This window comes from Diuraphis noxia, unplaced genomic scaffold, assembly GCF_037042655.1.
Source record: "Diuraphis noxia isolate RWA-SAM2 unplaced genomic scaffold, SU_Dnox_SAM2 contig0004, whole genome shotgun sequence".
In the NCBI taxonomy this organism is placed as follows: Eukaryota; Metazoa; Arthropoda; class Insecta; order Hemiptera; family Aphididae; genus Diuraphis; species Diuraphis noxia.
In genome coordinates this window covers 45,315,238-45,376,185 of record NW_028301714.1, presented here as the reverse complement: position 1 = coordinate 45,376,185, position 60,948 = coordinate 45,315,238, and the positions used below count along the sequence as shown (strand labels likewise).

Here is a 60,948-nt window from a genome sequence, read left to right as displayed (position 1 = left end):
TATACAGCTTTGTAATTTAATGTTTTTTTTTTTTTTTTTTTATTAAAGAAATAACCCTCGGCAACTTGGCCATTGGGATAAGATACATTTTTTTTTTTTTGAAAGGTGTTAATTTATTGTTGTTTACCTCGTTAGTTCGTTACAATAACCTATCATTTTGATTTCATAACATTTTTGTATGTTGTTTCTTGTCTTTGTGATAATAACGTATGGTTATAATATTTAGTCGACATAATTGAATTTCTATTTAATTATTGAGCAGACGCCAACACCGTTGAGGTGATATGAATCACAGTGGTAGGTACAATTATTATCACATTGTTGTTACTATTTTAATCTATGAACGTTTGTATAATATTTCATACATTATAATTTAGATTATGTATTTATGTTAATAATACATCGCGTTCACACTCTCTCCGTAGTTCGTACACTTACAAAACAATAATATCAACAACAATAATAATTCACTGTAGCAAAGTACATGAAGTTATATTATTCCGTATCCATAAAATAACTGTAATTCTCGTAAAGAGATATCTCACTGCACAAGTGCAGCCAAATTCGTATGTATATAATTATGACGCTCAGACTCGAATATTATTAACATTATACAATTTTTGTTGACTGTTATAGTAGGTATGTATAAAAAAAAAGTGTCCAAAAATTATTTTAATCGTTTACACTAGGTTTGACCGGTAATCATCTTCGATGCGTTCTAAATGAGTGCTCAAAAATTCATCCACTGTATCGGTGTCCCATCGTTCGATTGCCAAAACCTATAAATTAAACATTGTGCTAGTACAGGTACTTTCATAAAAATACGTTAATCAGTGTCAGCCTGACAATTAAAGGGCCCAGGATGCATTTCTTCAGAAGGGCCCCAAAAATGTTATTTCATAAAGTGATAAAAAAAAAATGCTTAAAAGTAATTAAATATTATATTTTAACGTTTTTAGTAATATCGGGACCTCTCGACACAAATACGTCCATGTGGTTTAGTGTAGTGATGCCCATTCACAAAAAGGTAAAATTATTACACGACATTACGATTTTTATTAATTTATTATGAATTATTTTAAACATTCTAAAAATATAAAGATAATAGTGATAATACCAAAAATAATAATAAAAATAAAAAACATGTAAAAATGTTTTACACTTATTTTTAATGTGAAATTTGAGCTTGTGTTTCGTTTACTAATAGCGAAAAGTCTGATAAGAATTTTGTAGTTCCAACCCTCAAAATTAAATGAAAGTGTTCATCCATAAGTTACGATCTAAGAACTGATTTTATTTGTTTCATCGCTGAAAATTATGTTCATATATATACGTCGAGCAAAATACAGTTATTATTTTCATCATAATGTAGCTCAAAGCAGGGAAATCTTCGAGTGTAAGTTTTAAATAAAATTTTTTTTTATTTTTTGAAATTGATCACAGTAAAATGAATATGTTTTCAATTCAATAAGTTTAATTTGAAAAGAAATGTTGACATCAATTTCATCAATATTGAATGGGTTTTCAAATAAACGCAACGATTTTTCGTGTAATTTAACATCCGAAAATAGAAATGGAATTTTGGTTTGCAATTTGTTTAACATTAATTATTAATTATTTTTTAACTATTAATTATTATTATTATTATTATTTATTTGTTTAACTTGTTTACCTATCTATAAATCGATTTATTGAACATTATAATTTTGTTTTATTCTTAAATATTTGGCTGTTCTCAAAATTACTGAAATCACTGTGCAATATGGTAATATTTATGTGTTACAAAATAATATTATTAAGTTTTAATGATTTTAAGAGGATGTCAACACACTATTTGTTTTCTCTCTCTGGCCCACGCTCAACATAGACAAACCGCAATAACATAGAGTTGTTTTTCTATATTTTTAGATTATCTTAGAGTAAATCACCCATTACAAAATAAAAAATAGAGAATAATATTATTGAGGGAATGATATATCAATATATCAATTTGTCTAAACATTGTTTCAAAACAATTTAAATACCATTTAAATTTACAAAATTTTTTTTTTTAAGTCGAATACAAAATCAAATAACAAAAATATGATATAAATATGTCATTTTTTCAAAAATATTATTATCTATCTTTTTTGTAATGGATGATTTTACTCAGGGGCGTCATTTCACATTTTTTCATGGGATGCAAAACCAATATTAAAGGTTAGCGAGCATGATTGTGTACCATTTTATTATTTGTTTCACAGAGTATATAATATTATAAATTATAATAATCTGGATAAATTATACATGTGATCAATATTATATTATTATTATGTTATATTTTTATACGTAGTGGTGCTCCACAAAATATTGTGATAAATCAAAAAAAAAATACCAACATTATTGTTATTTGTTTTATACTATGATTCTATGAAAGGATCTACACAAAAGTGTGTTAAAAAAAAATTCATGGGATGCATTTGCACACCCCTGCATCCCGCAAATAACGTCACTGATTTTACTTTAAGATTTCTTAAAAACACAGGAAAAACGATTCTACGTAAATGCGTTTTGTTTAAGTTGAGTGTGGACCAGAGAGAGAAAACAAAGTGTGTGCTGATATCCTCTTAAAGATTTTATACCTCTTGCACATTTCCATTGCTGTCCATGAGTTTAATTAGTGGATCCAATCCACGTACATATCTGATTGTTAAGTTAGGGTACTTGTTGGGACGATCACTTTTTATAAATGCTAAAACAATAAAAATTACAAATTTATATCATTTTTACGGTAAGTGCTTCATTATTATTATATAGTAATTAATTATTTACATTGTATAACATTTGAAAATAAGCCATCAATAAAAATCTTGTTATTAAAAAAAATGTCTTATTTTTGTTGTTCTACTTATATATAAAATAACTAAGAAGTAAGAGTTTACATTTTAAACTATGATCATTTTATACTTGAATACAATACAATTAAATTATTATTGCTAAAAGATGCGAATCATGGCAGTGCTGCACATGGCACACAAAAGTGTTATGGACAGCAACCACAAAACTAAGCTGTTAGACCACCCCTCAAAAAAAATAAAAAATATGTTTAAAAATTATTGATCATATTTCAACAAAGCTCCCACTTCCATTTTTTGGAAAGAAAGATTTAAGCAACCCTAAAATTCAATCATATCCTTTACTATGTAACTACAATCAACAAAGAACAAGTCATGAAAACTTAACAATGAGAATATGAGCCTAACGATAAATTGAAAATATAACAATAGAGACTTCAAACATTATGCTGTACAAGCATTACAAAATGATAGGTATAAATGTATAATGATATATGACACAGAATTAAATATTAATTGTTATAATATGGCAATATCATAAAAGACACATAATAGTATAGACCTAAAGCTCATATTTCATAAATAACACAAAAATTTAAAATTATAACTCAAAATATGAGGAGTATATTACCTAGTGAGAATGAATTTATATATTTTTTTTTTGATAGAAACGCGTGTCATATCATAATCGTCTCATAATAATTGTTGTGTATTAAAATAAAGTTTCACATTCACATCAACTAACTTTTTTTGATTTCCTTACCTACATCTTTACAAAAACAATAATTGTTCATTCTCTTAAAAATATATGTCAAAGTAGTTTCATTTCATCACTAGTCCAGTATATTGGTCTAAGCATATGATTAGGTCATCAGTAAAGTAAAACATATTACATTACATATTTTGGAATATTTTTAACTAAATTTTTTTTAAGATTTACCACTTGAAATCCTATCATATTCACTAGTTTTTCTAAGAGATTAATGATGACATAAAATGATTTTGTTTTATAATTACAACCATGCAACATATCAAAATATGTTTTCTTTTAATTTAATTGTGGATGGTTAAGCAAAGAAAATGTTATTGTATGGAGATATCATGCCTTATGAGTTATGACTTTTTACCAATTAATCTGATGGTGATTATTTAATAGTTAACATAAAAAACTTTTAAATTCTTACCCAATATATTTGAAACTCTAAATGAGTAGATTAATTGCGATATTAAATAAAAATATTTACAGTTTATATAATAAACTATACCAATTTAAAATAAAATTTGATCATATACCTTGAATCTGAGGATAAGCACCAAATTTACAAGTACAGACTTCCAATCTGGCTTTTGCATATACTTTAATAGATTTTTCTTCATCAATTTGACAACAGTTAATGCAGTGTTCTCTGTAATAAAATAAAATAATTTAAATTTATTTTATACTTGAATCTAATTTTAATGAAAATATTCTCATGTTCTGTTTCTATACTCTGTTAAAATGTTAATTAAAAAATTAGGGTATATCAGTGTATTGTGTTGTTTTTTCCTAATAAACACACAACATAACCTGTCCAGTTATCTTGACACTTGGCCACAGTTACAAAACTATATGATATTTTTTTATATATAAATGGTTTAGGGTCAGTTTTTAAAAATCTTAGTAATTGCTGAGTAAAAAATGAACTGTGTGAGTTATAAATATGTTATTTTCAATATTAGAGTAAATTAATTTAGCATAAAAATTGAATGTTCCTATAACTACTATCTAAGTATGATTTATCTGACCTTTTGATTTTAAAACAAGTTATGAGCATTTTATAAAATTATTCTAATTTTTTCATGAAATTTGACAAATGTGATTACAACATCCACTAAATTTTTAAAACAATTACAATGCTAATTAATGTTATTGCAATAAGATAAAAAATTCATAATATTTTTTATAATTTTTAATAATCTTATCCGTTTCAAAATCATAGAAGTAGTGTAGTTTTTTGTAGTAATTAAGGTTAGTTAGTAAACAGAAACTACTTTTAGTTGTAATTATTACTATTTTTATTTTTTTAAGTATAAATGTATAATTTTTTCTTTTACATAATATACAATTTCACGTTTAAAATCATTTTATCTTTTTAAAGTAAACATTTTTCAACAACTGAAAGGTTACACTAATTTGAGATTTAATTTTAAATTAAATGTTGGTTATATTTTAAGTGACAAATACCTATCATTCAGTTTAATTCCTAGATTATGATAACAAATTGCTCTGCATTTATATTTTATTTTTGTGATAACGATTTTAATTACAACATTTCAGTACTACAAACATGTTTTGTACACTACTACAAATTATTTAACCTAATGAATTTTACATAATAATACTAGTTTACATTGTTTTAAATTTAAATACATATTAAAAACTGGAAAATGTAACTATAGTTTTAAAATAATATTTATACCTTAATGACGTCAACTGAAACTTTTTAAGTTGATCACAAGATGAACACAAAAGATTTGCTTTATTAAAACCCAATAATGAACATTCATTAGTTGTATAATCTCCATTGCATCCGTTCCCCTGTCATAAACATGCATTTATTATGATTAGTTATTTAACACAATTATAATTTGAAAAAAAAATATTCAGGTGATAGCACATACTAATAACATCAATAGTGGAATTATTAAAAATTTGTTCTGCATTTTGGAGGGAGCTTTTAAGTAAATATTAAATATTTTGAAACAAATTAAAAACAAGAATGAAACAAAATTGACTTAGAAATTAATATTTATCCGTTTCAACTACCTATTATACTATACAATTTTTTTATGAATTCGAAATTTTGAGCCAATTCGTATTTAATTTATTTATCAATATAATTCATAATAAAAATATATTATTTTAAAAAATCAGAATTTGTATTAGATGTGTAATTAAATTGATTTCTATATTTTGTTTACGTTTTGGTTATCATTTTCTACCAGAGCCGGACTTATCATCAATCGTGTCGTGTGCATTTTGTTCGTATTCTGATTGGCTACAGTAAATTATTGTGATTTGTGACCCATGTTAAACGTTAAACCTGGGACATTCCAATTTCCAAGTAATTTCCAGTTGGGTACTGAATAGATTTTATCATGGGCAAAACTTGCTCGAATTCAGCTTTTGAACATAATACAATTATGGGCGAGGGCGACATACGTTCGTAGCACTGCGTAACCAAGATTTAAGATATATATATAGTTATATAATATAACTATATAAGTATAATATATTATATTAATTTGTGAGTGTGGCTGTATCGTTAATATTTTACCATCATCAATATTCTGAACTAAAAGGGAAAATCAATAATCTCGCCATTTAAGATCTTCCATACTGAGTCGTTAGTCGTTATGAAGTATTGTTTAAATATTGTAGTAAAACTAGTAGAATAATAAATAATGAATATTTCAATATTAAATAATTATAACACAATTAAGTATTAATATACAATATAGCAATACAATAATTTAACACATTTATCATTAAATATTATGTATTTTTCAATTATCGTCTATAGACAGTTATATTTTACTAAAGTTTAAAAAAAATAACACCTATGATATAAAAAAAAAAATTCTTTAGTAATATAATATTATAATGTATAACGTGTATCGTATTGAGATTTCAGTTACAATAATAATTAACATGATAAATTAATAGTATAAGTATAATAATTTTATCATTATAATTAATAATATTATATCCCCATAAAATTCATTTTCAAAAATCCCTCCAATATAATTGCAAGCCTGAAACCATAAATTGAATGTACATATTCTGTACAGTAGTCCCAGAAGACGAAAAATTTTAATAGTTATTATCTAATTAATAGGAAAATGAAAATGAAATTAATTAGTTAATAGCATGATTGGGATATTTAATAATTAGCCATTTACCAGTATACTATTTTGTCAATGTGTAAGAATTACAAACGTTACTGATCAAAACAAAATAATAAAAACATCAAAATTTAAATTATAAGATCTTTGATAAATAACCTCAAACATTTAGTAATTCCCTTGGACCCCTCAGCGTCACGCACACTGTAAGTTTAATGATAAGAATTATCAAGCTCAATGCATACATTGATATTTTATGTGCGTGTTGGTTATTATTCTTCTTTCTTTTCTTAAGTTTCCATTTTAAGTGGAATTTTCGGACCGTTGGAATATTTACATAACTTGGCGGATAGAAGTAAAGGTAATTTTTTTTTACTCCAACTATATGTTGATTATTAATTTTAATATATACATCATGTACTTTTCGAACACATATTGAATTATTGAATTTTAAACACAAAACTACAACCACGTGGCTTATTTTATTTCAAACTCGTTTATTACGAGCAAAAATCTTATTATTTGTTAATATATTTATTAATTGATTTTTAGCAAAATGCAGATCTTCGTGAAGACGTTGACTGGGAAAACGATCACTCTCGAAGTAGAGTCGTCGGATTCAATTGAAAATGTGAAATCTAAAATTCAAGATAAAGAAGGTAAATACTACAGTGTTATACAATAAGTATATACTTTTACATTATGATCCCAGTATTAATCAAATTCGATTGCTCAAAATGTATCTCCTCACCATGCAATTTTTCTACTTACGGTGGCGATTGTAATACCACTGGTTATGATGTATAAAATTTAATTTGATTAAGAATACTTGGTGTATGTCTGTTGTGGTTTCTGATACTTATTTGCTTGTATACTATTTTATTGTTATTGATGCTAAACCAATGCTGTTTTAATATCAAAAATGTAGTATTTAAAATTGATCCTGTTGAAACAACAATGTTATTTGTTAGAGAAAGAAGTGAACAACTCAACATGTGGGTTTTGCGTCACATAACAAATAATGATTGTATTATGTCATTATTTACATAGACTTTTATTTCCATTGATTAATTGACACAGTTAATTTTTCTATCTACCATTAGGCTCTAGTAATATCTGTTTAAAGTTATTTTTAAAAGATAGTGCTGAATTTATGAATAATCTCAAAATTAATATTTTGTATGTTTGGCACAGCCTGCTTTTGTCATCTTAAAATACATTTTAATATTACCTATTTGATTTTATAAATAATTTTAACCTTTTTTGTATATCTGTACAATATCGTATTATTTTGTTGTTATATGATAAGATAAAAATAAGCAATGAGCTTATTATACTATTATCTCTAATGGGATAATTAGAAGTGGAGAAAGAACAAATTTGAATGAATGGTGGCAAGTTCATAATACATGGGGCCACTTATGATATACATTTTTAATAGGGTTTTTACCGAATTTCTAGAAATAATGTTTTCAGTGTTAACATTTGTTTTTGTTGACTTTTAATGAGTTTTTATGTCACAAGTTACAAGTTAGTAACTATAAACATAATATAATTAGTACAAATTATACATTTGATCATTATTGTACATACATTCAGGTTTATTTGATTGTAGATATTTTAAACCCCAACTATTAATTATCATAATCTTGTTAAAGTTTTATCAATCTAATAAAAAAAAACAACCCCATTTTCATATTTCCAACAATTTATTGAGAAGAATTTATGTAATATAATTAGTTCCTGAACTCTAACACTGATGCAATGTTTCATTTCATGACATTCTCCAAAAATTGATTTTTGTAGGATTTTTACTCAATTTTATCATCAACAGTTGTTATTACCACTTAACTATAGTTATTACAGAGGTGATAACATTTGTATTATTGTTATTATACAGAGTGTCCCGCGAGGATTTACCCATTGCGATATCTAACGAAATTATGGAGATATAAATTCTGGTTTTATATTAAGATTCACAGGGATAAGAACTACAATCATTTCATTTTTAAATTTATTTTAATGTTTGGGTAAAAAAGTTAAAAAATATATTTTTTTATTTAATTATTTCCAAAAAAATTAAAGATAGGTAGCAATTTTGAAAAGTTTATTTTTCTGAAAATATTGACATTTCAAAATTTTATTTTCATTAATTTCCTGATTTTTAATATTTTTTCTAGTTTTGAAGAAATAAAATATGATTATAAATTTATAACTTTTAGGTACACAGAAAGTATTTGGCCGGCTGTATGGGAATGCGCGTGGCATGGCGGGTCATATGTTTGATAACATTACGGTGTTAAATAATTCGCAATTTTTCTCAGAACTAAAAAAAAATATTAAAAATCAAGAAAATAATGAAAATAAAATGTTGAAACTTCAATATTTTCAGAAAAATAAACTCAACAAAATTGCTATCTTTAATTTTTTTTTGAAATAATTAAATAAAAAAATATATTTTTAACTTTTTTACCAAAACATTATAATAAATTAAAATATGAAATAATTGTAGTTCTTATCCCTGTGAGTCTTATTACAAAACCAGAATTTCTATATCACTATTATTTCAGGAGGTATCGCAATGGGTAAATCCTCACAGGACACCCTGTATATATATGTCTTGTATTGTTGCAAATAATTTAAATACTTTTCGTGGACCAAATATATTATTTTATCATAAGTTAATTCAAAAAATTATTTTAGGTATTCCACCTGATCAGCAACGTTTGATATTTGCTGGCAAACAACTTGAAGATGGGCGTACTCTGTCAGATTACAACATTCAAAAAGAATCTACCCTCCACTTGGTTCTTAGACTGAGAGGTGGTGCTAAGAAACGTAAGAAGAAGAATTATTCTACACCCAAAAAGATCAAGCACAAGAAAAGGAAGATTAAGTTGGCTGTGTTAAAATTTTACAAAGTACAAAAAGTTTTTATAAATACATAATACAAATATTTTAATAATACAATTAACTCAAGGGGAAAAAAAGATAAAGTTGTAAAGTTTTTGGAGTTATTATAACTCGAGTATTTTAATTTTAATCTAATATTTAATTTTTATCCTTTTATAGGTTGACGAAAATGGTAAGGTTATCCGTTTGAAGAAAGAATGTACTTCTGAAAACTGTGGTCCAGGAGTGTTCATGGCTGACATGCCAAACAGGCATTATTGTGGCAAATGTTCTGCTACTGTTCCAAAGTAGAGATGACCTTTATATATTTTAAATACATAATATAAAATTTAAAAAAAAATTGCTTAATATTTATTACCTATTCTGAATACAATTCTTTATCCTTATAATAATTTATAAATTAGATTTTTATTATATAACTGATTACTGAGGCTTTACAGTCATAACTCTTATTTTTCTTAGTAATAAAATGTAAGTACATTGTAAAATGTATCTTAATATCTTAAGTGTACTAAAACATTAAATAAAAACTTACTACATCAATAGAATTTCAACTAATAATATTTTGATAATTTTGTTCTTAAATTATTATTTATTATTAAATTTATTCCATATGAATCGTATTTGTAATTTTTGCATATTTTTCATTGACTTAACTTAAAATATTTGACACCTAGTAAAATGTTAAAAATTTATATTATTAAATAAGAGATTGTACGATTATTAACTATTTCACTATAAATATGCTTTTGAAACATTACTCTATTAACATAGATCCTCCTTAGTGATAATGCATTCGTTTTTGTTAGTGGTAAATACTAAAATGTATGTTCTATCATTATTTAAACTAAGTGTTTGATCTACTGTTAGAATAGGTACAAAACTATAGCCCCTGTCTAACATAAGTTAAACTTATAAATTTAAAAAAAAAATACGGTTTATATTCTAAGTAATTGATCCACATTATCTTCCCAAATAAGAATCTGCTTAAGACTTAATCTCCGAAGCACTCTAACCACTTAATATTATAATGGATTCACAGTTGGCATATTTTCACTGTGGAATACTATCTTTCAAACTACATGCAACCAGTTATATATTCATAACTATGATTTATTGTCACAAATGCATTATAAAATCATTATACAGATTAACCTATATTCATGTAAAAAATTTAATAAAATGAAACTGAAAAAAAAATATATATGATATATTTTTAAAAACAAACAAGCGTTGTTGACACATAGGTATTATATACCCAACTGAGAAATGCATAAAATACGCAAATCAACTAGACAGCAGCTTGGCTCGAGTTATTTTTTACTCATTAGATACACTGCTGGCCACTTGAGAATAATAATAATAATAATAATAATAATTTTAGTAAAATATAGTGTTATCATAAACAGTTCACCTATATAACCCGTAAAATTCAACAATTATTTTAATTTTATTCGAAACAGAAAGTTTCCAGATTACTTTCCCTTTCATAAACTACTTAAAGTAGGTATGGGTTTAGAATATCTAGTCTAGGCCTAAAATAGAAGTAGGTAGGTACCTACATTTCTGTACACTTTTATAGTAGTGATTTTAGCATTGATTAATTATTAATGATCATCATTGAATATTCATATTTTTATTTTTATTCAATATTTTTAAAATTAAATGTTTTGAATTTCGTGTTATTATTATGATCAATAATCATACATTAAACATTAAAAAAATATCTGGGGGGTACAACCTCTCCTGGATCTCCACCAACTCAATACATTGGTAAAATCAAAACTTACCTATGCTACTTACTTTTGAAGTTTTTAAACCTATACCTTGAAAATAACATTTTAAAAATTAATCTAAAATTTGATTTAAAAATAGTTGAAAATCAATTTTTAATATTTTTATGATTCATCTATGTACAGTTTTAGATTTAAAAGTTTTTAGTAAAGTCTATCTCTGGCTTAGTTGCAGAATTCACACATTTTGAAAGAAAAAAAGGTAATAGAAAGACCTGACACCTGAACAACTAAATTATGCTAGTAAAATGTATGAAAAAAATGTTTAATATTATATGATAAATAAATAATTTAAAAAATATACTCAGCAAACATAAATGTCAGCAAGTTCTAAAAAATCATATTTTTAAAAAAGTTATTACATTCTAAATTAATTTAACAAAAACATATTGAATTTTAAAAAAATTCTAAAAAATAAACCACTTGACTCAGATAAATATTTTTACCATCAAAATTGTTCTTGTAATCAGATTCACAAATGAGGCAATTTTGAATTTATCCAATTTTTTTTTTTATTAAATTAAAATTATTTTATTTTAAGTTCTAAAAATTAAACAAAAAAAATGTATTATACATGTAGCACTAGGGTCACTTATTGAAAAAAAAAATAATAAAAATATTAATTTGAACAAAAGTCAGTTCTATCTATCACAGCTTGTGTACTGTACAGATTTATGATAACTTCAAAAAGCAGTTGATATACCTACTTATGATCACATTTATTTAAAACAACATCCTTATTTAAAAGTTCAAAAAAAATGTATTTTAATAAAAATATCCATGTGCCTACTTCAGACTTCTAAGTTTTAATGTTTAAACACCACCTTCATCAATAATCAAAAAAATAAAAGTAAAAAAAAAATAATTTAAACAATTATACCTAGGTTAATAAAATTATAAATAAGTATATGGATATTCATAATTTGAATTATAAATTATTTCGATGTAATTCTTTTATCACATTTCATTATTTCATAGAACAAATTGAATACACGCACCTCTTTAATATAAAAGTTGAATTATATATCTATGGATTTATCATATTGATTTAAAACATAATCTGTGGTGATTGCCAAAGTCGTTGCAGAAGACGCAGTCGATTAAAGATTCGATTATTTCAATTAGCTACCTATCAAAGCAGACATGTATGAAGAACATAAGTAGGTACCTACTGCTTTCCCTATATATTATTTTTTCATAAATCATATTATTTTCACTCATTAATTCAGTAGTATAATCTGATTCGTTTTCACGTCATCATCGCGTCGGAGTGCATACGCATGTTACGGATTTCACCGAAGTCCAAAAAAATCGATTTAAAGTAAGTTGGTTTTCTGGTTTTCATACCTACCTATTCTTTACCTTTTGCGGCTAAAATTTATAAAAAAAATTGAAGTATATTTATAAAACAGTGATTTTCGCATTGGTAAATAATTTATGATCATCGTTTAACTTTCCTATTTCAATTTAATTTTTAAATCAATATTTTTTTATTTTCCTTCTTTTATATAAGCCATTAAAAAAAAAAATTAGGTATTCTAAATACAAAGTAAGATGCAACAAAAGCACTGTTCAATAAAATTTAAAAAATGGTTGAAATATTTCGAAAATTGTATTATGCATTGAAATTAATAATAGAGAAATATTATTATGAGCGACTGAGCTAGCTTGTATTACACAAGTACTAGATTTGTTTTTATTAATATCGATCGCTAAAAAGCTAATCAAATTTAAAATGTCAATAATATTGATTTTTACAAACTCGTTGGCGCCTGCCGCCTGGTATAGTCGTTACAGTAAATTATATGTATTTATTATGTAGTATATTAAACCTTTATGTTAACTCTAAAGATCAGAAATCACATTTATTTAAATTAACAAGTTTATTTGATAATTATAAAAGATATGCGTGTGATTCTAATATTGAAACACCACATAACATCAAAAATCAAATAAATAAATTTAAAAATAATTATTAAAAGAATACCAACTTTATAATATTATATGTAATAAAATTTAAAATGAAAGTTATAAATTAATTTGGTTATTATTAAATTCACATTTCATTATTTCAACGAAAAAACGGATGTCTTGGATATAAAAGTTGTATTATAATATATATCTTTAGATTTATCATGTTGATGTAATACAATACAAATAAATATTTAATGCCATGAAAAATATGCTACCCAAGTGTCGTAAATGGATGTTTTATTCTTGAAATGTATGAAATTCAAACGCCACGCGCCGTCTTTTTTCCGGACGACAGGCACACCCACGCACCTACAATATAAATAGTTTAATTATAAATTAATTACCTAGAGGCTAGGATAGACATTTCGGTTCAATTAATAAAATTAATACATTTCATAACTGATATGTCATAACTCTTCATATATAATACAATTTAATTTTAAAACTGGTAATTTTTTCCAAACCAACATTAAAAGTTATGGAAAACTATTAATTTAGTACCTACAACATTTATTTTATTGTTAAATAAGGGGTATATAATAATTATATGGTACCTATAACTTTGTGCAACTAAAAAAACATTGGAATTATTTATTATTATTAAATAATAATTTGAAATAATATTTATAAAATAGTGAAATAAAATCAATTCTCCAACTAATAAACAATTATAATAAATCCTTCAATTATGAAAATAAAAATGAACCGGTAGGTATTCGTGTTCTAGTAGATAATTAATTTGTCGTGGCTAGTGAAAAAATATTATATTCGTATAAAAATAATAAGGTCTTGAATAAAATATTTAAAACATAAATTAACGCATAACATCTAGTTGGGCAAGATGAGAATTAAACATTAAACGGGTTATATTAGCTATATATCGTCTGTAATGACTAATAGTGTATAGGCCATAAATATTGTTATTTGTTGCACATTTTATTGAAATTTCAGAGATGGTATTCGTCAATGTAAATTTGCCAACTGCCAAGCTGTATAATTATGGCGTATATCCTGTGTGATATGTGTTAACAATGTTTTGAAAATGAAGTTTTATAGAAAATATTAATGCAGTCCTATATGGATAAGTAATTTTCTATTTGTCAATAGGTATAGGTTTCTTTTTTATATTGTTAATTGATTAGGGGATACATTGCCTGTTGATTTTCAATCAATTTTTTTGTAGCCAATGTTATACCACTATTTTGGTTATCAATAAATTCATGATAAAAATTACGAATTTGATCAGGTATATTATTTTTATCATTTTATTTTTAAAAATAATTTCTTCAATGATATTTAAACATTTTCACCGATTATCAGGTACGATGACCTGTATGGACTATTGTCACTGGGAGTGTGTGAGGGGTGGAGGGATAGGTAGAGGAAGAGGGAGTGAGAGAGTGAGAGAGATCGGGAGAGTGGTGTGAGAGGGATAGGGAGAGAGATAGATAGATAGGGCGATTTCATGGTGAGAAAGTGGGGGAGTGATAGAAAGAGGAGAGAGAGTAATAGTGGTGAGTGGGTGTGGGAGAAGGGGGTATAGTTAGGTAGAATAGTTATTTTAACAATCTCGAATACGTAGGAAAGAATCTTGAAATGCAAAGGTCACTCGACCCTTTAGCTTAAACTACCAAGTTAATAGGTTTGGAAAATTCGACTTATTGAAAGAATAAAAAGAGAAGGTTGGTTAGTTCGGATAAGAAGATGTTAGTGCTTGATGTACTGATATACTCTTAAGTGTTATCAAATTGAAATAGCTCTTGACTGTTGATTGTTTATATTATTACAGTCTAGTATAAGATACTTTTCATAAAAATATTCTATCTATCTAATCAATATCAAGTGGCTAATCATTGATTATAATTCAAAACAAAAAAAATATATTATATAAATTTTCATTCTCAAAATATTCATTTGAGGACTTTGAATTAAAATGTATTTGAATACTTAATAGTTTTAGGTATGAAATCAATATCTTTAAAAATAATTTACTATAAAACACTAAATAAAAAATAAAATACTACTTGTCTTTAAGTCAATAAGCTTATTTTTATGTATCAAAGTAACAAATAATAAGACAAATTAAAAAAAAAAAATATTCTAAACTGATAATGACTATAAAATTATCAAATGCTTTTGAACAACAAGATCAAAAGACTATAACATTATGCACGAAATTGAATAATTTATTATTATTTTAATAATATAGGTAATACGTACTTGTTTGAAAAAAATTTAAAAATAGTTATTCATTATAATTATCATGGCCTTATTTTTAATAATATTATGCTACCTATGGCTTCGAAAATAAATAAATAATAAGTGTAATTTTATTATATAAATTAACCACCATCTTCATATAGTTTTTTATTATTATTATTTTATTAGTATTTGTTATAAGTATTATCAATTTCAGATATTTTTAAGTTTTTATAAAAATGATAATAAGTACCTATCTGGAATAACTTTTTCTTTGCGCAATAAAATTAAATATTTTTTATTTGTAAGATTCCAGGCTTTTCAATAAATGCAAATTTCATATGTAATATATGTTTGATAATTTTATTTTTGAATTTCTATTTTTCTTTAAAACTATAATTTCTTGATAATTTGCTTGCCCATAAGTTGTTTAAATTGTTGTAAAAACAATTTATCAGGGAATTCTTTTTTAACTTTAATTAATTTAATGTCTCTCTATAAAACCATTTGACCGATATTATTTTTATTAATGTTGTTACAAAAATCTTTACTATGACACCTTGTTCTAGTTAAAATGTCATCAAATTCTGATTTTAGACCTTTCTTATGATGTTCCTGAGCTTTTATTTTCCTTCCAGTCCTTGTCTTTAATACTATCATCAAAATCTTCATTATCTAAATCTGTAAACAGAATACAAACTGTATTGTAACATAAAGTTCATATAAACACGAGATCATTGAGATCAACATAAAATTATTATTTATTATTAGAGTCAGTTATTTAATCACACTAAGTTTCCATTGGCACCTACTAGCTCAATGCAATTTTGTGAACTTTCATTTGAATTGTTTGAATGTGTCATGTGTAGTTTTCAATAGTAAATCGTCTAAAAAAATATTATAATAATATAGCTTTTAAAAATTTGCAACTGTGTAGCTGCTAAGTACCTACTTACTGTTCTCGTATTCATTTACTTATCACTGAAGATATAGTATTTAACCATCCAATATTACTTTATTTGTAATATTAAATTCTGCATTTTTAATAGCTGTTAATATTTTCATAGAACAATAACACAATTAAATTAAAATTTATGGTTGATAAGGTTTTGTACATTAAAAATTATCAGAAAATGATTAATAGAATGAATTACATTCGATATTTATTAGGGTATATAATATTATACAAAATATATACAATAAGCCAACAACTGACATAGATTAATATATTATTACTTATTTATACATTATATTTATAATTCATATTGCTTGAAAGTTAAACCATTTAAAATTAAATTAAACTTTTACAGATTTATAGGTAAACAATTTTATATATATATACCTATATATATATTTTTTTTATTGAGCATAATATTCACATCGACAACAAAGGCCATTAGTTACACTTATTTACAATAATGATATATTATAATATGTAGGTACTGATACAATGGTAAGTTATTTAATTAGGATAAAAAATTTTTTTTTATATAAGATTGAACAATTTTATTTTTCTTAAAAAATTAATTATGTCTAGGTTTTTTCATGAATAGATTATTTTATATTTTACGTAGGTACCTAATTCAATAATTTATTAAAACTGCATTTATTATTTATTTTCTAAAAAACCACAATATATCAAAAATTAATAAATAATAAATTAGAATAACATTTTTAAAAATTATCGAAGTAAAATAAATAAACATTAATACAAGTAGGTAATTATAATTAATCTTTACGTTATTAAAATAAAAACGAACCGGTAGGTATCCGAGTTTTAGTGGATAGCTTGTTGTGGTTAGTGAACTAGTGAAGAAATAATAAGATCTTGAATGAAATATTCAAAAAAAATAAATTAACACATTATAACTAGGTAGGGAAGATAAAAATTAAACATTAATCGGATTATTTTAGATAATATATAATACCTGTAATGCATAAAAGAAGCATGATCGTAATCAATAATCAAACAAAAATTGGCTAAGAAAAATAATATATTATATTATAATTTAAATTTAAAATTACAAATATTTTTTAGTTATTGTTGTATCACATTTAATTATTTAAATGAACATTATTCATAAACGTGAACCTCCTTGGTAATATAAGTTTAATTGAGATATTACACATCTTTGGATTTATCCTATTAGCGTAACATAATAATATATAATCTGTGGCAATTGTCTTTTCAGAATCAGAAGTGGAAGTCGATTAAAGATTCTAAAATTATAATTTCAATGAGCACTAGAGCAAACATGAACTAAAAATATTCTGTATTCCGTATAATTTTAATTTCATAATTAATAATATTTTCAGACTTCAATTAAGTATCTGATTCGTTCTTACGTCGGTATCGGAGTGTACCCATACACGTTTCGGATTTAACCAAAACCCCGAATAAGAGTCGATGTTTGAGGTAAGTTTATTTTCATATTCTATTGCGGTTTGAATCTTATGTTAGGCTTTAAATAAATATTTAACGTCACGAAAAATATTTCCAAGTTCCAAGTATCGTTGACGCATATTTTATTTCTAAACGCGAAATTAAGAAATACGCGAGATCGAATAATATAAACGCGCTGCGTCGTTTTTCAGGCTGTCGAACGTATAATAATTATAATTTCATAATTATAACCTGGGTATGTGTTTGTAATCGACATTTTTCAATTTTTGTTTAGTTAGTTAATTGTAATTCCGTTTTAACTGATAACTTCAGTATCCAAAACTCATAGGGATCAATTTTAATTCGTAAATGGTAATTTGTTCGAAATCCAACGTTAGAAGTCAGGAATTTAGAATAAAATACATTTTATTTCGATAAATTATGTATATTATTGATATTTATAGTTATTTATAACCTTTATTCTTTATACGTATATGATACACTATATATCTACCTAATACATACACACAGGAGTTATTATTTTCTTCAAAATTGTACAGTCATTATTTATTATGAAGTTACGTAAGGTTAGGTAAATAACCAAACTCTAATTTATTGCAATCGAATTTTTATTCATTTAATAAAACTCAATCTTTCAAAAATTATTATAGAATAATAATTATAATATTCATGAATTCTTGAAATAAAATAAATAAACAAACTAAAATAAGCAATAATAATTAAAGTTTTTATAAAAAATTATTAAAATAAAAATGAATCGGTACTAGAGTTTTAGTAGCCATACAGTAGGTATAATGTTTTTATAGCCATATAAAATTAATAAGTTCTTGAATAAAATAATAAAAACACATAATAAAATTAAACGGTCTGTTTAGCTATATATTATCTGTAATGATTAAAAAAAAGTGCGTAAGTGGATGTCGCTCTGCTGTACAGGTTAGGAGGCTGGGTGGACCTCTGACAAGGGTAGGTTAAATTTGAATGCAATGATAGGTATCATTGTATACGAAAAACGATTCTGAATGGAGATGATTTGTCAGTTTAGAATATATTATATTTAAATATTATCATATATTCTATTTTGAAACAAATATTTTATTTTTCAATTAAGACGCATTTTGCATAATGCATGGTTAATCAATTTTTCCAAAAACATTGCATGTAGTTATAATAATTCATAATACCTTGTATTATCATAGACATACATATACTTGGTTTGAGGATAAATCGTTATCATTACGTGATTTCATAAAAATTTAAAACTCAAACGCTCAAAACATTTTTCATATAATGACGCATCAAATTTTCCCTATAGCTATTTGAAACAAAACTTATGCAAAACTTAGTATTAAATTTTATAACCTTAGATATAAATACAAACAATATTATGAATTTTGAACTACAAAATAATTTGCAAATATTCACGGTTTTGACAAATTTTTGTCAATATTTGAAATTCATATGCTAATTAAAATTTAATTTGAATTTCCGGAAGATATTTTTTTTGTGATAAAGATTAACAAATTTGTAAGGAATCTTGTATAAAATTTTCAAATCTTAGATTTAAATTTTTATGAATTTCTAGCTTAAAACAATTTGCGAATTTTTGTGATTATTACGTATTTTGTCAAAATTCAAAATTTGAATACTTTTAAAAAAAATTGTGACTATGAATTTATTTTATTTTTCAACTGTTATTGTAACAATATGTTAATAGCCTTGTATTAAATTTTCAAGATTTTCTACCCAAAAAATAAATTTTTATCGATATTAATTTAAAAAAAAACTAATAATGATCGAAAATTGCATATACCTATGAATAGTTCAACTTAAGTCAAATTTTTTTGAAAATTTCATGGTGGATAGAATATACTTATATAAACATTCGGCGAAGATTTCATGTATCAATGGTCATTTGTTTTAAAGTTACATCAAAAATCAAAATCGATTTTTTCGAAAACTGATTGTGCGTAAAATTTTCCGTTTTCCCCTTAATTTTTAGTTTGTTTATCCCGATTATTTACAAAAATATTATGAATACTTTTGACCACCAATGTACCAACTAGATTCACTTTCTGATCGAATAACGTACTGAAGTAAAAAATCGAAGCACTTTTTCTGCCCCAAAACGTGATGACAGACACACAAAAAAAAATATATTCATGGTTTTGACGAATTTTTGTCAATATTTGAACTTCAAATGCTAATAAAATAAAAAAATATGCCTAGGGATTCTTATAATTTTTTAATCACTATAAGAATAACCTATAAGAAACTTTGTATTCAATTTTCAAGTTTTTTTATAGGGCCAAAAAAATTTTATCGACACTTCCAAAATAAATTTCCAGAAAAATCTAAAATTTCAGTGGTCTATAAATAACTCTAAAATTAAACTGTATATAGATTACACTAACATAAACAACATTTGTTGAAAATTTCAAGTATTTACAGTGATTAGTTTTTGAATTACAATCATATAAAAAATCGATTTTTTTGAAAACTGTTGGGAAATGTTTACTTTTGACCTCTATAATAGGGCATAGCCGTTTTCAACCAAAAACGTACCCTTCCCTTTTCGGCCGATTAACTTTTCAACCAAATTTAAAAAATACTGATTCCCTTTACGACCAAAAACAAAATTTTTGTAAAATTATGGCAATTCTATTAATTTATATAATTATGTAATTTTGATAAATTATTAAAAAAATAAGTTGGTACTGAATAGTACCAAGACATTTGAATTCGATTTGAAAAACCTTCAAAATTTAAATAAATGAAATAATAAGGATAATTTTTAGTGTGTGTGTAAAATTAGTATCGTTTTGTAAATAATGTTGTCGTGAATTGTTTTTTTACGAGTATTGTTATTTTATGCAACTTATAAAAAACTATATTATGTAGCAGCAATATTATTTTATTTTTTTAACATATATTATATTATACATTTTAGTTTTGGCCGAAAAGGGAATCAGTTTTTTATAAATTTGGTCGAAAAGTGAATCGGCCGAAAAGGGAAGGGTACGATTTTGGTCGAAAAGGGAATCGACCTTTTTTAAATTTGGTCGAAAACGGTCTCTCCCCTATAATGCACCAAGGATATTCACTTCTACATCGGAAAATTATTTCGACTAGTTATGCTGTACAGACCCACAAAAAAAAAAAAAAACACACACATCATTCTAAAATCAATACATTCATCACATCGTTCAGAATCTAAAATGAATAGGTCAGAAAATATTGTTGAATATTTTATTGAAATTTCAGAGATGGTATTCGTCAGTGAAGATTTGCCAACTAAATATCATATTCGTTGCGAAGCCTGTGTGAAATGAATTAACAATGTTTCGAAGATGAAGTTTTATAGTAGATTCAGATATTGGGTAAGTGATTTTCTATATTTCAGTAGGTTTTTTTTTTACTTTATTAATTTATTAATTGATCAGGGGATAGATTACTAGCAATTTTTAAATTATTCGTTTTGTAACCACTGGTATAACACTATTCAAGTTATCAATAAAATCATGATAAAAATTAGGAAATTGATCAGGTATATAATATTTAAAAATTTTTTTTTTAATAATTTCCTCAATGATATTTAAATATTTTCACCAATTATCAGGTACGATGACCTGTAGGTACTATAGGGACTGGGAGTTTGAGAGTGGGGGGCAGAGAAGGATAAAGATATAGGGGGGAGAGAGAGAGAGAGAGAGAGAGAGAGAGAGAGAGAGAGAGAGAGAGAGAGAGAGAGAGAGAGAGAGAGTGAGAAGTAGTGTAGAGAGGTGGTAGAGAAGCAGAAGAAAAATCGAGAGAAAAAGGGTGAGAAAGAAAAGGAGGGATAGTAAGAGAGATAGATAGTGTGAGGTAAGGTTAGATTAGGTTAGGTTAGGTAAGGTAGGTACTATAGTGACTTGTAAAGAGAGGGCGAGAGAAGGATAGTGTGAGAGGGAGTGAGAGAGGTAGATAGGATGAAGGATAAGGAGATAAAGTGAATGAGAGGGTGCTAGTGTGTGGAAAACGGGTAGAGGGGGAATGTCAGACGAGTGAGTGTGAGAGAGATAGGTGAGGGGGTTGGTGTGAAAGTGATAGGGTGAGAGAGAGGTAGTGTCAAAGGGAGATGATAAGGTTAGTAGGGGAACAGAACAAAAAGCGAGAGAGAATTGTGAGAGGTTGTGAGAGACCGTGAGACAGGTGAAGGGGAGGGCGTGATAGGGATAGGAAGAAAGAGGGGTAGTGGCAGAGAGAGAGGATTATGTTAGGTGGGGGAAGGGGAATAGTTAGGTAGAATAGTTATGTTAACAATTCTGAATATGTAGGAAAGGATCATAAATTGCAAAGGTCACTCGACCCTTTGAGTGATACTACCAGGTTAGGTAAGGTTTACAACCTTCGACTTATGGGATAGAATAAAAAGAGAAGGTTGGTTAGGTCGATTAAGAGGATGTCAGTGGGATTTTTTTTCTCCGATTCATGCGCAATATACCAAATTATCTGTTCACAATAATCTTAATAATTTCAAAAATTAGAGAAAAATGAATGGTTAGATTTTTATCTAGGCATATCATAGGCTTATTATATTTTAATTATTAAGTGAGTTATGAGTATTTTAAAGTATTCATAACTCGCTTCAAATATAGCCTATAAGATGCTCTAGGTACTAATCATAAGTATCTTAAAATTTTAAAAGAAGCCATTTCACTCTAATTTTAGAAATTATTATGATTATAGTGAACGTAATATTTGCTATGTTGTGCCTGGGTCAGAGTGAAAAAAGAAATGCACTGACATCCTCTAAGTGTTATCAAGTCAAAAATCTCTTGATTGTTGATTGTTTACATTATTATAAGTCTTGTAAAAAGTATGACTTTGTCATTATCATTACATATTTTGTTAACATATCACATCAATCAAATGAATATTATCTTTAAAATAACAAATTTTATTTTTATATACAAATTTACAATTTCATTAAACATATTATAGTTAATAGTCTTATTATGAAAAGTATTGTAATGCTCAATAAAAAAAGGTATCAGAGTTGTGGCTTGATAAGTAAAAAAAATTTTAATATTATAAATTCTCATTCAAAAAATATTCATCTTAGGACTTCAATTTCAAAATATAATATTTGAATACTTTTGTTTAATATTAATTTACAAGATTGCACTATGATTGTGATTAAAAAAATAAAATTGAAAGTAGGCATGATTGGAAGTAAAAGTTATAATTAATAACTGTAGAGCTAGGACTTTTATGTACTTACTAATAATTCATCAAATATATGTAGTTAGATATGCCTTAAAAAAAATTACATTCTTTTATTACACTAAAAAAATTACTTAATTAAATATTTTATGCATTTTATCATATGTTTATATATATATATATATATATACCGTGAGTCCCACAAAACAGGGTAGATACACTTTGTCACTCATTAGTTTTTAATTTTGGTTTTATCAAGGCATTTTGTTGTTGCGGTTGAATGTTGAAATGTTACGTCTTCTTTAAATTTATTATCTTTAGGGTTTTTTTTTTTTTTAAATTCATTTTCATGCTGTATATGCGAGATAAATTGAGTAAGATTCGTGAAGATGCCTTTTAATATTTGTATATTATGTTATTATTGTTGTCTATATTTATGATGAAGTTAGCATTTAGCGTTTCCTGGCATAATTATTTATCGTAGAAATGTCTTCTCTCGATAACTTGTAGGTATGTAGGTAGTAGAATATCGAAATCGAACGTCTTTTTATGACGTACCTACGTAATATGTATGAGATTGGATATTAGAATCTCTAATGTGTTATTCTTATTTGATGTTTTGTTGTCTTTTTCTTTAGACTTTTGGAATATTTGCTTGATTGTGGCAATAGTGTTCAATGACAATATTCATTTGGTAAATTATTGAAAATTAGAATTTTGATTATTAGTATTATTTTTATAGGTACCTATAGTCTTGTAGAAATCTGTAAATAATGACATTTTAATTGGTTATTATGTTAAATTTGTATTTTTGTTGTATGGTTAACTTGTAATAATATGATTTTATTCTTCTAACATGAATGATGTTTTCAGTTAGTTTTTTTATCGAAGATTAATTTTACTTTATAATTTAATTCTGATATCTATTTATTATTTTTAAATTATTTTAAATTGGCCTCTGTATGTTTGTGCTAATTTAGGCGTTTTGCCTATTTGTGAAAATGGAAATTTTATTAATTCTTGGTCACCTGGATTAAAGATTGCTATTCCGTGACTTTTGTCTAAATAATTTTTTAGTTTGATTTGTGCCATTTTTTTTTACTATTTGTGGAATTTCATTCCTTATTTCATTTAGTTCCTTTAATAATTTTTATATGTTGTAAGGCATGCTTTTTCTGGTATTAGTATAATATCTACTGGAAAGGATTTCCTTAATATGTTTTTATTTATATTTTCTTTGGGTTCATTAATCGCTTTTGTTGTAAATGCAGAATTGATTTTTGGAATTCGATGGATTTATGTCGTACATTCGAAATCTAATTAAGTGATTTGTCGATTCCAATGTTTTTATCGTTTGTATTTATGTTATTGTATTATCAGACGGGCTAGATACTCTGTTTTATTTACCATTTTTATGTGATGTATCAAAGATGAAATCTTATAGTTCGATATTATTTTTGAAAAAGAAACATTTGTTTGATATTATTGAAAAATTAATTTTGTTCATAATTATGAACACTTATGTTAAGTAAACTTTGTTAATTATTAGTCGTCGTTTGGACTATAATTTTCATTTTATTTGATATTATATTAATATATTTATATTTTATTTGAATCTAAACATATCTGTGTTTAATTCATTTATAAAAATTTTTTTAATTTTCTTTGGATTATATTTTATTTATTATTTGTCATCATTTGGACTATAATATAGTTATGAAATATTTTTATTTTATTTGAATCTAAACATCTATGTGTGATTATTTATATTTTATTTATACTTCTTAGTTTTTTGGTTTTGTCTCCAGTAAATTTGGTTTTTTTTATAGTGTACAATGGCATTATTTATTTTGTAAATTATTGAAAATTACATTTTTTTTTTTGTGGTCCGACATACTAGATTGGTATGATCAGATGAGCCCTTCCTTGTATGATAATTTCATGATATCCAAAAATGATATTTAAAATAGGAATTTTCATTTAAAAAGAATGAAGAAATACATGACTTATAAGAATTTTAAGTCATATAGGAATTTATGATTGATTTGTCTTTTTTAACGTGCAACAAACAGAATTAAAGATATTTACAGGTTAATGAGCAATAAAGTGTACTCTGTTATTTGAGACACATTATATATTGTATATATTAAAAAAAAAAAAAAATTAAAGTGCTAGTAAAAATTTCATATTTAATATAATTATATTTTGATCCATAAAAACATTTAGGTACCTAAGTGCTTGATTTTCGATAAACTATCAAAAGATGCACTTAAAACATTTAGAATTTTATCACATAAGTTTTTAAATAATATGCTGTGTACTACTACTAACCTAGAAATAAGCATACAATAAAGCTTACAAAAAATAAAAAATATATAAAATGCATAAAAAGTCTTTGCTCTAGAAAACATAAAATGTTTTAAAATAAAAATTTGTAATAGTAATTTGTCCAGATAAAAGAAAAACAACTTTTGAAGGTGATTAAGAGTTAAAAGAATTTCATTATGAAATAGAAAGCAACTTATATTACTAGTTTTTTTAAAATTAATCCCAATCTCTAATGCTGGAAAGAAGAAATAAGATCTGGTGATAGGTAATTTTTCTGAGAAATACAATCATTTTTAAAGTATTATTTTAGTTGAGTATTGGAATCTATACTAGTGTTAATCGTATACTTTTTCGACTAGTCTAATGGAATTTTTAAATTTAATATTTTAGAAAAAAAAAAAAAAAAATGTTGTTGTTCACGTATGTATTTATTACCTAGGTATTCAATATTTTAAGTGACATACGTGTTGTTGTTATTATTAGCTATAAAAATAAAAAAGCATTCTTGAACTTGATGAATAATAGACGTACAAGTACTAATTATCTCATATTATAGATATGGTTTCTATATGTTAAAAAAGTAAATTTTGGACCTAAAGGTCAACACATCGACTGTCGTCACTAGCTCCCGGATGGGCAACCACCTGGGTTCTTAGTGACGAATCCTCGTCTTATTTACATGTGTTTAAAACCAAACAGTAAAATCAGGTTATGCAATTGATATCTTGAAAACAAAAAAATTGCCTCTGGCCTGGTATATGCACTGTACACTAGTCGTATACTGTATTTTGGGGTATGGTGTGGCGCGGTGGTTTGCCGTGGTCAAACATCGCCTGGCGTCACTAGCTCCTGGATGGGTGACCACCTGGGTTCTTAGTGACGAATCCTTACCCCACATACTCACGTGTTTTTAAACGAACACACGCAATGTGGATATATAATTGCCGAAGGATTTGTTAAAAAAAAAAAGTATATATTGTACATTGTTTAAGTATATATAGTATATAAGATATTATACTTCATACTATAACTTTTTAATAATAATAATTAACAATAAGTATGTAATTTGAGATATTTTAGATGATAAAATTTTCTTCTGGACACTTGATCTTTGTCACAAAAAATGTACAGACACTGTGATGTAAAGATTACCAATCACACAGCAAAATATTATGTTGAAATAATAAATAATAATATTTTATTGTAGAAAAGATTGTGTAAACATTTTTTTAGATCGTTTCATTTAAAAAATATTCAAAATCGTAATAATTAAATTTTTGGTGTCTAGGGTCGTTTTTATTAGGTACCATATAAAAATAAAAATAAAATTACCATTATGGTACCACCCGACGTTTTTGGGCCCAGATAATCATGATAACTATAATTTTGGTGTGTTGGAAGGGGAAATAATCTAGATATTACACCATTTATGTAATAATATTACAAAAGTTGTTTTGCTTTAATGGGGATGTCGCACTCTCATTCTCTTCAACAGGACTTTTGTAAGACGGAGACAATACAAACACATCAATCTTTAATAATTATTAGTTATTACTTTTACAATTTACATCCAATCATACTTGCGAGTTTAGATGACAATTTTTGATTAGGACTTGATAGAATGTACTATGGATGTATTAACAACAGTTCCCCTCACGTATAGGTACTCATTTATGCACTTATCGCGGACAGACACTCGTCGTCATATAAATATGTGCTTAAAGTTATAAACATCAAAAAAATGGGCATTGCTCTATCCATAATATATTATCTAAGAAGCAGTTGCACCGAAGTCCTAAAAATCTAGTAGGGAGAAATATTATTACAAGAGGCTCAACATCTTAATAACAAGAGCTATTTCCAAGAGGTTAACAATCAATAGAACAACTTGATAAGTAAACACTTATATCGGAAATCAACTAAGGATCTTTTTATTCAAAGTGTCCTAGTTAACCATCCGTTTGTCACGCGTTACCCAAATACCCAAAAAATTTCTACGATCATTTAGATTGGTACTTATTAAACTCAGTGTCGTAGTCAGCCTTCCCGAAGGGTATTGGGTGTATAGTACTGTATACACTTATTCCCTCCTCAAATCCTAACCCTGGCTACGGCACTGCCTTCCCCGCGGACAAGTAGATGGTTACCTACATAAGTCATCAGAAGGTTAGTTTAGGTTAGGTACCTATCGACAATGGTAAGTTGAGCTCAAGTGATGATAGATGACTATCATCACTGGTCGTGACATTTGCAAAGAACCTTTCTTACTAACTAACAAGGTATTCGAAATTGTAAACATAACAACGATGAAAATATTTAAAAATTAACGAGGGAAATATTAATACTACATTTATACTAAAATATAATATTATCGTTATATATTAGTGAATACGTACTTTTTTTTAGCTTTTGTAATAAATACTTAAAACTTAAAATACTATATATACCTGATTAATATTGACATAATTTGGATCACGGTTTTAAAGCCATACGAGTATGAGTGTTATACCAGTATTTCATATGAACTAATGTCAATCACAGTAAATAAAGCGTCCTCTGATCATAATTTGTTCAAAAAACTATAAAAAAATCTAGTTTATTTTTGTGTTCACAATATTCAAACTTATTAACCACTTGCTACTAAAAAAACATAATTTTATCATGATTTAATTATCCTTAATTTATTTTGCTCGGGAATACATATTGCAGCCTTCGTAGTGTATTCCAAGGACTATAATTTTTCCAAATTTATTTTTTGATCCTTAAAAATGATTTGCCTACGGGCACCAATAACCCCTTTTCATTTTTATTTTCAAAATATAGCTATTGTTTATTTTTGTGGACACAATTTATTAACTTTATCAATCATGTTCAACTACAAAACATAATTCTATCATGATTTAATTATCCTTCTTTTATTTTTCTTGAGAATACATAGTGCAGTCTTCATAGTGTATTCCAAGGACTATAAACATTTCCAAATTTCTTTTTTGATCCTTAAAAATCATTTGCCTACGGGTGCCTATAACCCCTTTCCATTTTAATTTTCAACATATATCTATTGTTTATTTTTGTGGACACAATTTATTAACTTTATCAATCATGTTCAACTACAAAACATAATTCTATCATGATTTAATTATCCTTCTTTTATTTATCTTGAGAATACATAGTGCAGTCTTCATAGTGTATTCCAAGGACTATAATTTTTTCCAAATTTATTTTTTGATCCTTAAAAATCATTTGCCTACGGGCGCCTATAACCCCTTTTCATTTTTATTTTCAAAATATAGCTATTGTTTATTTTTGTGGTCACAATTTTAAAACTTTTTCAATCATGTTCAACTACATAACATAATTTTATCCTGATTTAATTATCTTACATTTATTTTTCTTGTGAATATATAGTGCAGTCTTCATAGTGTATTCTATTACCACAATTTTTTTCAAATTTCTTTTTTGATCCTCAAAAATGATTTGCCTTCGGGCGCCAATACCCACTTTCCATTTTTATATTCAAAATATAGCTCTAGTTCATTTTTTTGGAAAACATTTTTAAATTTTATAAGCCACTTGCCAATAAAAAACATAATTTTATCATGATTTAATTATCCTTCATTTTTTATTTCATTTGATTTTCTTGAGAATTTATAGTGCAGTCTTCTTTGTGTATACTAAGACCATAATTTTTTCCAAATTTCTTTTATTGATCCTTAAAAATCATTTGCCTGCCGGCGCCAATAACCCCTTTTCATTTTTATTTTCAAAATATAGCTATTGTTTATTTTTGTGGTCACGTTTTTAAAACTTTTTCAATCATGTTCAACTACATAACATAATTTTATCCTGATTTAATAATCTTACATTTATTTTTCTTGTGAATATATACTGCAGTCTTCATAGTGTATTCCAAGGACTATAAACATTTCCAAATTTCTATTTTGATCCTTAAAAATCATTTGCCTGCGGGAGCCAATAAACCTTTCCAATTTTATTTTCAAAATATAGCTTAAGTTTATTTTTATGGACACAATGTTTAAACTTTTATAACCTTTTTCAACCAAAAACCATAATTTTATCATGATTTAATTATCTTTCATTTATATTTCATGAGAATACTTATTGAAGTCTTCATAGTGTATTCTAAGACCATAATTTTTTCCAAAATTCGTTTTTGATCCTTAAAAATCATTTGCCTGCGGGCGCCAATACCCACATTCCATTTTTATTTTCAAAATATACAAAATATAGATCTTGTTTATTTATGTGGATATAATTTTTATACTTTATTAGCCACTTGCCACTAAAATATATAATTTTATCATGATAATATCAACCTTCATTTTTGATTTCATAAATTTATCATGTAAATACATAGCGCATCATTTTTTATTTCATTTGATTTTTTTGAGAATTTATAGTGCAGTCTTCATAGTGTATTCCAAGGACTATAATTTTTTCCAAATTTCGTTTTTTATCCTTAAAATCATTTGCCTGCGGGCGCCAATACCCCCTTTCCATTTTTATTTACAACATATAGCTATTATTTATTTTTGTGGACACAATGTGTAAACTTTTATAACCATGTTCAACCAAAAACCATAATTTTATCATGATTTAATTATCATTCATTTATATTTCTTGAGAATACATATTGAAGTCTTCATAGTGTATTTCAAGGACTATAATTTTTTCCAAATTTATTTTTTGATCCTTAAAAATCATTTGCCTACGGGCGCCTATAACCCCTTTTCATTTTTATTTTCAAAATATATCTATTGTTTATTTTTGTGGTCACAATTTTAAATTTTTGTTAACCATGTTCAACTACAAAACATAATTTTATCATGATTCAATTATCTTTCATGTATATTTCTTGAGAATACTTATTGATGACTTCATAGTGTATTCTAAGGACTATAAGTTTTTCCAAATTTCTTTTTTGATCCTTAAAAATCATTTGCTCCTTAAAAATCATTTGCCTGCGGGCGCCAATACCCCCTTTCCATTTTTATTTTCAAATCATAGATCTTGTATATTATTGTGGATACAATTTTTAAACTTTATTAGCCACTTGCCACTAAAAAATATAATTTTATCATGATAATATCAACCTTCATTTTTGATTTCATAAATTTCTCATGAAAATACATAGTGCAGTCTTCATAGTGTATTCCAAGGACTTTAATTATTTCCAAATTTCTTTTTTGAAACTTAAAAATCATTTGCCTGCAGGAGCCAATACACCTTTCCATTTTTATTTTCAAAATATAGCTCTAGTTTATTTTTGTGGACACAATGTGTAAAGTTTTATACCCTTGTTCAACAAAAAACCATAATTCTATCATGATTTAATTATCCTTCTTTTATTTTTCTTGAGAATACATAGTGCAGTCTTCATAGTGTATTCCAAGGACTATAATTTTTTCCAAATTTATTTTTTGATCCTTAAAAATCATTTGCCTGCCGGCGCCAATACCCCCTTTCCATTTTTATTTTCAAATTATAGCTATTGTTTTTTTTTGTGGTCAAAATTTTAAATTTTTGTTAACCATGTTCAACTACAAAACATAATTTTATCATGATTCAATTATCTTTCATGTATATTTCTTGAGAATACTTATTGATGACTTCATAGTGTATTCTAAGACCATATTTTTTTCCAAAATTTGTTTATGATCCTTAAAAATCATTTGCCTGCGGGCGTCAATACCCCCATTCCATTTTTATTTTCAAAATATACATAATATAGATCTTGTTTATTTATGTGGATATAATTTTTATACTTTATTAGCCACTTGCCACTAAAATATATAATTTTATCATGATAATATCAACCTTCATTTTTGATTTCATAAATTTATCATGTAAATACATAGCGCATCATTTTTTATTTCATTTGATTTTTTTGAGAATTTATAGTGCAGTCTTCATAGTGTATTCCAAGGACTATAATTTTTTCCAAATTTCGTTTTTGATCCTTAAAATCATTTGCCTGCGGGCGCCAATACCCCCTTTCCATTTTTATTTTCAACATATAGCTATTATTTATTTTTGTGGACACAATGTGTAAACTTTTATAACCATGTTCAACCAAGAACCATAATTTTATCATGATTTAATTATCATTCATTTATATTTCTTGAGAATACATATTGAAGTCTTCATAGTGTATTTCAAGGACTATAATTTTTTCCAAATTTATTTTTTGATCCTTAAAAATCATTTGCCTGCCGGCGCCAATACCCCCTTTCCATTTTTATTTTCAAATTATAGCTATTGTTTTTTTTTGTGGTCAAAATTTTAAATTTTTGTTAACCATGTTCAACTACAGAACATAATATTATCATGATTCAATTATCATTCATTTATATTTCTTGAGAATACATATTGAAGTCTTCATAGTGTATTCCAAGGACTATAATTTTTTCCAAATCTATTTTTTGATCCTTAAAAATCATTTGCCTATGGTCGCCAATACCCCCTTTCCATTTTTATTTTCAACATATAGCTATTGTTTATTTTTGTGGACACAATTTTTAAACTTTATCATTCATGTTCAACTGCAAAACATAATTTTATCACGATTTAATTATCCTTCTTTAATTTATCTTGATAATACATAGTGCAGTCTTCATAGTGTATTCCAAGGACTATAAGTTTTTCCAAAATTCGTTTTTGATCCTAAAAAATCATTTGCCTGCGGGCGCCAATACCACCTTTCCATTTTTAATTTCAAATCATAGATCTTGTTTATTTTTGTGGATACAATATTTAAACTTTATAAACCATTTGACACTAAAAAATATAATTTTATCATGATTATATTATCATTCATTTTTTAGTTATTTTATAGCTATTGTATATTTCTTTGGTCACAATTTTCAAACTTTTTTAACCAAGTTCAACTACAAAACATAATTTTATCCTGATTTAATTATCTTTCATTTATTTTTCTTGAGTATACATATTGCAGTCTTCATAGTATATTCCAAGGACTATAATTTTTTCCAAATTTATTTTTTGATCCTTAAAAATCATTTGCCTATGGGCACCTATAATCCCTTTCCATTTTTATTTTCAAAATATACAAAATATAGATCTTGTTTATTTATGTGGATATAATTTTTATACTTTATTAGCCACTTGCCACTAAAAAATATAATTTTATCATGATAATGTCAAACTTCATTTTTGATTTCATAAATTTCTCATGAAAATACATAGCGCAGTCTTAAATAGTGTATTCCAAGGACTATAATTTTTTCCAAATTTATTTTTTGATCCTTAAAAATCATTTGCCTGTGGGAGCCAATACCCCTTTCCAATTTTATTTTCAAAATATAGCTTAAGTTTATTTTTATGGACACAATGTTTAAACTTTTATAACTTTGTTGAACCAAAAACCATAATTTTATCATGATTTAATTATCTTTCATTTATATTTCTTGAGAATACTTATTGAAGTCTTCATAGTGTATTCTAAGACCATAATATTTTCCAAAATTCGTTTTTGATCCTTAAAAATCATTTGCCTGCCGGCGCCAATACCCCCTTTCCATTTTTATTTTCAAATTATAGCTATTGTTTTTTTTTGTGGTCAAAATTTTAAATTTTTGTTAACCATGTTCAACTACAAAACATAATTTTATCATGATTCAATTATCCTTCTTTTATATAGCTATTGTTTATTTTTGTGGTCACAATTTTAAAACTTTTTCAATCATGTTCAACTACATAACATAATTTTATCCTGATTTAATTATCTTACATTTATTTTTCTTGTGAATATATAGTGCAGTCTTCATAGTGTATTCTATTACCACAATTTTTTTCAAATTTCTTTTTTGATCCTCAAAAATGATTTGCCTTCGGGCGCCAATACCCACTTTCCATTTTTATATTCAAAATATAGCTCTAGTTCATTTTTGTGGAAAACATTTTTAAATTTTATAAGCCACTTGCCAATAAAAAACATAATTTTATCATGATTTAATTATCCTTCAGTTTTTATTTCATTTGATTTTCTTGAGAATTTATAGTGCAGTCTTCTTTGTGTATACTAAGACCATAATTTTTTCCAAATTTCTTTTATTGATCCTTAAAAATCATTTGCCTGCCGGCGCCAATAACCCCTTTTCATTTTTATTTTCAAAATATAGCTATTGTTTATTTTTGTGGTCACGTTTTTAAAACTTTTTCAATCATGTTCAACTACATAACATAATTTTATCCTGATTTAATAAACTTACATTTATTTTTCTTGTGAATATATACTGCAGTCTTCATAGTGTATTCCAAGGACTATAAACATTTCCAAATTTCTATTTTGATCCTTAAAAATCATTTGCCTGCGGGAGCCAATAAACCTTTCCAATTTTATTTTCAAAATATAGCTTAAGTTTATTTTTATGGACACAATGTTTAAACTTTTATAACCTTTTTCAACCAAAAACCATAATTTTATCATGATTTAATTATCTTTCATTTATATTTCATGAGAATACTTATTGAAGTCTTCATAGTGTATTCTAAGACCATAATTTTTTCCAAAATTCGTTTTTGATCCTTAAAAATCATTTGCCTGCGGGCGCCAATACCCACATTCCATTTTTATTTTCAAAATATACAAAATATAGATCTTGTTTATTTATGTGGATATAATTTTTATACTTTATTAGCCACTTGCCACTAAAATATATAATTTTATCATGATAATATCAACCTTCATTTTTGATTTCATAAATTTATCATGTAAATACATAGCGCATCATTTTTTATTTCATTTGATTTTTTTGAGAATTTATAGTGCAGTCTTCATAGTGTATTCCAAGGACTATAATTTTTTCCAAATTTCGTTTTTTATCCTTAAAATCATTTGCCTGCGGGCGCCAATACCCCCTTTCCATTTTTATTTACAACATATAGCTATTATTTATTTTTGTGGACACAATGTGTAAACTTTTATAACCATGTTCAACCAAAAACCATAATTTTATCATGATTTAATTATCATTCATTTATATTTCTTGAGAATACATATTGAAGTCTTCATAGTGTATTTCAAGGACTATAATTTTTTCCAAATTTATTTTTTGATCCTTAAAAATCATTTGCCTACGGGCGCCTATAACCCCTTTTCATTTTTATTTTCAAAATATATCTATTGTTTATTTTTGTGGTCACAATTTTAAATTTTTGTTAACCATGTTCAACTACAAAACATAATTTTATCATGATTCAATTATCTTTCATGTATATTTCTTGAGAATACTTATTGATGACTTCATAGTGTATTCTAAGGACTATAAGTTTTTCCAAATTTCTTTTTTGATCCTTAAAAATCATTTGCCTGCGGGCGCCAATACCCCCTTTCCATTTTTATTTTCAAATCATAGATCTTGCATATTATTGTGGATACAATTTTTAAACTTTATTAGCCACTTGCCACTAAAAAATATAATTTTATCATGATAATATCAACCTTCATTTTTGATTTCATAAATTTCTCATGAAAATACATAGTGCAGTCTTCATAGTGTATTCCAAGGACTTTAATTATTTCCAAATTTCTTTTTTGAAACTTAAAAATCATTTGCCTGCAGGAGCCAATACATCTTTCCATTTTTATTTTCAAAATATAGCTCTAGTTTATTTTTGTGGACACAATGTGTAAAGTTTTATACCCTTGTTCAACAAAAAACCATAATTCTATCATGATTTAATTATCCTTCTTTTATTTTTCTTGAGAATACATAGTGCAGTCTTCATAGTGTATTCCAAGGACTATAATTTTTTCCAAATTTATTTTTTGATCCTTAAAAATCATTTGCCTGCCGGCGCCAATACCCCCTTTCCATTTTTATTTTCAAATTATAGCTATTGTTTTTTTTTGTGGTCAAAATTTTAAATTTTTGTTAACCATGTTCAACTACAAAACATAATTTTATCATGATTCAATTATCTTTCATGTATATTTCTTGAGAATACTTATTGATGACTTCATAGTGTATTCTAAGACCATATTTTTTTCCAAAATTTGTTTATGATCCTTAAAAATCATTTGCCTGCGGGCGTCAATACCCCCATTCCATTTTTATTTTCAAAATATACATAATATAGATCTTGTTTATTTATGTGGATATAATTTTTATACTTTATTAGCCACTTGCCACTAAAATATATAATTTTATCATGATAATATCAACCTTCATTTTTGATTTCATAAATTTATCATGTAAATACATAGCGCATCATTTTTTATTTCATTTGATTTTTTTGAGAATTTATAGTGCAGTCTTCATAGTGTATTCCAAGGACTATAATTTTTTCCAAATTTCGTTTTTGATCCTTAAAATCATTTGCCTGCGGGCGCCAATACCCCCTTTCCATTTTTATTTTCAACATATAGCTATTATTTATTTTTGTGGACACAATGTGTAAACTTTTATAACCATGTTCAACCAAGAACCATAATTTTATCATGATTTAATTATCATTCATTTATATTTCTTGAGAATACATATTGAAGTCTTCATAGTGTATTCCAAGGACTATAATTTTTTCCAAATCTATTTTTTGATCCTTAAAAATCATTTGCCTATGGTCGCCAATACCCCCTTTCCATTTTTATTTTCAACATATAGCTATTGTTTATTTTTGTGGACACAATTTTTAAACTTTATCATTCATGTTCAACTGCAAAACATAATTTTATCACGATTTAATTATCCTTCTTTAATTTATCTTGATAATACATAGTGCAGTCTTCATAGTGTATTCCAAGGACTATAAGTTTTTCCAAAATTCGTTTTTGATCCTAAAAAATCATTTGCCTGCGGGCGCCAATACCACCTTTCCATTTTTAATTTCAAATCATAGATCTTGTTTATTTTTGTGGATACAATATTTAAACTTTATAAACCATTTGACACTAAAAAATATAATTTTATCATGATTATATTATCATTCATTTTTTAGTTATTTTATAGCTATTGTATATTTCTTTGGTCACAATTTTCAAACTTTTTTAACCAAGTTCAACTACAAAACATAATTTTATCCTGATTTAATTATCTTTCATTTATTTTTCTTGAGTATACATATTGCAGTCTTCATAGTGTATTCCAAGGACTATAATTTTTTCCAAATTTATTTTTTGATCCTTAAAAATCATTTGCCTATGGGCACCTATAATCCCTTTCCATTTTTATTTTCAAAATATACAAAATATAGATCTTGTTTATTTATGTGGATATAATTTTTATACTTTATTAGCCACTTGCCACTAAAAAATATAATTTTATCATGATAATGTCAAACTTCATTTTTGATTTCATAAATTTCTCATGAAAATACATAGCGCAGTCTTAAATAGTGTATTCCAAGGACTATAATTTTTTCCAAATTTATTTTTTGATCCTTAAAAATCATTTGCCTGTGAATACCCCTTTCCAATTTTATTTTCAAAATATAGCTTAAGTTTATTTTTATGGACACAATGTTTAAACTTTTATAACTTTGTTGAACCAAAAACCATAATTTTATCATGATTTAATTATCTTTCATTTATATTTCTTGAGAATACTTATTGAAGTCTTCATAGTGTATTCTAAGACCATAATATTTTCCAAAATTCGTTTTTGATCCTTAAAAATCATTTGCCTGCGGTCGCCAATACCCCCTTTCCATTTTTATTTTCAAATTATAGCTATTGTTTTTTTTTGTGGTCAAAATTTTAAATTTTTGTTAACCATGTTCAACTACAAAACATAATTTTATCATGATTCAATTATCCTTCTTTTATTTTTCTTGAGGATACATAGTGCAGTCTTCATAGTATATTCCAAGGACTATAATTTTTTCCAAATTTATTTTTTGATCCTTAAAAATCATTTGCCTACCGGCGCCAATACCCCCTTTTCATTTTTATTTTCAAATTATAGCTATTGTTTTTTTTTGTGGTCAAAATTTTAAATTTTTGTTAACCATGTTCAACTACAAAACATAATTTTATCATGATTCAATTATCTTTCATGTATATTACTTGAGAATACTTATTGATGACTTCATAGTGTATTCTAAGACCATATTTTTTTCCAAAATTCGTTTATGATCCTTAAAAATCATTTGCCTGCGGGCGCCAATACCCCCATTCCATTTTTATTTTCAAAATATACAAAATATAGATCTTGTTTATTTATGTGGATATAATTTTTATACTTTATTAGCCACTTGCCACTAAAATATATAATTTTATCATGATAATATCAACGTTCATTTTTGATTTCATAAATTTATCATGAAAATACATAGCGCAGCATTTTTTATTTCATTTGATGTTTTTGAGAATTTTAGTGCAGTCTTCATAGTGTATTCCAAGGTCTATAATTTTTTCCGAATTTCGTTTTTGATCCTTAAAATAATTTGCCTGTGGGCGCCAATACCCCCTTTCCATTTTTATTTTCAACATCTAGCTATTGTTTATTTTTGTGGACCCAATTTTTAAACTTTATCATTCATGTTCAACTGCAAAACATAATTTTATCACGATTTAATTATCCTTCTTTAATTTATCTTGAGAATACATAGTGCAGTCTTCATAGTGTATTCCAAGGACTATAAGTTTTTCCAAAATTCGTTTTTGATCCTTAAAAATCATTTGCCTGCGGTCGCCAATACCACCTTTCCATTTTTAATTTCAAATCATAGATCTTGTTTATTTTTGTGGATACAATGTTTAAACTTTTATAACCTTGTTCAACCAAAAACCATAATTTTATCATGATTCAATTATCTTTCATGTATATTTCTTGAGAATACTTATTGATGACTTCATAGTGTATTCTAAGACCATATTTTTTTCCAAAATTCGTTTATGATCCTTAAAAATAATTTGCCTGCGGGCGCCAATACCCCCATTCCATTTTTATTTTCAAAATATACAAAATATAGATCTTGTTTATTTATGTGGATATAATTTTTATACTTTATTAGCCACTTGCCACTAAAAAATATAATTTTATCATGATAATATCAACCTTCATTTTTGATTTCATAAATTACATAGCGCAGTCTTCAATAATGTATTCTAATACCACAATTTTTTCTAAATTTCTTTTTTGATCCTTAAAATTGATTTTCCTGCGGTAGCCAATACCCCCTTTCCATTTTTATTTTCAAATACCAATACCAATACCAATACCAATACCAATACCAATACCAATACCAATACCAATACCAATACCAATACCAATACCAATACCAATACCAATACCAATACCAATACCAATACCAATACCAATACCAATACCAATACCAATACCAATACCAATACCAATACCAATACCAATACCAATACCAATACCAATACCAATACCAATACCAATACCAATACCAATACCAATACCAATACCAATACCAATACCAATACCAATACCAATACCAATACCAATACCAATACCAATACCAATACCAATACCAATACCAATACCAATACCAATACCAATACCAATACCAATACCAATACCAATACCAATACCAATACCAATACCAATACCAATACCAATACCAATACCAATACCAATAACAATACCAATACCAATACCAATACCAATACCAATACCAATACCAATACCAATACCAATACCAATACCAATACCAATACCAATACCAATACCAATACCAATACCAATACCAATACCAATACCAATACCAATACCAATACCAATACCAATACCAATACCAATACCAATACCAATACCAATACCAATACCAATACCAATACCAATACCAATACCAATACCAATACCAATACAAATACAAATACAAATACAAATACAAATACAAATACAAATACCGATACCCATACCGATAACAAAACCTAAACTCCCTTACCATTTTCTAGTTTATTTATGATTTAATTCTGCTTCATTTTTTTTTCTTGAATATACATATTGCAGTCTTGATAGTGTATTACAAGGACTATAATTATTTCCAAATTTCTATTTTGATCCTTAAAAATCATTTGCATGCGGGAGCCAATACCGCTTTCAATTTTTATTTTCAATATATTGCTCGGGTTTATTTTTGTGGACACAATGTTTAAACTTTATCATTCATGTTCAACTGCAAAACATAATTTTATCACGATTTTAATATCCTTCTTTTATTTATCTTGAGAATACATAGCGCAGTCATCATAGTGTATTCCAAAGACTATAATTTTTTCCAAATTTATTTTTTGATCCTTAAAAATAATTCGCCAACGGGTGCCTATAACCCCCTTTCCATTTTTATTTCCAACACATAGCTATTGTTTATTTTTGTGGACACAATTTTTAAACTTTATCAATCATGTTCAACTACAATACATAATTTTATCATGATTTAATTATCCTTCTTTTATTTTTCTTGAGAATACATAGTGCAGTCTTCATAGTGTATTCCAAGGACTATAATTTTTTCCAAATTTATTTTTTGATCCTTAAAAATCATTTGCCTACGGGCGCCTATAACCCCCTTTTCATTTTTATTTTCAAATTATAGCTATTGTTTTTTTTTGTGGTCAAAATTTTAAATTTTTGTTAACCATGTTCAACTACAAAGCATAATTTTATCATGATTCAATTATCCTTCTTTTATTTTTCTTGAGAATACATAGTGCAGTCTTCATAGTGTATTCCAAGGACTATAATTTTTTCCAAATTTATTTTTTGATCCTTAAAAATCATTTGCCTGTGGGCGCCTATAATCCCTTTCCATTTTTATTTTCAAAATATACAAAATATAGATCTTGTTTATTTATGTGGATATAATTTTTAAACCTTATTAGCCACTTGCCACTAAAAAATATAATTTTATCATGATAATGTCAAACTTCATTTTTGATTTCATAAATTTCTCATGAAAATACATAGCGCAGTCTTAAATAGTGTATTCCAAGGACTATAATTTTTTCCAAATTTATTTTTTGATCCTTAAAAATCATTTGCCTGCGGGAGCCAATACCCTTTTCCAATTTTATTTTCAAAATATAGCTTAAGTTTATTTTTATGGACACAATGTTTAAACTTTTATAACTTTGTTCAACCAAAAACCATAATTTTATCATGATTTAATTATCTTTCATTTATATTTCTTGAGAATACTTATTGAAGACTTCATAGTGTATTCTAAGACCATAATTTTTTCCAAAATTCGTTTTTGATCCTTAAAAATCATTTGCCTGCGGGCGCCAATACCCCCTTTCCATTTTTATTTTCTAATTATAGCTATTGTTTTTTTTTGTGGTCAAAATTTTAAATTTTTGTTAACCATGTTCAACTACAAAACATAATTCTATCATGATTTAATTATCCTTCTTTTATTTTTCTTGAGAATACATAGTGCAGTCTTCATAGTGTATTCCAAGGACTATAATTTTTTCCAAATTTATTTTTTGATCCTTAAAAATCATTTGCCTGCCGGCGCCAATACCCCCTTTCCATTTTTATTTTCAAAATATACAAAATATAGATCTTGTTTATTTATGTGGATATAATTTTTATACTTTATTAGCCACTTGCCACTAAAATATATAATATTATCATGGTAATATCAACCTTCATTTTTGATTTCATAAATTTATCATGTAAATACATAGCGCATCATTTTTTATTTCATTTGATTTTTTTGAGAATTTATAGTGCAGTCTTCATAGTGTATTCCAAGGACTATAATTTTTCCAAATTTATTTTTTGATCCTTAAAAATGATTTGCCTACGGGCACCAATAACCCCTTTTCATTTTTATTTTCAAAATATAGCTATTGTTTATTTTTGTGGACACAATTTATTAACTTTATCAATCATGTTCAACTACAAAACATAATTCTATCATGATTTAATTATCCTTCTTTTATTTTTCTTGAGAATACATAGTGCAGTCTTCATAGTGTATTCCAAGGACTATAAACATTTCCAAATTTCTTTTTTGATCCTTAAAAATCATTTGCCTACGGGTGCCTATAACCCCTTTCCATTTTAATTTTCAACATATATCTATTGTTTATTTTTGTGGACACAATTTATTAACTTTATCAATCATGTTCAACTACAAAACATAATTCTATCATGATTTAATTATCCTTCTTTTATTTATCTTGAGAATACATAGTGCAGTCTTCATAGTGTATTCCAAGGACTATAATTTTTTCCAAATTTATTTTTTGATCCTTAAAAATCATTTGCCTACGGGCGCCTATAACCCCTTTTCATTTTTATTTTCAAAATATAGCTATTGTTTATTTTTGTGGTCACAATTTTAAAACTTTTTCAATCATGTTCAACTACATAACATAATTTTATCCTGATTTAATTATCTTACATTTATTTTTCTTGTGAATATATAGTGCAGTCTTCATAGTGTATTCTATTACCACAATTTTTTTCAAATTTCTTTTTTGATCCTCAAAAATGATTTGCCTTCGGGCGCCAATACCCACTTTCCATTTTTATATTCAAAATATAGCTCTAGTTCATTTTTGTGGAAAACATTTTTAAATTTTATAAGCCACTTGCCAATAAAAAACATAATTTTATCGTGATTTAATTATCCTTCATTTTTTATTTCATTTGATTTTCTTGAGAATTTATAGTGCAGTCTTCTTTGTGTATACTAAGACCATAATTTTTTCCAAATTTCTTTTATTGATCCTTAAAAATCATTTGCCTGCCGGCGCCAATAACCCCTTTTCATTTTTATTTTCAAAATATAGCTATTGTTTATTTTTGTGGTCACGTTTTTAAAACTTTTTCAATCATGTTCAACTACATAACATAATTTTATCCTGATTTAATAATCTTACATTTATTTTTCTTGTGAATATATACTGCAGTCTTCATAGTGTATTCCAAGGACTATAAACATTTCCAAATTTCTATTTTGATCCTTAAAAATCATTTGCCTGCGGGAGCCAATAAACCTTTCCAATTTTATTTTCAAAATATAGCTTAAGTTTATTTTTATGGACACAATGTTTAAACTTTTATAACCTTTTTCAACCAAAAACCATAATTTTATCATGATTTAATTATCTTTCATTTATATTTCATGAGAATACTTATTGAAGTCTTCATAGTGTATTCTAAGACCATAATTTTTTCCAAAATTCGTTTTTGATCCTTAAAAATCATTTGCCTGCGGGCGCCAATACCCACATTCCATTTTTATTTTCAAAATATACAAAATATAGATCTTGTTTATTTATGTGGATATAATTTTTATACTTTATTAGCCACTTGCCACTAAAATATATAATTTTATCATGATAATATCAACCTTCATTTTTGATTTCATAAATTTATCATGTAAATACATAGCGCATCATTTTTTATTTCATTTGATTTTTTTGAGAATTTATAGTGCAGTCTTCATAGTGTATTCCAAGGACTATAATTTTTTCCAAATTTCGTTTTTTATCCTTAAAATCATTTGCCTGCGGGCGCCAATACCCCCTTTCCATTTTTATTTACAACATATAGCTATTATTTATTTTTGTGGACACAATGTGTAAACTTTTATAACCATGTTCAACCAAAAACCATAATTTTATCATGATTTAATTATCATTCATTTATATTTCTTGAGAATACATATTGAAGTCTTCATAGTGTATTTCAAGGACTATAATTTTTTCCAAATTTATTTTTTGATCCTTAAAAATCATTTGCCTACGGGCGCCTATAACCCCTTTTCATTTTTATTTTCAAAATATATCTATTGTTTATTTTTGTGGTCACAATTTTAAATTTTTGTTAACCATGTTCAACTACAAAACATAATTTTATCATGATTCAATTATCTTTCATGTATATTTCTTGAGAATACTTATTGATGACTTCATAGTGTATTCTAAGGACTATAAGTTTTTCCAAATTTCTTTTTTGATCCTTAAAAATCATTTGCCTGCGGGCGCCAATACCCCCTTTCCATTTTTATTTTCAAATCATAGATCTTGTATATTATTGTGGATACAATTTTTAAACTTTATTAGCCACTTGCCACTAAAAAATATAATTTTATCATGATAATATCAACCTTCATTTTTGATTTCATAAATTTCTCATGAAAATACATAGTGCAGTCTTCATAGTGTATTCCAAGGACTTTAATTATTTCCAAATTTCTTTTTTGAAACTTAAAAATCATTTGCCTGCAGGAGCCAATACATCTTTCCATTTTTATTTTCAAAATATAGCTCTAGTTTATTTTTGTGGACACAATGTGTAAAGTTTTATACCCTTGTTCAACAAAAAACCATAATTCTATCATGATTTAATTATCCTTCTTTTATTTTTCTTGAGAATACATAGTGCAGTCTTCATAGTGTATTCCAAGGACTATAATTTTTTCCAAATTTATTTTTTGATCCTTAAAAATCATTTGCCTGCCGGCGCCAATACCCCCTTTCCATTTTTATTTTCAAATTATAGCTATTGTTTTTTTTTGTGGTCAAAATTTTAAATTTTTGTTAACCATGTTCAACTACAAAACATAATTTTATCATGATTCAATTATCTTTCATGTATATTTCTTGAGAATACTTATTGATGACTTCATAGTGTATTCTAAGACCATATTTTTTTCCAAAATTTGTTTATGATCCTTAAAAATCATTTGCCTGCGGGCGTCAATACCCCCATTCCATTTTTATTTTCAAAATATACATAATATAGATCTTGTTTATTTATGTGGATATAATTTTTATACTTTATTAGCCACTTGCCACTAAAATATATAATTTTATCATGATAATATCAACCTTCATTTTTGATTTCATAAATTTATCATGTAAATACATAGCGCATCATTTTTTATTTCATTTGATTTTTTTGAGAATTTATAGTGCAGTCTTCATAGTGTATTCCAAGGACTATAATTTTTTCCAAATCTATTTTTTGATCCTTAAAAATCATTTGCCTATGGTCGCCAATACCCCCTTTCCATTTTTATTTCCAACACATAGCTATTGTTTATTTTTGTGGACACAATTTTTAAACTTTATCAATCATGTTCAACTACAATACATAATATTATCATGATTTAATTATCCTTCTTTTATTTTTCTTGAGAATACATAGTGCAGTCTTCATAGTGTATTCCAAGGGCTATAATTTTTTCCAAATTTAATTTTTGATCCTTAAAAATCATTTGCCTATGGGCGCCTATAACCGCTTTCCATTTTTATTTTCAACATATAGCTATTAATTATTTTTGTGGACACAATTTTTAAACTTTTTCAATCATGTTCAACTACAAAACATAATTTTATAATGATTTAATTATCCTTCTTTTATTTTTCTTGAGAATACATAGTGCAGTCTTCATAGTGTATTCCAAGGACTATAAGTTTTTCCAAAATTCGTTTTTGATCCTAAAAAATCATTTGCCTGCGGGCGCCAATACCACCTTTCCATTTTTAATTTCAAATCATAGATCTTGTTTATTTTTGTGGATACAATATTTAAACTTTATAAACCATTTGACACTAAAAAATATAATTTTATCATGATTATATTATCATTCATTTTTTAGTTATTTTATAGCTATTGTATATTTCTTTGGTCACAATTTTCAAACTTTTTTAACCAAGTTCAACTACAAAACATAATTTTATCCTGATTTAATTATCTTTCATTTATTTTTCTTGAGTATACATATTGCAGTCTTCATAGTGTATTCCAAGGACTATAATTTTTTCCAAATTTATTTTTTGATCCTTAAAAATCATTTGCCTATGGGCACCTATAATACCTTTCCATTTTTATTTTCAAAATATACAAAATATAGATCTTGTTTATTTATGTGGATATAATTTTTATACTTTATTAGCCACTTGCCACTAAAAAATATAATTTTATCATGATAATGTCAAACTTCATTTTTGATTTCATAAATTTCTCATGAAAATACATAGCGCAGTCTTAAATAGTGTATTCCAAGGACTATAATTTTTTCCAAATTTATTTTTTGATCCTTAAAAATCATTTGCCTGTGGGAGCCAATACCCCTTTCCAATTTTATTTTCAAAATATAGCTTAAGTTTATTTTTATGGACACAATGTTTAAACTTTTATAACTTTGTTGAACCAAAAACCATAATTTTATCATGATTTAATTATCTTTCATTTATATTTCTTGAGAATACTTATTGAAGTCTTCATAGTGTATTCTAAGACCATAATATTTTCCAAAATTCGTTTTTGATCCTTAAAAATCATTTGCCTGCCGGCGCCAATACCCCCTTTTCATTTTTATTTTCAAATTATAGCTATTGTTTTTTTTTGTGGTCAAAATTTTAAATTTTTGTTAACCATGTTCAACTACAAAACATAATTTTATCATGATTCAATTATCCTTCTTTTATATAGCTATTGTTTATTTTTGTGGTCACAATTTTAAAACTTTTTCAATCATGTTCAACTACATAACATAATTTTATCCTGATTTAATTATCTTACATTTATTTTTCTTGTGAATATATAGTGCAGTCTTCATAGTGTATTCTATTACCACAATTTTTTTCAAATTTCTTTTTTGATCCTCAAAAATGATTTGCCTTCGGGCGCCAATACCCACTTTCCATTTTTATATTCAAAATATAGCTCTAGTTCATTTTTGTGGAAAACATTTTTAAATTTTATAAGCCACTTGCCAATAAAAAACATAATTTTATCGTGATTTAATTATCCTTCATTTTTTATTTCATTTGATTTTCTTGAGAATTTATAGTGCAGTCTTCTTTGTGTATACTAAGACCATAATTTTTTCCAAATTTCTTTTATTGATCCTTAAAAATCATTTGCCTGCCGGCGCCAATAACCCCTTTTCATTTTTATTTTCAAAATATAGCTATTGTTTATTTTTGTGGTCACGTTTTTAAAACTTTTTCAATCATGTTCAACTACATAACATAATTTTATCCTGATTTAATAATCTTACATTTATTTTTCTTGTGAATATATACTGCAGTCTTCATAGTGTATTCCAAGGACTATAAACATTTCCAAATTTCTATTTTGATCCTTAAAAATCATTTGCCTGCGGGAGCCAATAAACCTTTCCAATTTTATTTTCAAAATATAGCTTAAGTTTATTTTTATGGACACAATGTTTAAACTTTTATAACCTTTTTCAACCAAAAACCATAATTTTATCATGATTTAATTATCTTTCATTTATATTTCATGAGAATACTTATTGAAGTCTTCATAGTGTATTCTAAGACCATAATTTTTTCCAAAATTCGTTTTTGATCCTTAAAAATCATTTGCCTGCGGGCGCCAATACCCACATTCCATTTTTATTTTCAAAATATACAAAATATAGATCTTGTTTATTTATGTGGATATAATTTTTATACTTTATTAGCCACTTGCCACTAAAATATATAATTTTATCATGATAATATCAACCTTCATTTTTGATTTCATAAATTTATCATGTAAATACATAGCGCATCATTTTTTATTTCATTTGATTTTTTTGAGAATTTATAGTGCAGTCTTCATAGTGTATTCCAAGGACTATAATTTTTTCCAAATTTCGTTTTTTATCCTTAAAATCATTTGCCTGCGGGCGCCAATACCCCCTTTCCATTTTTATTTACAACATATAGCTATTATTTATTTTTGTGGACACAATGTGTAAACTTTTATAACCATGTTCAACCAAAAACCATAATTTTATCATGATTTAATTATCATTCATTTATATTTCTTGAGAATACATATTGAAGTCTTCATAGTGTATTTCAAGGACTATAATTTTTTCCAAATTTATTTTTTGATCCTTAAAAATCATTTGCCTACGGGCGCCTATAACCCCTTTTCATTTTTATTTTCAAAATATATCTATTGTTTATTTTTGTGGTCACAATTTTAAATTTTTGTTAACCATGTTCAACTACAAAACATAATTTTATCATGATTCAATTATCTTTCATGTATATTTCTTGAGAATACTTATTGATGACTTCATAGTGTATTCTAAGGACTATAAGTTTTTCCAAATTTCTTTTTTGATCCTTAAAAATCATTTGCCTGCGGGCGCCAATACCCCCTTTCCATTTTTATTTTCAAATCATAGATCTTGTATATTATTGTGGATACAATTTTTAAACTTTATTAGCCACTTGCCACTAAAAAATATAATTTTATCATGATAATATCAACCTTCATTTTTGATTTCATAAATTTCTCATGAAAATACATAGTGCAGTCTTCATAGTGTATTCCAAGGACTTTAATTATTTCCAAATTTCTTTTTTGAAACTTAAAAATCATTTGCCTGCAGGAGCCAATACATCTTTCCATTTTTATTTTCAAAATATAGCTCTAGTTTATTTTTGTGGACACAATGTGTAAAGTTTTATACCCTTGTTCAACAAAAAACCATAATTCTATCATGATTTAATTATCCTTCTTTTATTTTTCTTGAGAATACATAGTGCAGTCTTCATAGTGTATTCCAAGGACTATAATTTTTTCCAAATTTATTTTTTGATCCTTAAAAATCATTTGCCTGCCGGCGCCAATACCCCCTTTCCATTTTTATTTTCAAATTATAGCTATTGTTTTTTTTTGTGGTCAAAATTTTAAATTTTTGTTAACCATGTTCAACTACAAAACATAATTTTATCATGATTCAATTATCTTTCATGTATATTTCTTGAGAATACTTATTGATGACTTCATAGTGTATTCTAAGACCATATTTTTTTCCAAAATTTGTTTATGATCCTTAAAAATCATTTGCCTGCGGGCGTCAATACCCCCATTCCATTTTTATTTTCAAAATATACATAATATAGATCTTGTTTATTTATGTGGATATAATTTTTATACTTTATTAGCCACTTGCCACTAAAATATATAATTTTATCATGATAATATCAACCTTCATTTTTGATTTCATAAATTTATCATGTAAATACATAGCGCATCATTTTTTATTTCATTTGATTTTTTTGAGAATTTATAGTGCAGTCTTCATAGAGTATTCCAAGGACTATAATTTTTTCCAAATTTCGTTTTTGATCCTTAAAATCATTTGCCTGCGGGCGCCAATACCCCCTTTCCATTTTTATTTTCAACATATAGCTATTATTTATTTTTGTGGACACAATGTGTAAACTTTTATAACCATGTTCAACCAAGAACCATAATTTTATCATGATTTAATTATCATTCATTTATATTTCTTGAGAATACATATTGAAGTCTTCATAGTGTATTCCAAGGACTATAATTTTTTCCAAATCTATTTTTTGATCCTTAAAAATCATTTGCCTATGGTCGCCAATACCCCCTTTCCATTTTTATTTTCAACATATAGCTATTGTTTATTTTTGTGGACACAATTTTTAAACTTTATCATTCATGTTCAACTGCAAAACATAATTTTATCACGATTTAATTATCCTTCTTTAATTTATCTTGATAATACATAGTGCAGTCTTCATAGTGTATTCCAAGGACTATAAGTTTTTCCAAAATTCGTTTTTGATCCTAAAAAATCATTTGCCTGCGGGCGCCAATACCACCTTTCCATTTTTAATTTCAAATCATAGATCTTGTTTATTTTTGTGGATACAATATTTAAACTTTATAAACCATTTGACACTAAAAAATATAATTTTATCATGATTATATTATCATTCATTTTTTAGTTATTTTATAGCTATTGTATATTTCTTTGGTCACAATTTTCAAACTTTTTTAACCAAGTTCAACTACAAAACATAATTTTATCCTGATTTAATTATCTTTCATTTATTTTTCTTGAGTATACATATTGCAGTCTTCATAGTGTATTCCAAGGACTATAATTTTTTCCAAATTTATTTTTTGATCCTTAAAAATCATTTGCCTATGGGCACCTATAATCCCTTTCCATTTTTATTTTCAAAATATACAAAATATAGATCTTGTTTATTTATGTGGATATAATTTTTATACTTTATTAGCCACTTGCCACTAAAAAATATAATTTTATCATGATAATGTCAAACTTCATTTTTGATTTCATAAATTTCTCATGAAAATACATAGCGCAGTCTTAAATAGTGTATTCCAAGGACTATAATTTTTTCCAAATTTATTTTTTGATCCTTAAAAATCATTTGCCTGTGGGAGCCAATACCCCTTTCCAATTTTATTTTCAAAATATAGCTTAAGTTTATTTTTATGGACACAATGTTTAAACTTTTATAACTTTGTTGAACCAAAAACCATAATTTTATCATGATTTAATTATCTTTCATTTATATTTCTTGAGAATACTTATTGAAGTCTTCATAGTGTATTCTAAGACCATAATATTTTCCAAAATTCGTTTTTGATCCTTAAAAATCATTTGCCTGCGGGCGCCAATACCCCCTTTCCATTTTTATTTTCAAATTATAGCTATTGTTTTTTTTTGTGGTCAAAATTTTAAATTTTTGTTAACCATGTTCAACTACAAAACATAATTTTATCATGATTCAATTATCCTTCTTTTATTTTTCTTGAGGATACATAGTGCAGTCTTCATAGTATATTCCAAGGACTATAATTTTTTCCAAATTTATTTTTTGATCCTTAAAAATCATTTGCCTACCGGCGCCAATACCCCCTTTTCATTTTTATTTTCAAATTATAGCTATTGTTTTTTTTTGTGGTCAAAATTTTAAATTTTTGTTAACCATGTTCAACTACAAAACATAATTTTATCATGATTCAATTATCTTTCATGTATATTACTTGAGAATACTTATTGATGACTTCATAGTGTATTCTAAGACCATATTTTTTTCCAAAATTCGTTTATGATCCTTAAAAATCATTTGCCTGCGGGCGCCAATACCCCCATTCCATTTTTATTTTCAAAATATACAAAATATAGATCTTGTTTATTTATGTGGATATAATTTTTATACTTTATTAGCCACTTGCCACTAAAATATATAATTTTATCATGATAATATCAACCTTCATTTTTGATTTCATAAATTTATCATGAAAATACATAGCGCAGCATTTTTTATTTCATTTGATGTTTTTGAGAATTTTAGTGCAGTCTTCATAGTGTATTCCAAGGTCTATAATTTTTTCCGAATTTCGTTTTTGATCCTTAAAATAATTTGCCTGCGGGCGCCAATACCCCCTTTCCATTTTTATTTTCAAATACCAATACCAATACCAATACCAATACCAATACCAATACCAATACCAATACCAATACCAATACCAATACCAATACCAATACCAATACCAATACCAATACCAATACCAATACCAATACCAATACCAATACCAATACCAATACCAATACCAATACCAATACCAATACCAATACCAATACCAATACCAATACCAATACCAATACCAATACCAATACCAATACCAATACCAATACCAATACCAATACCAATACCAATACCAATACCAATACCAATACCAATACCAATACCAATACCAATACCAATACCAATACCAATACCAATACCAATACCAATACCAATACCAATACCAATACCAATACCAATACCAATACCAATACCAATACCAATACCAATACCAATACCAATACCAATACCAATACCAATACCAATACCAATACCAATACCAATACCAATACCAATACCAATACCAATACCAGACATAACCAACTTTGTGACGGGGAGAAACGAGGCTCTGACCCCGGTGGCTGTGTTTCAAGCCCTTATCCGTCTTGCACGGGCGAACTCTCTCCTCGCCTTCGTGACACGGTCTCATCCCTCCGGCGAGTTTTATGCGCGGGCGCCCGGACGCCAGTCACGCCTCCCGCCCGCCGGCGGCTCACTTTCTGAGATCGATCGTTGGGTCTCGAGTCCCGTGTCGGCGACCGCCGGTATCTTACCTCCGGACAAGTTTCTCCCCTTCTACTAATGCGTTACTCCCACAGTCTCCACGAGGCCGTCCACATAGGCGCGGGTGTGCGACGAGCCGGGCGCGGGCGCGGGGCATGGCCGGCGCACGCGTGCGGCCCGTCGGGCACGCGCTCCACTGCTAACCAGAACGTCGCTTTCCTTCCGGGCCGTGAGGCATTGTCGGTCTTCGCGGCGGGGCGTATTTCTGGTTCCCGTGGAATGGGATTTCGGAAGCCATTCTTCCCGGTACCCACAACGACCGTTTTCCCGCTGGCATTATCGTCGGGGACGGAGTTTTAGTCCGCCGCGGCGCAACCCTTGTTACCAATACCAATACCAATACCAATACAAATACAAATACAAATACAAATACAAATACCAATACCAATACCAATACCAATACAAATACAAATACAAATACAAATACAAATACCGATACCCATACCGATAACAAAACCTAAACTCCCTTACCATTTTCTAGTTTATTTATGATTTAATTCTGCTTCATTTTTTTTTCTTGAATATACATATTGCAGTCTTGATAGTGTATTACAAGGACTATAAGTTTTTCCAAATTTATTTTTTGATCCTTAAAAATCATTTGCCTGCCGGCGCCAATACCCCCTTTCCATTTTTATTTTCAAATTATAGCTATTGTTTTTTTTTGTGGTCAAAATTTTAAATTTTTGTTAACCATGTTCAACTACAAAACATAATTTTATCATGATTCAATTATCTTTCATGTATATTTCTTGAGAATACTTATTGATGACTTCATAGTGTATTCTAAGACCATATTTTTTTCCAAAATTTGTTTATGATCCTTAAAAATCATTTGCCTGCGGGCGTCAATACCCCCATTCCATTTTTATTTTCAAAATATACATAATATAGATCTTGTTTATTTATGTGGATATAATTTTTATACTTTATTAGCCACTTGCCACTAAAATATATAATTTTATCATGATAATATCAACCTTCATTTTTGATTTCATAAATTTATCATGTAAATACATAGCGCATCATTTTTTATTTCATTTGATTTTTTTGAGAATTTATAGTGCAGTCTTCATAGTGTATTCCAAGGACTATAATTTTTTCCAAATTTCGTTTTTGATCCTTAAAATCATTTGCCTGCGGGCGCCAATACCCCCTTTCCATTTTTATTTTCAACATATAGCTATTATTTATTTTTGTGGACACAATGTGTAAACTTTTATAACCATGTTCAACCAAGAACCATAATTTTATCATGATTTAATTATCATTCATTTATATTTCTTGAGAATACATATTGAAGTCTTCATAGTGTATTCCAAGGACTATAATTTTTTCCAAATCTATTTTTTGATCCTTAAAAATCATTTGCCTATGGTCGCCAATACCCCCTTTCCATTTTTATTTTCAACATATAGCTATTGTTTATTTTTGTGGACACAATTTTTAAACTTTATCATTCATGTTCAACTGCAAAACATAATTTTATCACGATTTAATTATCCTTCTTTAATTTATCTTGATAATACATAGTGCAGTCTTCATAGTGTATTCCAAGGACTATAAGTTTTTCCAAAATTCGTTTTTGATCCTAAAAAATCATTTGCCTGCGGGCGCCAATACCACCTTTCCATTTTTAATTTCAAATCATAGATCTTGTTTATTTTTGTGGATACAATATTTAAACTTTATAAACCATTTGACACTAAAAAATATAATTTTATCATGATTATATTATCATTCATTTTTTAGTTATTTTATAGCTATTGTATATTTCTTTGGTCACAATTTTCAAACTTTTTTAACCAAGTTCAACTACAAAACATAATTTTATCCTGATTTAATTATCTTTCATTTATTTTTCTTGAGTATACATATTGCAGTCTTCATAGTGTATTCCAAGGACTATAATTTTTTCCAAATTTATTTTTTGATCCTTAAAAATCATTTGCCTATGGGCACCTATAATCCCTTTCCATTTTTATTTTCAAAATATACAAAATATAGATCTTGTTTATTTATGTGGATATAATTTTTATACTTTATTAGCCACTTGCCACTAAAAAATATAATTTTATCATGATAATGTCAAACTTCATTTTTGATTTCATAAATTTCTCATGAAAATACATAGCGCAGTCTTAAATAGTGTATTCCAAGGACTATAATTTTTTCCAAATTTATTTTTTGATCCTTAAAAATCATTTGCCTGTGGGAGCCAATACCCCTTTCCAATTTTATTTTCAAAATATAGCTTAAGTTTATTTTTATGGACACAATGTTTAAACTTTTATAACTTTGTTGAACCAAAAACCATAATTTTATCATGATTTAATTATCTTTCATTTATATTTCTTGAGAATACTTATTGAAGTCTTCATAGTGTATTCTAAGACCATAATATTTTCCAAAATTCGTTTTTGATCCTTAAAAATCATTTGCCTGCGGGCGCCAATACCCCCTTTCCATTTTTATTTTCAAATTATAGCTATTGTTTTTTTTGTGGTCAAAATTTTAAATTTTTGTTAACCATGTTCAACTACAAAACATAATTTTATCATGATTCAATTATCCTTCTTTTATTTTTCTTGAGGATACATAGTGCAGTCTTCATAGTATATTCCAAGGACTATAATTTTTTCCAAATTTATTTTTTGATCCTTAAAAATCATTTGCCTACCGGCGCCAATACCCCCTTTTCATTTTTATTTTCAAATTATAGCTATTGTTTTTTTTTGTGGTCAAAATTTTAAATTTTTGTTAACCATGTTCAACTACAAAACATAATTTTATCATGATTCAATTATCTTTCATGTATATTACTTGAGAATACTTATTGATGACTTCATAGTGTATTCTAAGACCATATTTTTTTCCAAAATTCGTTTATGATCCTTAAAAATCATTTGCCTGCGGGCGCCAATACCCCCATTCCATTTTTATTTTCAAAATATACAAAATATAGATCTTGTTTATTTATGTGGATATAATTTTTATACTTTATTAGCCACTTGCCACTAAAATATATAATTTTATCATGATAATATCAACCTTCATTTTTGATTTCATAAATTTATCATGAAAATACATAGCGCAGCATTTTTTATTTCATTTGATGTTTTTGAGAATTTTAGTGCAGTCTTCATAGTGTATTCCAAGGTCTATAATTTTTTCCGAATTTCGTTTTTGATCCTTAAAATAATTTGCCTGCGGGCGCCAATACCCCCTTTCCATTTTTATTTTCAAATACCAATACCAATACCAATACCAATGCCAATACCAATACCAATACCAATACCAATACCAATACCAATACCAATACCAATACCAATACCAATACCAATACCAATACCAATACCAATACCAATACCAATACCAATACCAATACCAACACCAACACCAACACCAATACCAATACCAATACCAATACCAATACCAATACCAATACCAATACCAATACCAATACCAATACCAATACCAATACCAATACCAATACCAATACCAATACCAATACCAATACCAATACCAATACCAATACCAATACCAATACCAATACCAATACCAATACCAATACCAATACCAATACCAATACCAATACCAATACCAATACCAGACATAACCAACTTTGTGACGGGGAGAAACGAGGCTCTGACCCCGGTGGCTGTGTTTCAAGCCCTTATCCGTCTTGCACGGGCGAACTCTCTCCTCGCCTTCGTGACACGGTCTCATCCCTCCGGCGAGTTTTATGCGCGGGCGCCCGGACGCCAGTCACGCCTCCCGCCCGCCGGCGGCTCTCTTTCTGAGATCGATCGTTGGGTCTCGAGTCCCGTGTCGGCGACCGCCGGTATCTTACCTCCGGACAAGTTTCTCCCCTTCTACTAATGCGTTACTCCCACAGTCTCCACGAGGCCGTCCACATAGGCGCGGGTGTGCGACGAGCCGGGCGCGGGCGCGGGGCATGGCCGGCGCACGCGTGCGGCCCGTCGGGCACGCGCTCCACTGCTAACCAGAACGTCGCTTTCCTTCCGGGCCGTGAGGCATTGTCGGTCTTCGCGGCGGGGCGTATTTCTGGTTCCCGTGGAATGGGATTTCGGAAGCCATTCTTCCCGGTACCCACAACGACCGTTTTCCCGCTGGCATTATCGTCGGGGACGGAGTTTTAGTCCGCCGCGGCGCAACCCTTGTTACCAATACCAATACCAATACCAATACAAATACAAATACAAATACAAATACAAATACCAATACCAATACCAATACCAATACAAATACAAATACAAATACAAATACAAATACCGATACCCATACCGATAACAAAACCTAAACTCCCTTACCATTTTCTAGTTTATTTATGATTTAATTCTGCTTCATTTTTTTTTCTTGAATATACATATTGCAGTCTTGATAGTGTATTACAAGGACTATAAGTTTTTCCAAAATTCGTTTTTGATCCTTAAAAATCATTTGCCTGCGGGCGCCAATACCACCTTTCCATTTTTAATTTCAAATCATAGATCTTGTTTATTTTTGTGGATACAATATTTAAACTTTATAAACCATTTGACACTAAAAAATATAATTTTATCATGATTATATTATCATTCATTTTTTAGTTATTTTATAGCTATTGTATATTTTTTTGGTCACAATTTTCAAACTTTTTTAACCAAGTTCAACTACAAAACATAATTTTATCCTGATTTAATTATCTTTCATTTATTTTTCTTGAGTATACATATTGCAGTCTTCATAGTGTATTCCAAGGACTATAATTTTTTCCAAATTTATTTTTTGATCCTTAAAATCATTTGCCTGCGGGCGCCAATACCCCCTTTCCATTTTTATTTTCAACGTATAGCTATTATTTATTTTTGTGGACACAATGTGTAAACTTTTATAACCATGTTCAACCAAGAACCATAATTTTATCATGATTTAATTATCATTCATTTATATTTCTTGAGAATACATATTGAAGTCTTCATAGTGTATTTCAAGGAGTATAATTTTTTCCAAATTTATTTTTTGATCCTTAAAAATCATTTGCCTATGGGCGCCTATAACCGCTTTCCATTTTTATTTTCAACATATAGCTATTAATTATTTTTGTGGACACAATTTTTAAACTTTTTCAATCATGTTCAACTACAAAACATAATTTTATAATGATTTAATTATCCTTCTATTATTTTTCTTGAGAATACATAGTGCAGTCTTCATAGTGTATTCCAAGGACTATAAGTTTTTCCAAATTTCTTTTTTGATCCTTAAAAATCATTTGCCTGCGGGCGCCAATACCACCTTTCCATTTTTAATTTCAAATCATAGATCTTGTTTATTTTTGTGGATACAATATTTAAACTTTATAAACCATTTGACACTAAAAAATATAATTTTATCACGATAATGTCAAACTTCATTTTTGATTTCATAAATTTCTCATGAAAATACATAGCGCAGTCTTAAATAGTGTATTCCAAGGACTATAATTTTTTCCAAATTTATTTTTTGATCCTTAAAAATCATTTGCCTGCGGGAGCCAATACCCCTTTCCAATTTTATTTTCAAAATATAGCTTAAGTTTATTTTTATGGACACAATGTTTAAACTTTTATAATTTTGTTGAAACAAAAACCATAATTTTATCATGATTTAATTATCTTTCATTTATATTTCTTGAGAATACTTATTGAAGTCTTCATAGTGTATTCTAAGACCATAATTTTTTCCAAAATTCGTTTTTGATCCTTAAAAATCATTTGCCTGCGGGCGCCAATACCCCCTTTCCATTTTTATTTTCAAATTATAGCTATTATTTTTTTTGTGGTCAAAATTTTAAATTTTTGTTAACCATGTTCAACTACAAAACATAATTTTATCATGATTCAATTATCCTTCTTTTATTTTTCTTGAGGATACATAGTGCAGTCTTCATAGTATATTCCAAGGACTATAATTTTTTCCAAATTTATTTTTTGATCCTTAAAAATCATTTGCCTACCGGCGCCAATACCCCCTTTTCATTTTTATTTTCAAATTATAGCTATTGTTTTTTTTTGTGGTCAAAATTTTAAATTTTTGTTAACCATGTTCAACTACAAAACATAATTTTATCATGATTCAATTATCTTTCATGTATATTTCTTGAGAATACTTATTGATGACTTCATAGTGTATTCTAAGACCATATTTTTTTCCAAAATTCGTTTATGATCCTTAAAAATCATTTGCCTGCGGGCGCCAATACCCCCATTCCATTTTTATTTTCAAAATATACAAAATATAGATCTTGTTTATTTATGTGGATATAATTTTTATACTTTATTAGCCACTTGCCACTAAAATATATAATTTTATCATGATAATATCAACCTTCATTTTTGATTTCATAAATTTATCATGAAAATACATAGCGCATAATTTTTTATTTCATTTGATGTTTTTGAGAATTTTAGTGCAGTCTTCATAGTGTATTCCAAGGTCTATAAATTTTTCCGAATTTCGTTTTTTATCCTTAAAATAATTTGCCTGTGGGCGCCAATACCCCCTTTCCATTTTTATTTTCAACATCTAGCTATTGTTTATTTTTGTGGACACAATTTTTAAACTTTATCATTCATGTTCAACTGCAAAACATAATTTTATCACGATTTAATTATCCTTCTTTAATTTATCTTGAGAATACATAGTGCAGTCTTCATAGTGTATTCCAAGGACTATAAGTTTTTCCAAAATTCGTTTTTGATCCTTAAAAATCATTTGCCTGCGGGCGCCAATACCACCTTTCCATTTTTAATTTCAAATCATAGATCTTGTTTATTTTTGTGGATACAATGTTTAAACTTTTATAACCTTGTTCAACCAAAAACCATAATTTTATCATGATTCAATTATCTTTCATGTATATTTCTTGAGAATACTTATTGATGACTTCATAGTGTATTCTAAGACCATATTTTTTTCCAAAATTCGTTTATGATCCTTAAAAATAATTTGCCTGCGGGCGCCAATACCCCCATTCCATTTTTATTTTCAAAATATACAAAATATAGATCTTGTTTATTTATGTGGATATAATTTTTATACTTTATATGCACTTGCCACTAAAAAATATAATTTTATCATGATAATATCAACCTTCATTTTTGATTTCATAAATTAAAAAGCGCAGTCTTCAATAATGTATTCTAATACCACAATTTTTTCTAAATTTCTTTTTTGATCCTTAAAATTGATTTTCCTGCGGGAGCCAATACCCCCTTTCCATTTTTATTTTCAAATACCAATACCAATACCAATACCAATACCAATACCAATACCAATACCAATACCAATACCAATACCAATACCAATACCAATACCAATACCAATACCAATACCAATACCAATACCAATACCAATACCAATACCAATACCAATACCAATACCAATACCAATACCAATACCAATACCAATACCAATACCAATACCAATACCAATACCAATACCAATACCAATACCAATACCAATACCAATACCAATACCAATACCAATACCAATACCAATACCAATACCAATACCAATACCAATACCAATACCAATACCAATACCAATACCAATACCAATACCAATACCAATACCAATACCAATACCAATACCAATACCAATACCAATACCAATACCAATACCAATACCAATACCAATACCAATACCAATACCAATACCAATACCAATACCAATACCAATACCAATACCAATACCAATACCAATACCAATACCAATACCAATACCAATACCAATACCAATACCAATACCAATACCAATACCAATACAAATACAAATACAAATACAAATACAAATACAAATACAAATACAAATACAAATACAAATACAAATACAAATACCGATACCCATACCGATAACAAAACCTAAACTCCCTTACCATTTTCTAGTTTATTTATGATTTAATTCTGCTTCATTTTTTTTTCTTGAATATACATATTGCAGTCTTGATAGTGTATTACAAGGACTATAATTATTTCCAAATTTCTATTTTGATCCTTAAAAATCATTTGCCTGCGGGAGCCAATACCGCTTTCAATTTTTATTTTCAATATATTGCTCGGGTTTATTTTTGTGGACACAATGTTTAAACTTTATCATTCATGTTCAACTGCAAAACATAATTTTATCACGATTTTAATATCCTTCTTTTATTTATCTTGAGAATACATAGCGCAGTCATCATAGTGTATTCCAAAGACTATAATTTTTTCCAAATTTATTTTTTGATCCTTAAAAATAATTCGCCAACGGGTGCCTATAACCCCCTTTCCATTTTTATTTCCAACACATAGCTATTGTTTATTTTTGTGGACACAATTTTTAAACTTTATCAATCATGTTCAACTACAATACATAATTTTATCATGATTTAATTATCCTTCTTTTATTTTTCTTGAGAATACATAGTGCAGTCTTCATAGTGTATTCCAAGGACTATAATTTTTTCCAAATTTATTTTTTGATCCTTAAAAATCATTTGCCTACGGGCGCCTATAACCCCCTTTTCATTTTTATTTTCAAATTATAGCTATTGTTTTTTTTTGTGGTCAAAATTTTAAATTTTTGTTAACCATGTTCAACTACAAAGCATAATTTTATCATGATTCAATTATCCTTCTTTTATTTTTCTTGAGAATACATAGTACAGTCTTCATAGTGTATTCCAAGGACTATAATTTTTTCCAAATTTATTTTTTGATCCTTAAAAATCATTTGCCTGTGGGCCCCTATAATCCCTTTCCATTTTTATTTTCAAAATATACAAAATATAGGTCTTGTTTATTTATGTGGATATAATTTTTAAACTTTATTAGCCACTTGCCACTAAAAAATATAATTTTATCATGATAATGTCAAACTTCATTTTTGATTTCATAAATTTCTCATGAAAATACATAGCGCAGTCTTAAATAGTGTATTCCAAGGACTATAATTTTTTCCAAATTTATTTTTTGATCCTTAAAAATCATTTGCCTGCGGGAGCCAATACCCTTTTCCAATTTTATTTTCAAAATATAGCTTAAGTTTATTTTTATGGACACAATGTTTAAACTTTTATAACTTTGTTCAACCAAAAACCATAATTTTATCATGATTTAATTATCTTTCATTTATATTTCTTGAGAATACTTATTGAAGACTTCATAGTGTATTCTAAGACCATAATTTTTTCCAAAATTCGTTTTTGATCCTTAAAAATCATTTGCCTGCGGGCGCCAATACCCCCTTTCCATTTTTATTTTCTAATTATAGCTATTGTTTTTTTTTGTGGTCAAAATTTTAAATTTTTGTTAACCATGTTCAACTACAAAACATAATTCTATCATGATTTAATTATCCTTCTTTTATTTTTCTTGAGAATACATAGTGCAGTCTTCATAGTGTATTCCAAGGACTATAATTTTTTCCAAATTTATTTTTTGATCCTTAAAAATCATT

The 60,948-nt window shown here is 26.9% G+C and overlaps 2 protein-coding genes across 2 annotated transcripts; one reads left to right on the top strand and one right to left on the bottom strand.

Annotated features, from left to right (window-relative positions):
* Positions 1-466: 466 nt before the first annotated feature.
* On the bottom strand, positions 467-5,776 carry LOC107167927 (selenoprotein F). The gene is made up of 5 exons (XM_089227337.1): positions 5,496-5,776; positions 5,294-5,412; positions 4,128-4,240; positions 2,622-2,731; positions 467-779 (listed from the first exon to the last, which is right to left on the bottom strand). The coding sequence occupies exons 1-5, from the start codon at positions 5,535-5,537 to the stop codon at positions 681-683; spliced, it is 483 nt and encodes a 160-aa protein (XP_089083463.1). The 5' UTR covers positions 5,538-5,776; the 3' UTR covers positions 467-680.
* A 1,145-nt stretch (positions 5,777-6,921) lies between these two features.
* Positions 6,922-10,255, top strand: LOC107167928 (ubiquitin-ribosomal protein eS31 fusion protein). The gene is made up of 4 exons (XM_015517144.2): positions 6,922-7,080; positions 7,272-7,378; positions 9,423-9,640; positions 9,792-10,255. Exons 2-4 carry the CDS (start codon positions 7,276-7,278, stop codon positions 9,921-9,923), a joined length of 453 nt encoding a protein of 150 aa, XP_015372630.1. The 5' UTR covers positions 6,922-7,080; positions 7,272-7,275; the 3' UTR covers positions 9,924-10,255.
* Positions 10,256-60,948: the final 50,693 nt, after the last annotated feature.

Coding starts and splice junctions, on each gene's coding strand:
- LOC107167927 (XM_089227337.1), bottom strand. CDS start 5,537: ATGCAGAACAAATTTTTAATAATTCCACTATTGATGTTATTA. Junction 4,241..5,293: donor TTTCAGTTGACGTCATTAAG/GTATAAATATTA, acceptor ATTTTATTACAG/AGAACACTGCATTAACTGTT. Junction 780..2,621: donor GCAATGGAAATGTGCAAGAG/GTATAAAATCTT, acceptor TTTAATTTATAG/GTTTTGGCAATCGAACGATG.
- LOC107167928 (XM_015517144.2), top strand. CDS start 7,276: ATGCAGATCTTCGTGAAGACGTTGACTGGGAAAACGATCACTCTCGAA. Junction 7,379..9,422: donor TAAAATTCAAGATAAAGAAG/GTAAATACTACA, acceptor AAATTATTTTAG/GTATTCCACCTGATCAGCAA. Junction 9,641..9,791: donor CTGTGTTAAAATTTTACAAA/GTACAAAAAGTT, acceptor ATCCTTTTATAG/GTTGACGAAAATGGTAAGGT.